The sequence below is a fragment of the Oryctolagus cuniculus genome, chromosome 7 (assembly GCF_051225735.1).
Source record: "Oryctolagus cuniculus isolate XC-2025 breed Fujian yellow rabbit chromosome 7, ASM5122573v1, whole genome shotgun sequence".
NCBI lineage: Eukaryota > Metazoa > Chordata > Mammalia > Lagomorpha > Leporidae > Oryctolagus > Oryctolagus cuniculus.
Window position 1 is genome coordinate 102,370,784 of NC_142873.1, and position 72,089 is coordinate 102,442,872.

Consider the following 72,089-nt stretch of genomic DNA (forward strand, 5'->3'; position numbering starts at 1 on the left):
GCTCACTTTGTTAATCCTCTGCCTGCGGCGCCAGCATCCCATATGGGCGCCGGGTTCTAGACCTGGTTGCTCCCCTTCCAGGCCAGCTCTCTGCTGTGGCCCAGGAAGGCAGTGGAGGATGGCCCAAGTGCTTGGGCCCCTGCAACCGCATGGGAGACCAGGAAGAAGCGCCTGGCTCCTGGCTTCAGATCGGCACAGCGCCAGCCATAGCGGCCATTTTGGGGGTGAACCAATGGAAGGAAGACCTTTCTCTCTCTTTCTCTCTCTCACTGTCTATAACTCTACCTGTCAAATAAAAAAAATAAGAAAGAGAAAAATTTAGTTGTCTATATAAAATTGACTATATTTTTGTATCATTCTTGCTCCTGCATTTACTACACAAATTATCCTCTAAATATGTGAAAATTGGATTTAAACAAAGAAATGCATCCTAAGTTAATAAAGATTTAACACAACCTCCAGCATCTTCCTAATCCCTGGTCTCAATAAAGTCTTTTAAATGTATTTTAAAACAAATGTCATTACCCTTAATAAAAACACTTTAAATGATGTTTAATGAACTGATAAGTATGGATTGCCCAATAGCAAGTATCCCTCAGAGAAGTCAGTGTAGGACAGTACTGGAGGTCGGGGGGTGGCTGGGACTGATAGGCTTGAACAGGAATATCTTGTTAAACATCAATTACCATTTAAAACTGTTTATCTATGGCACATAAATACCTACTTGCTGGTTTATCATATTTTACCTTTGTGACTGTATTAGATTCCCAGCACAATTCAAAAGGAAATAGACAATGAATTAGCCAGCTTTGCATTTCTACAAAAAAATACCTGGCAAAGGCTACTTGTAAAGAAAAAGAGATTTGTTTCGTTAATAGTTTTGAAGGCTCAAAGACATGGAAGCTGCACCAGTTCCAGTCTGATGGGAATGCCACAGGGAAAGGGAGCTGGTAGATTGCAGTGGTGCGTGTCAGATCAAGTGATCACATCTCCAGCCAGGAGCAGATAGGCAGGGGTCAGGTTTTCCCTTTCAGAACAGTCCTATCATGTGAGCACTCCCAAGGCATCACAGAACCACCTCACCCTCTCAGTGACCTAAAGATCTCTTACCATATCCCATTTCCTCAAGGTTCCAAAGCACTTCCAAACTTTAGATCACAGGAACCTACTGGTAGTCACAATTAAATGATATCCCAACCATAACAAACAACTAATAGACTTCCAGTTCTTGCTCAGTAACTGAAGAGTCTTCATTATCAAAAACTCTTTGAGAACTAATGAGTTTTAGGAGACAATTATCCATCATTCTCTTGCATTTCTGTGTATCTTCTTAGAAAAAGCATTGTTACATACTGTCTTTTTAAAGATGTTTGAGTAGCAAACAGTTATACAGATAGTGTATAAAAAGGCAGATTTGTTTATAGCCTTGGGAGGTAAAGATAATGTCTCACTGACACAAAGGGCAAGTATGCTTACTGCCTATTATAAAAGATTCAGATTCCATAAACTGAGGGCTCCTCTCTTGTAATATAACCTATTGCATATGCAAGTGATAATTTTGGCACCATCATGCGGGAATTGGGACTCTGGGAACAAGCATAGAATTGTTGATTCATACTACAGCTACTGCTATGCTGTGAGATGTACTTTTTCCTTTGTCTCTGTCCCAGAAGCTTTATATGTCTATAAATTTCATCTGTGAAGCTAATTTGTTAGTTGGAGGCAGGGTAAAAACTTGGACTCTACACAGTTCCAGGAAATGAGACAGTTAAGGATAAAAATGCTAAATATTCTTTGTATATTTCCATAAATTATTGCTAAGAACACCAGGGTGACGGGATATATTTTGATATATTAGCTGCTATCATGTGATTCTTCCTAAGGTAGCATGAATAAAATTATACATTGTCTCAGAGAGATCATAAACAAACAAACATGGCTTTAGAGCCTCAAAATTGAACACATTTAATTTTCAAGAGTTTGAGTGTCTAAAGTTCCAAATTTTAAACCTTTAAAAACAAAAATGTATTGTTTAAACAATAGATCAGAAAGAATAAAGGAAAATCCATATCACATCATCTTTGGACCAAAGGCATCTTTGGACTACAGCAAGCACTTGGAATGGGGGAGGAAGAAACAGTGAAAGCAAGAAGGCTCTTTGTTGGATGTATGTTGCGAAGAAAGAGTCCTGGGAGGCTAGGCACATAGGAACCTGGATAGGCGATCAGAATCTGAGTACACTTGTGTTCTCTGTTTTCCCATGAAATACAGAATTAGACAGCTATGTCCTCCTTCCATAACATGGTAGAGGAAGAGTGGATAGAACAATTGTGGAGCTTGCATAGGTGGAGACATCCCCTCTTTACCATTGGGTACAAGAGAAGAGCCACAAATCTGTTCATACCAAGTAGAGTTAGTGTGTGGCTGAAGTGGAATACAATAGTGACTCACACTGACCAATTACTGGAAGTACGGAAATAGTATGCATTTCAGTCTATACATAGTGGATAGGTGACAGTAACCAAGGATGCAAAGACATCCCCTTAGCACTTCCTAGACCTCCTGGAACTTAGATACAAATAGGAAAAATGTATAACAAGGCAGGTATCCTGAATTGACTAAGATTTAACCTTCACCAGCAAGTAGAATGAGTATTCAAAGTAAAAATTGTTATAAAAAACTGTTATTTTTGGTATATTTTCAGATCCTTCACTCATTTTAATGACAAAAATGGTCAAAATTTGATATTCTGCTTACATGAGGGTATTTCAAAATGTTCCTGGGAAATGTGTACCATGAAAAATAGAGATGTTTTAATTTCATTTTCCACTGACTCTTTGAGGACCCCCATATTGCATAAAAAGCAAACCAAACTGTGCAGAGAGGATTAAGAATAAAATAAATCTTTTTTATATAAAATGCCTATCTTATACAAGATATGAAACATTAGTTATCAGATTTGTGCATTATATTATTTTTTTGTATACGTATCAAATCATTTAATGTAGCTGACAAGTGTGGCAAGACACTCTGTTGACTGTAAGAACAAGAAAGTCTTCCCAATGTTTTTATGTGAAGCTAGTCTTCACTAACTTGTAATATGAACCTTTTTTAAAGCAAACAATTCAGTTCTATTTGACAGATTGAAAATCAAAGATGTGTAACATCTAATGTAAAATCAGTACTACGACTTGTTATATACTTAATAGCTTCAGTTTCTCAACAGAAACAGTTTTACAATTGTCACTCTTTACATACATAAATAGTTTATTAACTAAGAGTATGAGAATTTGGACACATCTGGAATGTTAATGAGAAAAAACATTTAAATCATTTGTACATCTGATATGTACACTAAGTTACTACTTCCTAGTTTAAGATAATAAAAAAATCACTTCTATTTTATGTACATTCAGATTTGCATTTAATGTCTATTTACATTCATTCGATCTGAAATCAAATACCTTAATACAGTAAACTAAATACAAGATGAAAAGCAAAAACAGTGTAACCTTCAAAGCACTCCTAACACGGCAACAGAGGAAATTTATTTACTCTGATAGATGCAAAGCCAACTTGCGAGGGGAGAAACCTAATAGTTCAAACAGCAAACACACACAGACGAACCCATCTTTCAGATGCTGCCAGTAGTTAATCCACTAAGATAATACTTGTGCTGTAGTGTTAAGAACCACACAAGGAAAGTACTGTATTAATCAGCAACAGACCACAGATCATGTGTGGCAATACTTTTATGATACTTTTGTCCAACTTGCTGGTATTTACTCCCATGAAAAAAAAAAAAACATAGAAGTTTGGACAGTGATATTATTGAGAAATTAACCATTCTCAAAACCTCAAAATCCATTCTTCATAAATTCAACATTTCTTATGTGAATAATGTTAGATCTAGCCCTTGTAAGCTAGGAACCATATGACCAGCAATATTCTAAAGGGTTTGGTTTCAAGTGTAAAATCCAAAGCTCACTACATTAATACTATCTAAGATGCATCTCATTTATAATCATTTACTATCTGAGGTAAAGAATGTTGAATTTATGGAGTAACATACATGCATCCTCCCCACCCTTGTCAAACTGTCTTCTGTCTCAAAGAATAGTATGTGAAAATCCTTCTGAAGCATTCAAATTACTTAAAATCATGAACAGGAAAAAGAAATAACAATTTTCCTAAAAATCTGGTTGAAGTTCAATAATTAATACTTTATATTGTTAACCACAGCTGGTTTTATAAATCCATTTGTAAATTTGATTTGTAAATTCTAAAGAAAATAAGTGATGAAAAGCTCTTTAATCTCTATTATATACTTAGCTGGTTTAATCATAAAGGACCTCTTAGAAACTCAAGACTAGCAATATTTTCATCATATATTTTAAAATATGGTTGGATTTTTTACAAATAAGCATAAGGTAAGCCATATTGCATAAGCGTGTGCTTTCTGTCTGTGACACTAACGTGACACCTGATATATTTTCACAGTCATAGTAGGGATATCCATTTATGAAACAATTTCTTAATAAACACACCCACAGCATAGCAAAGTAATTTGACTTAATAAATGTGAAGTTTGAAAAATATGTATTTGCGTGGATGGTGTGCAATGGTTTTTCTGCGGTGCTGGGGGCACTGGAGCTGACCAGTTGCCATGGCCTGAGTTGGTGACTGCCTTCTCAGAGCAGGAGCTAGCTGCCGCAGAGTGCCGGACAGGGCCCAATGGTTATGAATGTGCTTTTTCAGTTTCATAATGCCTCCTGCTATGGCAGACATCCTTGACATCTGGGCAGTGGATTCATGGATAGCATCTGATGGCTCCATACCTGTGGATTTCCTTTTGCCCACTGGTATTTATATCCAATTGGAAGTACTTAGGGAAGCCACCATTTCATGTATTAAGCAGTTTTATGGAAGCCAGTTCACACTTACCCAATGTTTAACCTCCTTATGGAAATTGACTCCTATATGTTTGCATGTGTGAACCAAGCTGTTGTATATGAAGAACTCGAAGATGAAACACAAAGACTTTGTGATGTTAGATCATTTCTTCCTGTTATCAAATTAGTGACAGGAAGTTGTATCCTAGTGGAAAAATTAGACTCAGATATTGGAGTCCTTATAGGAAAAGGTTTACATGAGTTTGATGCCTTGAAGAATCCTGAAGTCGATGAATTTCGAAGAAAAATGTACAAATTCAGTGAGAAAAAGATTCAGTCTCTTGTGGGATTGTCTGGGATAGACTAGCTAACGCAGACATACCCACCAGAGCATGACCCGTCCAGCCTTGAAAACTCAGAAGATAAAGTCTATGGAGGACAGCTCATTGTGGCTGTTCATTTTGAAAACTCTCAGGATGTATTTAGTTTCCAAGTGTTTCCTAATATGAATCCTATCAAAATAAATGAATTGACAATCCAAAAATGTTTGACTATTCATAAGAAGGAAGATGAGGCTAGCCTCTATGAATATGTGTTGCAAGTCAGCAGGGGAGTGGAGTATGTATTTGGTGATCACCCACTGATTCAGTTCCAGTATATCCAGAATTGTGTAATGAACAGAACTCTACCCCGTTTTATACTTGTGGAATGCTACAAGATCAAGAAAATGTATGAGCAGGAGATAATTGCCATACAAGCTGCCATAAATAGAAATTCATCTAACCCTCTTCTTCCTTTACCACCAAAGAAAACGTGCATTATTTCTCATGTCCGGGAGAATATTAATCCATTCTAAATTGCCTTGGTTAAAGGAAATAAGCTTAACACAGAAGAAACTATAAAAGTTGTGTCAGAACTGGTCTATTTCATGGTTTCCAGCTCCTATGTAAAACCATTGTAAGTTAGAGATATGAGGGGAAAAATGATCGTATATGGAATGAAGCATTGGAATTTGATATTAATACTTGTAACTTGCCAAGAATGGCTCAATTGTGTTTTGCTGTTCATGCAGTTTTAGATAAAGTGAAAACAAAGAAATCAACTAAAACCATTAATCCCTCTAAATATAAGATCATGAGAAAAGTTGGAAATGTGCATTATCCTGTAGCCTCGGTAAATATGAAGGTTTTTTACTTTAAAGGACAGTTGATATCTGGATACACAATATTGCACAACTGGCCTTCAATTCCTGATGAACTTGAAGAAATGTTGACTCCAATGGGAACCGTTCAGACAAATCCATATACTGAAAATGTGACAGCTTTGCATATTAAATTTCCAGAGAATAAGAAACAATCGTGTTACTACCCTCCCTTTGAAAAGATTACTGAAGGCCGGCGCCGCAGCTCACTAGGCTAATCCTCTGGCATGCAGTGCCGGCACACCGGGTTCTAGTCCCGGTCAGGGCCCCAGATTCTGTCCCCGGTTGCCCCTCTTCCAGGCCAGCTCTCTGCTGTGGCCAGGGAGTGCAGTGGAGGATGGCCCAAGTGCTTGGGCCCTGCACCCCATGGGAGACTAGGAGAAGCACCTGGCTCCTGCCATCGGATCAGCGCGGTGCGCCAGCTGCAACGCACGGGCCACGGAGGCCATTGGAGGGTGAACCAACAGCAAAGGAAGACCTTTCTCTCTGTCTCTCTCTCACTGTCCACTCTTGTGGGGAGCAACTGAGACTAGACTGTTACTGGAATTAAGACTTATTCTATGCATCTGCTCTCCCACAATATGGCGCTGGGAGAGGAGGAAACAGCTTCTACACAGCTGCCTCCAGTTCGACCAATAAACTGCAGGACCTGCTCCTGATTGGAGGAGAGCAGCGTACTCGGCGTGTGGGTAGCAGAGTTGGGATTGGAGGAAGAGGACTATAAAGGAGGAGAGAGACAACATGCACCAGGAACATCTAAGGGGAACATCTATCTGAAGGAACACCTGTGCAGCCCCCGAGAGAGCCGGCCGGCGGTGTGCCGCTCCCCCGCGGAAGTGGGGAAAGTGGCAGGGGGAACCGCCCTTCCACAGAGGTGGAAGGGTCGGTAGCCAACCCGGGAAGAACCAGCAGCAAACCTGGGAAGGGCCGAGCAGACGAAAGAACAACGCAGGGTCCTGTGTCGTTCCTCCACGAAGAGGGGGAGCGACATAATGGTGCCGTGACTCGGATATGAAGCCTAGGCAGGGTTTAGTATCGTTCCTCCATGAAGAGGGGGAGCGACACACTCTGCCTGTCAAAAAATAAAAAAAAAAAAAGATTACTGAAAAGGCAGCTGAGATTGAAAGCAACGACAGTGCTAATGTATCAAGTCGAGGTGTGAAAAAGTTTCTTGCAGTACTGAAAGAAATCTTGGACAGAGATCCGTTGTCCCGACTGTGTGAAATGAAATGGATTTTATTTGGACTTTGCGACAAGACCACAGAGAGAACTTCCCACAGTCACTGCCAAAATTACTCCTGTCATTCAAGTGGGATAAACTCAAGGATGTTGCTCCGCTTCAAGGGCTGCTTCAGATTTGGCCTAAGTTGCCCCCTCAGGAGGCTCTGCAGCTTCTAGATTTCAACTACCCAGACCAGTATGTGTGGGAATATGCTGTGGGCTGCCCTCAACAGTTGAGTGAGGAAGAATTCTCTCAGTATCTTTTACAACTGGGACAAGTTTTAAGATATGAGCCATTTATTGATTGTGCCCTGTCTAGATGCCTATTATAAAGAGCACCGGCTAATTGGTGGATAGGCAGTTTCTATTTTGGCATCTTATGTCAGAAGTGCACATTCCTGCTGTCTCTGTACAATTTGGCATCATCCTTGAAGCATACTGCAGGCACGTGTAGGGCACAGGAAAGTGCTTTCCAAACAGGTTGAAGTGCTCTATAAGTTAAAAAATTAAATAGTTTAATAAAACTGAATGCAGTGAAGCTAAACAGAGCCAAAGGGAAGGAAGCCATGCACACCTGTTTAAAACAGAATGCTTACCCAGAAACCTCTCTAACCTGCAGTCACCCCTGAACACATGTGTCATCTTCTCAAAACTCTAGGTTGAAAAGTACAAATATATGGATTCTAAAATGAAGCCCTTGTGGCTGGTATACAACAGCAAGGTATTTGGTGAGGATTCAGTTGGGCTGATTTTTAAAAATGGTTATGTTCTCAGGCATGGAAAGCCAAGACACCCTGGAAAAAAAAAGACCTAAATGAAAGATCTCTGAGTGAGATCCCAGCGGAAAGAATGGACCATCAAAAAAGGAGGTACCTTTCTCTGAAGGGAGGAGAAAACTTCCACTTTGACTGTGGCCTTGTCTAAATAAGATTGGCATTGGTGAACTCAAGAGGCTTCCATAGCCTTGGCAGCTCATGGCAAGAGCCTAGGGTGATTACTGATGCCATAAATAAGAGTGTCAATTGTTAAATCAACAACAGGTGTCACTGTGCACCTACTCCCCCTGTAGGATCTCTGTCCTTAATGTGTTGTACTATGCAAATTAACAGTAAAACTACTACTCAAACAGTACTCTATACTTTGTGTGTCTGTGTGGGTGCAATCTGTTGAAATCTTTATACTAAGTTGATCTTCTGTACATAAAGATAATTGAAAATGAATCTTGATGAGAATGGGATGGGAGAGGGAGTAGGAGATGGGATGGTTGCCGGTGGGAGGAAGGTTATGGGGGGAAAAGCCACTTTAATTCAAAAGTTGTACTTTTGAAATTTGTATTTATTAAATAAAAGTTAAAAATAAAAATGGTGGTGATTTATAATAAGTTGACACTTCAGATGCTGTGCTTGAGGGATTTACTCTGGAAAGAATCTGGTCTGGATCATCAGATGCTGCCTTATGGTTGTTTAGCAACAGGAGCTTACTCTGGCCTCCCTGAAGTTGTGAGCACCTCTGAAACTACAGCTGACATTCAGCTGAACAGTAGCAACGTGGCTGCTGCCTTCAACAAAGACGCCCTTCTGAACTAGCTTAAAGAGTACAATTCTGGGGATGACCTGGACCGAACCATTGAGGAGTTTATCCTGTCCTGTGCTGGCTACTGTGTAGCTTCTTATGTCCTCGGGATTGGTGACATAGTGACAGTGACAACATCATGGTCAAAAAAAACTGGTCAGCTCTTCTGCATTGACTTGGGACATATTCTTGGAAATTTCAAAACTAAATTTGGCATTAAAAGGAAGCCAATGCCTTTTATACTTATGATTTTATTCATGTTATTCAACAAGGAAAAACAGGAAACACAAAAAAGTTTGGCTGGACTCTCTTACCTTAAGAAAGAGTGAAGAAGAAGCACTCAAACAATTTAAGTAAAAATGTGATGAGGTGCTCATGGAAAGCTGAACTATTAGAGTGAACTGGGCAGCCCACACAGTTGGCAAAGACTACCAATAGTAACGATCAGCCTTTGGTTTTGTTTCGTTTTCATTTTGCCCTTACACTAAATTGAACATGACGCTGCCAAAGATGTTACAAAGGGAATGAAATCCTGAAACTGAATGAAAGTAATAACAAGACACTGTACAGAACCTAATCTGAACTATCCCTGATGACTGTCCTCTGCTTTTTGTTTCCAAGACTCATCATGAAAACTGTCAACATTATGGATAATTATTTCCTGCTGATTTTGCTTGCCAAGGAATACTACTAGGGAATGTCTTCTGGTCTTTTTTTTAAGTGCTTAGTACTTTCCCAGAAAGGTGTAAATACATCTTTTTTCAATGTTATGTTATCATTCAGCCAACACTTATCCACTCCGGGGGCTGGGAGCTATTATTTTCCAAATGAGGCTTAAGGATATCTTTTCTTCCCTTTTAAATGTGTAAACTACAAATTATACTACAATTTGAAATTATGATTATTTTTCAAGAGAAATCTTTTAAACCTGTGGAAACTCAGAAAAAAAGAAATTGAACCTCAGGTCCACCCCAATCCCTCGAAGGAGCCACAGCTGTGGTTAACATTGATTCATTTGCATTTTATTACTTCATCAAGAGAAGAAACAAAAACCGTCTGGCTTTCTTCACACTAACCAATAATTTCACTTTTTAAAGTTCGGGCTGTTTTCCATAATGAGCTGAATCAAAAATCTATTTGAAAAATATATATTTATGGCCGGCGCCACGGCTCACTAGGCTAATCCTCCACCTGCAGCACCGGCACACTGGGTACTAGTCCCAATCGGGGCACCAGATTCTGTCCTGGTTACCCCTCTTCCAGGCCAGCTCTCTGCTATGGCCCGGGAGTGCAGAGGAGGATGGCCCAAGTGCTTGGGCCCTGCACCCCATGTGAGACCAAGAGAAGCACCTGGCTCCTGGCTTCGGATCAGTGCAGTGTGCCGGCCGCAGTGCGCTGGAAGTGGCATCCATTGGAGGGTGAACCAACGGCAAAGGAAGGCCTTTCTCTCTGTCTCTTTCTCTCACTGTCCACTCTGCCTGTCAAAATATATATATATATATATATATAAAATCAGGTTCTTTGCACATAAAACATCAATTGATAAGTTTGTTTTGCCATTAATTCCATGCTGCTGGAAAAAGTTTGATCAGGCTTGCATGCCAATTTGTCTGTAGTTGCAAGTATTATAGGCACTAGTGCCTAATGAAAGTATAACCCTTCTTCAACACAATCAGAACTCAACAGTGATTCAGAAGCAACATCCTACCCTTAATACTGCCAGTTTCAAGCTGTCAACATGAAAATCTTTGATAAGGTTGAGAAGGTGTCGCTAGGAATCAATTAATTGATGTGCCTAAGAGTTCTGCAATACTATTTTTAATTTATTTTTTAAGGAATACAAATTTCATAAGTACAACTTTAAAAATATAGTTATTCTTCCCACCATACCCTCCTTCCCCCCCACTTCTTCTCCTCTTCCCAGTCCCATTCTCTTTTAAGATTCATTTTCAATTAACTTTGAAAGAAAATCAACTCTACACCAAGTGAAGATTTTGATGATTTGCACACACATGCCCACACAAGAAAAAATCTTTGAGAACTAGTTTTACAGCTAATTCCCTTAACACAACTCATTGAGTACAGATGTCCTGTATGGGGAGTTAGTGCACAGTGACTCCTGTTATTAATTTAACAGTTTATTATTAATTTAACAGTTAACAGTTAACACTCTTAAGTATCTCTTAAGTATGATGTCAGTGACCATGTGAGGCTCTTGAGATGAACTGCCTAGATTATGGAAGCCTTCTGAATCCACAGTATTTAGACAAGGCCATAAGCAAAGTGAAACTTCTCTCCTCCCTTTAGAGAAAAGTACGTCCTTCTTTGATGGCCACTTCTTATTGCTGGGGTCTCACTCACAGAGATCTACACAATTTTTTAATTTTTTTGACCATAAATTTTTGCCCCTACAATTTTTACAGCAACATAATTATCATCCACCATGTACCATATTTTGCAAGATTTCAAGTTTAATAGTCTAAACTGTTCATTCAAATTATGTCTAAATGAAACATCTTTGTGGAGTACAGCAAGTCTGCTACCATCTGAGGACAAACAGTTCCTCAGTCATCCAAATGAGATGGATCATTGTGAGCTGCTCCACCAGTTACATTAGTTCCACTAGTTACATTAGCTCCTCTTCTTTCATTCTCTTCCTATTCTTCCTCCTAGGGGAATTCTGTATCCTGTCCCTGGTTGACACAATCTCACCTGCCTGTTTGTGGTTTTTCTCCACATTCTACATGAACACCATGTATCATGACCCATGGCCAACACTGGCCACTCATATGAATAGGTTCTTACTCAACATACATTTGTAATTTTACCCTGTTTGTATTTTCTTCAAGTAAATAGTTTTCCACAAATATCATAGCTAAATTAGCTACCTCTTATAGGACAGAGCAAGTGCGTTTTTATTGTTCATCTGTATTTATCTACTTGAAAAATAAATGAAAGCGTCTTGACTTGTTCATCATTTGAGATTTACTATTTTTCTAAATTTCCTGTTTTGACCAAGAGTCTGGAAAATATACATACCTGAAAGTACCTGGTATCAAACCATACCAGGAGTCCCTTGAAGGGCCATGCATCAAACCATATTAGAAATTATGTGACATATCAGCTTCACCACCACCCTGGTCAGAGCAGGCTTCAGCCAACAAATAGCATTCATATTCCTATCACCACTCCATAGTGAGAGCAGAGCACCATCCAAATCTGATCCTTTTTTGACTCACAAAGTGTTATTTCCTTCTGGATAGGCATCAGCTAGGCTGCATCACCTATCCACCTTCGAAATTTGTTTTGTGAAGTGCTACGTTTTAAAGATAATGCTTTCTAATTTGACTTTTCTTCTTTGTTTTGCCAGTCTCTACTTCTTTTCAGCCAATTCAGTAGAACCATCCTGGACCCAATTACTATAATTCACTTGGTAGTTTTCTATTTGGCCCTCATCTACATTACAATCATCCTTTTCTTTTTTTTAATTTATTTGACAAGTAGAGTTATAGACAGTGAGAGAGAGACAGAGAGAAAGTCTTCCTTCCGTTGATTCACTCCCCAAATGGCCGCTACAGCCGGCGCTGCGCCGATCCGAAGCCAGGAGCCGGGTGTTTCCTCCTGGTCTCCCATGCAGATGCAGGCACCCAAGCACTTGGGCCATCCTCCACTGCACTCCTGGGCCACAGCAGAGAGCTGGCCTGGAAGAGGAGCAGCCGGGACTAGACCCCGGCGCCCATATGGGATGCCGGCGCCGCAGGCGGAAGATTAACCAAGTGAGAAATGACACCACCGGCCCCACAATCATCCTTTTCAATTTTTATGTTACTTTGGCAAATTAGTAAGATTCAATGTTGCCCAAAAGACTGGCAATTTTTGGATCCTGTGATGAAAACAGACCATGTTTAGTAACCAGTCTTCTACTGCAGACCACAACTAGAGACTCTGGAGCTTCTGCTTTAACGTTTCTATTTAAGGAATCTTTAACAAAGTTCCAATAAGTTGGAGCAACTTCACTCATTTGAAGATAGCTTCCCTCCGTGTGGAGAATAAAAGAAGGCCAAGGTGACTGAAAAGCCTTGAACTGCACTAATATCTAAATGGATAGCATTGTTTTGGCTGGGTTTTCTTTTTCCTGTTTCTTCCTTTCTTCTTTCTGTTTTTCTTTCTTTTAATATAAAAAGCAGAGGCAGCAATGAGGGAGAGACATCTTCCATCTGCTGGTTCACTGCCCAAATGCTGGTAACAGCCAGGACTAGGCCAGAGGAAACCAGGAGCCAGGAAACTCATTCAGGACCCAAGTACCTGGGTCATCATCTGCTGCCTTCCAGGAGCATTAGCAGGAAACTGGATGCAAAGCAGAGGTGGAAACTCAGTCCCAGGCACTTTTACACAGATGTGGGCATCCCAACCCTTGGCTTAACCCAGTATGCCACAAGGCCCATGGCTGGTTGATCTTTCTGTCTTTGAAATTCAATATAAAGTCATAAAGAAATGGCTGTCTCCAAATCAGGATGTTCATATGATCGTTAACAGATTTTTCCACTCACCACAACGCTGATATCTCAAAGACCTTTCTTTCTCTCTCTAGTCATCTAGGTATCAAAGTGGATAGCAATGAGTTCTTACTTGGCTTACTATTAAAGTCACAGTCCCCTTGCTGCGGTGGTGTTTCTGACTCACGGTATTGGTCTTGTGGAATTTGCCCTCAAAAGACATGGTGTTCATGAGAAGGGTTTTCTCAAAGTTGAAGCCCCCCGTGAAGCTGATGCTGTTCTACTTGGGGAAGGTCTGAGGTTCTCCATCTTCAAGGATATTTTCCCAGTATCTTCAGAACAGGGCAAAAGTCCTTGGGCGTAGAGTATGGAGGGGGCACTGCGGCTTCTAGCTTAATGACCTTGTCTGGACAGCAGGAAGCACTTTCCTTCGCCTGCTTCCACCCCCTTGCCCTCCACGTGGTCCCTGTCCAACAGTGCTGCCTAGGCCTTCTCCTCCTCCTCCCCCTGGACTCTGTGGCACAGGGACGCGCAGTCCTCCCGCGACTCCATCCTTGTGAGTGTCCTGCTCTAGGGCCCAGCCACAGGCCTTGCCAACTGAAACGTCCCAGGGCACCCCGAGTCACCGCCCGAGTCCAGGGGCTCAGAGCCTCCTTGCTTTCCTCCCTTGGCAGCCTCCCGAGCCGAGGCCTCCAGCCTTGGAGTCCCAGTCCTGCCAATTCCATTTTGTGGTTGGGCCGCTGGCAGCGGTGGCGACATCTGAGCGGGACCTGCTGAGACCCCTGCGCACTTCTCCCTTGTTTGGTTTGGATACTCTTGTGACCTTAAAGTATTGGCTATACCTACAGCCTTCCTAAATCGCACTTTAATAGCTGTGATTTGCCCGTTTTTAAAACGACAACGAATGGGTTTACAGTCTTGGCCTGAGTGTCCTTGATTGTCCGGCTCAGGTTAGATATGGACTGCCCGCGCTGCACAGATACAGAACCAAAACGCACCCTCCTGCCCACATTTGTACAAGGGATTGTTCTAAAACCACCTCTGGTTAAGTAAGTTTTTGCACTCCAGCCTATCTGCCTTTGACTAGTACTATTTTGCAAACACATAGAAATGGCCGCTTCAACTTCCTATCCATTTCCCCTTTAGACTCCTATGTGTATTTTTTAGGGTTTGGGGATCAAAATAAAATTTTCTTTTTATTCCACTTCCATGAACTTTCCCTAGTAAGTAAAAAAATAATAGAAATGTCACCTTTGAGAGTCTCAATTTCATGTATGGAATTATGACTCAGACCCTGGAAAACATTAAGATCATTTGTATTTTCTGAATCTCTCTGCATTTTTTCAAAATTGTATCTTAAGGGGTCAATTTTTAATCTCAATATATATTTTCAAAACTAGGATGTTAACTGAAATTAGAAACCTAGATAAGTTTGTTATCTTCTGTAAGGCTTTTTCCTCCCAGAAAAATTTATGTAGTTTCTGTATCAAGCAGCAATTCCAAAGTTAGATTTTTTTTAACTTTTATTTAATGAATATAAATTTCCAAAGCACGGCTTATGGATTACAATGGCTTCCCCCCCATAACGTCCCTCCAACCTGCAACCCTCCCCTTATCCACTCCCTCTCCCCTTCCATTCACATCAAGATTCATTTCCAATTCTCTTTATATACAGAAGATCAGTTTAGCATACATTAAGTAAAGATTTCAACAGTTTGCTCCCACACAGAAACATAAAGTGAAAAATACTGTTTGAGTACTAGTTATAGCATTAAATCTCAATGTACAGCACACTAAGGCCAAAGATCCTACATGAGGAGTAAGTGCACGGTGACTCCTGTTGTTGACTTAACAAATTCACACTCTTGTTTATGGCATCAGTAATCACCCTAGGCTCTTGTCATGAGTTGCCAAGGCTATGGAAGCCCCCTGAGTTCACTGACTCTGATCATATTTAGACGAGGCCATGGTCAAAGTGGAAGTTCTCTCCTCCCTTCAGAGAAAGGTACCTCCTTCTTTGATGACCCGTTCTTTCCACTGGGATCTCACTCGTGGAGATCTTTCATTTAGGTTTTTTTTTTCCCCAAGAGTGTCTTGGCTTTCCATGCCTGAAATACCCTCATGGGCTATTCAGCCGGATCCGCATGCCTTAAGGGCTGATTCTGAGGCCAGAGTGCTGTTTAGGACATCTGCCATTCTATGGCTCTGCTGTGTATCTCACTTCCCATGTTGGATCGTTCTCTCCCTTTTTGATTCTATCAGCTAGTATTTGCAGACACTAGTCTTGTTTCTGTGATCCCTTTGGCTCTTAGTCCTATCATTAGGATCAATTGTGAACAGAAATTGATCACTGGGGCTAGTGAGATGGCACTGGTACATGCCACCTTGATGGGATTGAATTGGAATCCCCTGGTATGTTTCTAACTCTACCGTTTGAGGTAAGTCAGCTTGAGCATGTCCCGAATTGCACATCTCTTCCCTCTCTTATTCCCACTCTTATATTTAACAGCGATCACTTTTCAGTTAAGTTTCAGCACTTAAGAAGAATTTTGTATTGATTACAGTATTCAGCCAAAAGTATTAAGTAGAACAAACAAAAAAAATACTAAGAGGGATAACAGATTAAGCTGCTCATCAACAGTCAGGGTGAGGGCTGATCAAGTCACCGTTTCTCATAGTGTTCATTTCACTTTAACAGGTTTCCTTTTTGGTGCTCAGTTAGTTGTCACCTATCAGGGAGAACAAGTGGTATTTGTCCCTTTGGGATTGGCTTATTTCACTCAACATAATGTTTTCCAAATTCCTAACAGGGATCACTTCTCAGTTAAAATTTAAACACCTAAGAATAATTGTATGTTAATTACAGAGTTCAACCAATGGTACTAAGCAAAAAAAATACTAAAATGGATAGAGTATTACATTGTACATCAACCGTCAGGACAAGAGCTGATCAAGTCACTGTTTTTCATAGTGTCCATTTCACTTCAACAAGTTTCCCCTTTGGTGCTCAGTTAGTTGTCACCAATCAGGGAGAACATATGATATTTGTCCCTTTGGGACTGGCTGAATTCACTCAGCATGATGTTTTCCAAATTCCTCCATCTTGTTGCAAATGACCAGGTTTCGTTGTTTTTGACTGCTGTATAGTATTCTATAGAGCACATGTCCCATAATTTCTTTATCCAGTCTACTGTTGATGGGCATTTGGGTTGGTTCCAGGTCTTAGCGATTGTGAATTGAGCTGCAATAAACATTAAGGTGCAGACAGCTTGTTTGTTTGCCAATTTCATTTCCTTTGGGTAAATTCCAAGTAGTGGGATGGCTGGATTGTATGGTAGGGTTTTATTCAGGTTTCTGAGGAATCTTCAGACTGACTTCCATAGTGGCTTAACCAGTTTGCATTCCCACCAAAAGTGGGTTAGTGTCCCTTTTTCCCCACATCCTCTCCAGCATCTATTGTTGGTAGATTTCTGAATGTGAGCCATTCTAACTGGGGTGAGGTGGAACCTCATTGTGGTTTGGATTTGCATTTCCCTGATTGCTAGTGATCTAGAACATTTTTTCATGTGTCTGTTGGCCATTTAGATTTACTCTTTTAAAAAATGTCTATTGAGCACTCTGGCCTCAGAATCAGCCCTAAAGCCATTCGGATCTGGCTGAAAAGCCCATGAGAGTATTTCAGGCATGGAAAGCCAAGACACTCTGGCAAAAAGATCTCAGTGAGTGAGATCCCAGTGGAAAGAACAGGTCTTCAAAGAAGGAGGTACCTTTCTCTGAAGGGAGGAGAGAACCTACACTTTGACTATAACCTTGTCTAAACAAGATAAGAGTCGGAGAACTCAAGGGGCTTCCATAGCCTTGGAAACTCATGACTGGTGCATAGGGAGATTACTGATGCCATAAACAAGAGTGTCAATTTGTTAAGTCAACAACAGGAGTCACTGTGCACTTACTCCTCATGTAGGATCTCTGTCCTTAATGTGCTGTACATTGAGGCTTAATGCTATAACGAGTACTCAAACAGTATATTTCACTCTGTGTTTCTATGGGGGTGCAAACTGTTGAAATCTTTACTTAATGTACACAAACTGATCTTCTGTAAAAAAAAATTATCAATTCCCAACTTGACTCTCACTGGGATTAAACATGACAATAGGTCTGATCTGATTTCATCATCATTTAAAAAAAATCATCTATTATTTTTCACTTTATGTTTCTGTGTGGGAGCAAACTGTTGAAATCTTTACTTAATGTATACTAAGCTGATCTTCTGCATATTAAGATAATCAAAAATGAATCTTGATGTGAATGGAAGGGGAGAGGGAGTGGGAAAGGGGAGGGTTGTGGGTGGGAGAGACGGTATGGGGGGAAGACATTGTAATCCATAAGTCATACTTTGGAAATTTATATTCATTAAATAAAAGTTAAAAAAGTCTATTGAGGTCCTTGGCCCATCTCTTAAGTGGGTTGTTGGTTTTGTTTTTGTGGAGTTTCTTGATCTCTTTGTAGATTCTGGTTATTAACCCTTTATCAGTTGCATAGTTTGCAAATATATTTTCCCATTCTGTCGGTTGTCTCTTCACTTTCCTGACTGTTTCTTTTGCAGTACAGAAACTTCTCAATTTGATGCAATCCCAAATGTTAATTTTGGCTTTGACTGCCTGTGCTTCTGGGGTGTTTTCCAAGAAGTCATTGCCGGTACCTATATCTTGCAGGGTTGTTCCAATGCTCTCTAATAACTTGATGGTGTCAGGTCGTAGATTTAGGTCTTTAATCCACGTTGAGTGGATTTTTGTGTAAGGTGTAAGGTAGGGGTCTTGCTTCATGATTCTGCATGTGGAAATCCAGTTTTCCCAGCACCATTTATTGAATAGACCGTCCTTACTCCAGGGATTGGTTTTGGACCCTTGATCAAATATAAGTTGGCTGTAGATGTTTGGGTTGATTTCTGGTGTTTCTATTCTGTTCCATTGGTCTATCCATCTGTTTCTGTACCAGTACCATGCTGTTTTGATTACAACTGCCCTAGAGTATGCCCTGAAATCTGGTATTGTGATGCCTCTGGCTTTGTTTTTGTTGTACAAGATTGCTTTAGCTATTCGAGGTCTCCTGTGTCTCCATATAAATTTCAGCATCATTTTTTCTAGATCTGCGAAGAATGTCTTTGGTATCTTGATTGGTATTGCATTGAATCTATAAATTGCTTTTGGGAGAATGGACATTTTGGAGAGAGGCAAGATGGCGGAATAGGAAGGGAGCACACTGATAGTCCGGGGAGAGACAGTTTAATAAAAGTGGAGATACTGCAGATTCAAGGAAGAGTAGGGGAGGAAACAGCAGAAGAAACTCTTCTGGAACGTGTGATTCACAGTGGACCTGCGTGGAGAGCGTGGGACCCCACAGTTCGGAACACCAGTGGCAGACTCAACACACCAACGCTGGAACGCAAGGTGAGCCGAACCTCAATAGCCCGAGACACCGGCAGGCAAGCGGAGAGAGGAGACTAGAGGGAACGACCCCCGGGGGGGAAAAGTTCACCAGGCTAACTAGAAGAGAGAGAGAGAGAGAATAAAAAAGGTGACCAGTACGGACACGGGTTTCTCTCTCTCCGCTCACCTCTCAAGGGCGAGCAAGACAAAGAGCAGGCGTCATCTTGGACATACGTCATAAGCAGAGCAACCTCAGGTCTGCACCGGCCCTGAGCCTAACAGAAAAACCTGACTCTGGGCGGGGCGAATTAACAGGAGATTAGGACCTAGTGAATTTGTGGTACTACTGCACTGAGACTGTGAAAAAAGAGATGGAATTCACGTGAGTACTCTCCAGAGACACTACAATTCCATAACTTTGGCAACCCAGTGGGAGACTGAAGGAGAATTTGAGCCCACTCTGAGGGCAGAACAGATTCCCTGTGGGATCCTTGGGAAAGAGCTTCCAATCTCTGGCTCCTGTGGGTATATCATTTGCCTGCTAACTACCTCCAACTTCGTTCAGCTGTGCGGAAATACTTCCCTTTTGAATCAAAAAAAAAGAAAGAGAGAGAGAGAGAGAGATCTACCACGCCTAACCTGGAAGTGTCACCTTTGGAACACCAAACAGAGCTCTCAGACCACACCCATCTCAAGCCTCTAAGGCTCCATCAAAAACAGACAGTCCACTTAATCTAGAGAAATAGTATAACAAGAAAAAGCACCACAGTGAAGAAACCAAATATCTCCAATATTCCAAATAACAAACGCAAAAACCGAGATAATAAAAACAAGGAAGTCACCATGACGCACCCAAATGAAAAAGACACCCAATTCAAGATTATGAAGATGATGAGTTAGAAGAAATGCAAGAAGCAGATCTCAAAAAATTGATAAGAACATTAAGAAGTTCTCAAAAACAAATTCTTGAACTACAGAAATCCTTAATGGACAAGATAGAAAATCTCTCTCATGAAAATGAAATATTAAGGAGGAATCAAAATGAAACGAAACAACTAGTACAACAGGAAACTGGGATAGTGACGAGATATCATAATGAAGTGAAGAAATCAATAGATCAAATGAAAAACACAATAGAGAGCCTTACAAACAGAATGGGTGAAGCAGAAGAGAGAATATCGGACTTAGAAGACAGAGAACAGGAAAGGATACAGTCAGACCAAAGAAAAGAAGAGGAAATTAGGAATCTAAAACATATTGTCGGGAATCTGCAGGATACTATTAAAAAAAACAATATTCGGGTTCTAGGAGTTCCTGAAGGCATGGAGAGGGAGAAAGGATTAGAAGGCCTTTTTAGTGAGATACTAGCAGAAAATTTCCCAGGTTTGGAGAAAGACAGAGAAATCCTAGTACAGGAAGCTCACAGAACCCCTAATAAACACGACCAAAAGAGATCCTCACCACGACACGTTGTAATTAAACTCTCCACAGTGAAACATAAAGAAAAGATCCTAAAATGTGCAAGAGAGAAACGTCAGATTACTCTCAGAGGATCTCCAATCAGACTCACAGCTGACTTCTCATCAGAAACTCTACAAGCTAGGAGGGAATGGCGAGATATAGCCCAGGTACTAAGAGAGAACAACTGTCAGCCCAGAATATTATATCCTGCAAAGCTATCATTTGTGAATGAAGGTGAAATAAAGACTTTTCATAACAAACAGAAATTGAAAGAATTTGTCGCCACTTGTCCAGCCCTGCAGAAAATGCTTAAAGATGCGTTACACACAGAAACACAGAAACACGGTCATCAATATGAAAGAAGGTAAAGGAAGGAAACCTCACAGCAAAAGATCACAGGGAATTCAAAGCATATATTAGAACTTATCTTTGGCAAATGACAGGGCAAAGTTACCACTTATCAATAGTCACATTGAACGTGAATGGCCTGAACTGTCCAGTTAAAAGACACCGATTGGCTGATTGGGTTAAGGAACAAAACCCATCTATTTGCTGCTTACAAGAAACACATCTTTCCAACAAAGATCCATACAGACTGAAAGTGAAAGGCTGGAAAAAGATATACCATGCCAACAGAAATGAAAAAAGAGTGGGCGTAGCCATCTTAATATCAGACAACTTAAACTTTACCACAAAAACTGTTCAGAGAGACAAAGAGGGACACTATATAATGATTAAGGGATCAATACAACAAGAAGATATAACAATTATCAATGTATATGCACCTAACTACAGGGCACCGGTTTATCTGAAAGATTTGTTAACGGACTTAAAGGGAAACTTAGACCCCAATACAATAGTACTGGGGGACTTCAATACTCCACTCTCAGAAATAGACAGATCAACAGGACAGATCAACAAGGATACAGTAGATTTAAATGACACTATAGCCCAAATAAATCTAACAGATATATACAGAACTTTGAATCCTACAGCTAAAGATTTTACATTCTTCTCAGCAGTACATGGAACCTTCTCTAGGATTGACCACCTACTAGGCCATAAAGCAAGTCTCAGCAAATTCAAAAGAATTAGAATCATACCATGCAGCTTCTCAGACCATAAAGGAATGAAGTTGGAAATTAGCAACTCAGGAATCCCTAGAGCATACGCAAACACATGGAGATTGAACAACATGCTCCTGAATGAACAATGGGTCATAGAAGAAATCAAAAGAGAAATCAAAAACTTTCTGAAAGTAAATGAGGATAACAGCACAACATACCAAAACTTATGGGACGCAGCAAAAGCAGTGTTAAGAGGAAAGTTTATATCAATAGGTGCCTACATCAAGAAATTGGAAAGGCACCAAATAGATGAGCTTTCTATTCACCTCAAGGATCTAGAAAACCTACAGCAAAGCAGACCCAAATCTAGTAGGAGAAGAGAAATAATTAAAATCAGAGAAGAAATCAACAGGATTGAATCCAAAAAAACATTACAAAAAATCAGCCAAACGAGGAGCTGGTTTTTTGAAAAAATAAACAAAATTGACACCCCATTGGCCCAACTAACTAAAAAAAGAGGAGAAAAGACCCAAATCAATAAAATCAGAGATGAAAAAGGAAATGTAACAACAGACACCACAGAAATAAAAAGATCCTCAGAAATTACTACAAGGACTTGTATGCCAGCAAACAGGGAAACCTATCAGAAATGGATAGATTCCTGGACACCTGCAACCTACCTAAATTGAACCAGGATGACATCAAAAACCTAAACAGACCCATAACTGAGACAGAAATTGAAACAGTAATTAAGGCCCTCCCAACAAAGAAAAGCCCAGGACCAGATGGATTCACTGCTGAATTCTACCAGACATTTAAAGAAGAACTAACTCCAATTCTTCTCAAACTATTCAGAACAATCGAAGAAGAGGGAATCCTCCCAAATTCTTTCTATGAAACCAGCATCATCTTAATTCCTAAGCCGGAAAAAGATGCAGCACTGAAAGAGAATTACAGACCAATATCCCTGATGAACATAGATGCAAAAATCCTCAATAAAATTCTGGCCAATAGAATGCAACAACACATCAGAAAGATCATCCACCCAGACCAAGTGGGATTTATCCCTGGTATGCAGGGATGGTTTAATGTGCGCAAGACAATCAATGTGATACACCACATTAACAGACTGCAGAAGAAAAACCATATGATTATCTCAATAGATGCCGAGAAAGCATTTGATAAAATTCGACACTTTTTCATGAAGAAAACTCTTAACAAATTGGGTATAGAAGGAACATTCCTCAATACAATCAAAGCAATCTATGAAAAACCCACGGCTGGGGGGCGGCAAACAAACAAGCGGTCTGCAGCCTAATGTTTATTGCAGCTCAATTCACAATAGCTAAGACCTGGAACCGACCTAAATGCCCATCAACGGTAGACTGGATAAAGAAATTATGGGATATGTACTCTTTAGAATACTATACCGCAGTAAGAAACAACGAAATCCAGTCATTTGCAACAAAATGGAGGAATCTGGAACACATCATGCTGAGTGAAATAAGCCAGTCCCAAAGGGACAAATACCATATGTTCTCCCTGATCGGTGACAACTGACTGAACACCAAAAAGGAAACCTCCTGAAGTGAAACGGACACTATGGGAAACGGTGACTTGATCAGCATAGCCCTGACTGTTAATGAACAACTTAATACATTATCCCTCTTAGTAGTTTTTTTGTCTGTTCTACTTAATATGACTGGTTTAATTCTGTAATTAATACACAGTTATTCTTAAGTGTTGAAATTTAACTGAAATGTGATCCCTGTTAAACATAAGAGTGGGAATAAGAGAGGGAAGAGATGTATAATTTGGGACATGCTCAAGCTGACTTGCCCCAAATGGTAGAGTTAGAAACATACCAGGGGATTCCAATTCAATCCCATCAAGGTGGCATGTACCAATGCCATCTCACTAGTCCAAGTGATCAATTTCAGTTCACAATTGATCATAATGAAAGGACTAAGAGTCAAAGGGAGCACATAAACAAGTCTAGTACCTGCTAACACTAACCGATGGAATAAATAAAGGGGAGAGTGATCCAACATGGGAAGTGAGATACTCAGCAGACTCATAGAATGGCAGATGTCCTAAATAGCACTCTGGCCTCAGAATCAGCCCTAAAGGCATTCGGATCTGGCTAAAAAGCCCATGAGAGTATTTCAGGCATGGAAAGCCAAGACACGCTGGCAAAAGATCTCTGCGAGTGAGATCCCAGTGGAAAGAACAGGTCTTCAAAGAAGGAGGTACCTTTCTCTGAAGGGAGGAGAGAACCTCCACTTTGACTATGACCTTGTCGAAACAAGATAAGAGTCGGAGAACTCAGAGGGCTTCCATAGCCTTGGAAACTCATGACTGGAGCATAGGGAGATTACTGATGCCATAGACAGGAGTGTCAATTGGTAAAGTCAACAACAGGAGTCACTGTGCACTTACTCCTCATGTAGGATCTCTGTCCTTAATGTGCTGTGCATTGAGATTTAATGCTATAACGAGTACTCAAACAATATATTTCACTTTGTGTTTCTATGGGGGTGCAAACTGTTGAAATCTTTACTTAATGCATACTAAACTGATCCTCTGTAAAAAAAAAAAAAAGAAAGAAAGAAAAAAAAAAGAAAAGAAACTATCAACTCCCAACTTGACTCTCACTGGGATTAAACATGACAATAGGTCTGATATGATTTCATCATCATTAAAAAAAAATCATCTATTATTTTTCACTTTATGTTTCTGTGTGGGAGCAAACTGTTGAAATCCTTACTTAATGTATACTAAGCTGATCTTCTGTATATTAAGATAATCGAAAATGAATCTTGATGTGAATGGAAGGGGAGAGGGAGTGGGAAAGGGGAGGGTTGTGGGTGGGAGGGACGGTATGGGGGGGAAGCCATAGTAATCCATTATTCGTACTTTGGAAATTTATATTCATTAAATAAAAGTTAAAAAAAAAAAAACCACGGCCAACATCCTATTGAATGGGGAAAAGTTGGAAGCATTTCCACTGAGATCTGGTACCAGACAGGGATGCCCACTCTCACCACTGCTATTCAATATAGTTCTGGAGGTTCTAGCCAGAGCTATTAGGCAAGAAAAAGAAATTAAAGGGATACAAATTGGGAAGGAAGAACTCAAACTATCCCTCTTTGCAGATGATATGATTCTTTATTTAGAGTACCCAAAGAACTCTACTAAGAGACTATTGGAACTCATAGAAGATTTTGGCAAAGTGGCAGGATATAAAATCAATGCACAAAAATCAACAGCCTTTGTATACACAGACAATGCCATGGCTGAGGAAGAACTTCTAAGATCAATCCCATTCACAATAGCTACAAAAACAATCAAAATACCTTGGAACAAACTTAACCAAGGACGTTAAAGATCTCTGCAATGAAAATTACAAAACCTTAAAGAAAGAAATAGAAGAGGATACCAAGAAATGGAAAAATCTTCCATGCTCATGGATTGGAAGAATCAATATCATCAAAGTTAGATTTTTTTTAAGATTCTACTAGACAAGCATGCTAAAGAGGTTGGATATTTTTTATTGGGTTTTGCCCACAAAAGTCCTCTGGTGGCTAGGGCAAAAGAGAGAAGTTACATGATTTAACAAGAGCACTTGATAATAACAGTTGGGAAACCCAAGTAAAGGATATGTTTGAGAGACAAAAAAAGAACATGGAATAAAATTATAATTCTCAAACACAGGTTTCACAAATCAACCTTGTAGAACAATCTCTTGCCTCAAGATCTATGCTATTCCTGCACCATACTGATGTAACCTCTGTGAACCCCCCCTCCCGCAATCCTTTTTCCCCCTCTGGAGATTTATTTATTTGAAAGAGCTACCCAGAGAGGGAGAAGGATGGAGAGATCTTCCATCTGCTGATTAACTCCCCAAATGGTCACAATAGCTAGGACTGGGCCAGGCAAAAACCAGGAGACAGGAACTTCATCCAGGTCTCCCACGTGGGTGCAGGGGCCCAAGCACTTGAGCCATCTTCTACTGCTTTTCCAAGCCATGGCAGAGAGCTGGATTGGAAGAGGGGTGGCTGGGACTAGAACCAGGGCCCATATGGGTTGCCAGTGCCATAGGCGGAGGATTAACCTACTGAACCAGGGTGCCGCATACCCCCCATTCTTATCTTTTTAAACATGCACAATCTTTGGGTTTTTTTGACAGGCAGAGTGGACAGTGAGAGAGAGAGACAGAGAGAAAGGTCTTCCTTTTGCTGTTAGTTCACCCTCCAATGGCCGCCACGGCCGGTGCACCGCGCTGATCCAAGCAGGAGCCAGGTGCTTCTCCTGGTCTCCCATGGGGTGCAGGGCCCAAGCACTTGGGCCATCCTCCACTGCACTCCATGGACACAGCACAAAGCTGGCCTGGAAGAGGGGCAACCGGGACAGAATCCGGTGCCCCGACCGGGACTAGAACCCGGTGTGCCGGCGCCGCTAGGCGGAGGATTAGCCTAGTGAGCCGCGGCGCCCGCCTACATGTACAATCTTAATAATTCCTTAAGGCCTAACCCAAATCACACAACACAAATACACACACATATACACACATATTTCACAGGGCTTTCAGCCCTCATCTCCTCTAATAATCCCAAAAGACCCCTATAGCTCTCACTGTCAGAATAATAATAACAACAACAACATTTCTCTTCTGATCTATCCAATGGACCCTGATGCTCTAATAAGCTTTTGTTATTCCCAAAAGGGGCTGTCCCCTTATTTGTACTCAACAAACCCCTTGTTGAATTGAAGCAGCTCTGACAGCTTCCAGAGTATAAAAACTAAATTCCTCAACTCTGCCAAGAAAGTCTCTTGCAGTCATCCATCAAGAAGAATTTACCAGAAGAATGAGCTCAGTTTAAGTTGTTGACTAAGAGTATCAGCTTTACATAGCAGTTTACTTTCAGCTGCCCCCGTAAAAACCAATTACAAGCTTTTGCTCAGGGCTTTTGGACTCTGGTTTCCAGTGTTTTCCGTTATGAAAGGTAAAGGAAAACAGAGTTAACTGTGACTGAACCCCTCTATTTCAGAGACTGTTGCAAATAGAATAGTAGGTGGGAGAGTAAAGCAGAAATGAACCAGAAAGACATGGATAATATTTCTCTCAAATCAGATGTGAGTTTTAAAGTTTAAGACTAGTGGTTGGCAACAAGCATGATTCTGAGAGTAATACTTCCCAGAAACTTTGCAAGTTATCTTCGTAGTACAAAATCATTTAGATTCATCCACCCCTGACAGAGTACATAAATGTAGCTTTTAATATCGCTCTTCTTTATTAGCCTTCAAGATATGTCTCTCCATGAGTAAATGCACATACCTCCCTTCCCATATAATCTTCCAAATTCTTTCCAAATTGTACATTTCTTATGCTTAGCCTCCTGCCATCTTGTTAGTTTTACAGAGAACAGAAAAGTTGTTTTAAAGCCAGAAGTCTATTTCCCTTGCTTTCTAATTGGATTTCAACTGGCGCTCTGCACAGACAACTATGCATGTCAAGTCAATACACCCCAGACTTATTCTTTAAAAAAAAGATTTTACTTATTTATTTGAGAAGCTGAGTTACAGAGAGAGAGAGGAAGAGACAGAGAGAAAGTTCTTCTGTCCCCACAGCCAGAGCTAGGCCAATCCAAAGCCAGGAGCCAGGAGCTTCTTCTGGGTCTCCCACAAGGCTGCACGGGCACAAGCACTGGAGCCATCTTCTACTGCTTTCCCAGGCCATAGCAGAGAGCTGGATCAGAAGAGGAGCAGCCAAGACGTGAACTTTCACCCATATGGGATGCCAGCACCTCAGGCAGAGGCTTAGCCCACTACACCACAGCATTTGCCCCAATCCCATCTTTATTCTGACTCCTGCCTTCAGATATACAAAAGGAAATTATGTTCTCTCACATTTAAAAAATGTCAATAACAAGTAAAAACAAGTATTCCTGGTCAATTTAAGTTGTGGCATGAATTCTCAATGTATTTTTCCATCAGAGCTCTAGGGTGACCAAGTGCATTGTCAATAAGCAGTAATATTTTGAAAGGAATCTTTTTTATCTTTGCATTAATTCTCAATGATGGAGCTAAAATATTCAAAAATGGGCCGGCACTGTGGTGTAGCGGGTAAAGCCACCACCTGCAGTGCCAGCATCCCATATGAGCGCCAGTTCAAGTCCCGACTGCTCCATTTCCAATCCAGCTATCTGCTATGGCTTGGGAAATCAGTAGAAGATGGCGCAAGTCCTTGGGCCCCTACACCCTCATAGGAGACCCAGAAGAAGTTCCTGGCTTCTGGCTTCAGATTTGCACAGTTCCAGCCATTGCAGCATTTGGGGAGTGAATTAGTGGATGGAAGACCTTTCTCTGCCTCTCCTTCTCTCTCTGTGTAACTTATGTTCAAGTAAATAAATAAAGCTTTTAAAATAAATTAATTAAAATATTCAATCATGTTATAAATGGATGTATGGGGGCTGGCACTGTGGCATAGCGGGTTAGGCCACCACCTGCAGTGCCGGCATCCCATATGGATGCTGGTTCAAGTCCCACTAATCCACTTCCGATCCAGCTCTTTGCTATGGTCTGGGAAAGCAGTACAAGATAGTCAGAGTCCTTGGGCCCCTGCACCCACATGGAAGACCTGGAGGAAGCTCCTGGCTCCTGGCTTTGGATCAGTGCAGCTGCAGCCATGGCAGCCAATTGGGGAGTGAACCAATGGATGGAAGACCTCTCTCTCTCTCTCTCTCTCTCTCTCTCTGCCTCTCCTTTTCTCTCTGTGTAACTCTGACTTTCAAATAAATCTTTAAAATAAATGAATGAATAAGTAAATAAATAGATGTGTGGTGATCCAGACTTTGTTTTTCCACTTACATACACAAAAAGAATTACACTTAATCTTGGCCAACGCTGCGGCTCTCTGAGCTAATCCTCTGCCTTGCGGTGCCGGCACACTGGGTTCTAGTCCCGGTCGGGGCGCCGGATTCTGTCCCGGTTGCCCCTCTTCCAGGCCAGCTCTCTGCTGTGGCCAGGGAGTGCAGTGGAGGATGGCCCAAGTGCTTGTGCCCTGCACCCCATGGGAGACCAGGATAAGTTCGGATCAGCGTGGTGCGCTGGCTGCAGCGTGCCAGCCGCGGCGGCCATTGGAGGGTGAACTAACGGCAAAAGGAAGACCTTCCTCTCTGTCTCTCTCTCTCACTGTCCACTCTGCCTGTCAAAAATACATTTAATCTATTAGTATTTTGGAATTGTCAAGTTATCAGTGGATTGAACTTGAAAATCACTGTCTACATTAACCCCTAACAAGAGAATCCTTCTGCTTTTTAAAGCCTTGAATTCAAGCATTGATTTATATTTAACTATGAAATTCCTTGTTGGTATCTTTTTCTAATTTATGGCACTTCAACCTACATTGAAAGTCTGTGTTTGGGGGCTGGCGCTATAGCATAGCTGGTAAAGGTGCTGCCTGCAGTGCTGGGATCCGTTATGGGCACTGGTTTGAGTCCTGGCTGCTCTACTTCCTTTTATTTATTTTAAGATTTATTTATTTGGGCTGGCACTGCGGCTCAATAGGCTAATCCTCCACCTGCGGCGCCGGCACACCAGGTTCTAGTCCTGATCTGGGCATGAGATTCTGTCCCGGTCACCCCTCTTCTAGTCCAGCTCTCTGCTGTGGCCTGGAAGTGCAGTGGAAGATGGCCCAAGTGCTTGGGCCCTGCACCTACATGTGAGACCAGGAGAATAACCTGGCTCCTGGCTTCGGTTCAGTGCAGTGCGCCATCCACAGCGTGCCAGCCGCAGCGGCCATTGAAGGGTGAACCAACGGAAAAGGAAGACCTGTCTCTCTCTCTCTCTCACTGTACACTCTGCCTTTAAAAAAAAATATATTTATTTGAAAGTCAAGTTACACAGAGAGAGAAAGAGAGGCAGAGAGAGGGGGGTAGGGATCTTCCATCTGCTGGTTCACTCCCCAGTTGTCGGCAACGGCCAGAGCTGTGTCTATCCAAAGCCAGGAGCCAGGAGCTTCTTCCAGGTCTCCTACATGTGTGCAGGGGCCCAAGGACTTGGGCCATCTTCTACTGCTTTCCAAGGCCATAGCAGAGAGCTGGATCAGAAGTGGAGCAACCGGGACTCGAACTGGTGCCCATATGGGATGCTGGCACTGCGGGCAGTGGCTTTATCTGCTACAGCACAGCACCAGCCCCAACCAGCTGCTCTACTTCCAATCCAGCTCTCTGCTGTGGCCTGGGAAAACAATAGTAGATGGTACAAGTCCTTGGGCCCCTGCACCCATGTGGGAGACCCAGAAGAAGGTCATGGCTCCAGATCGGCATAGCTCCAGCCGTTACAACCACCTGGGGGAGTGAACCAGTGGATGGAATATATATCTCTCTCCCCCTGCCTCTGCCTCTGCCTCTGTAACTCTGCCTTTCAAATAAATACATAAATCTTTAAAAAAAAAAAAAAAAAAGAAAGAAAGAAAAGAAAAGAAAGTCTATGTTTAGCATAGCCACTTCCATCAATAATAGCTAGATCTTCTGGATACAATACATTGTTCTGTAACTCATGAATCAAAGTCATGCTATTTAAGGATATAAATATAATAACTGCCATGAGTAATAATTCCTCTGATGGATCAGGGAAAAATAAATTACAAACTTTCTGGAAGAGATTGAGCAATCTAGATGTCTCTAAAAACATTCATTATTCATAGGAGAAAGTCAAAATGTCAACCTCAACAGGAGCTCAGGAGTTGGATCCAGCTCTTATAAATGACTTTGATGTGTTCAAGGCTTCAGTGGATGAAGCAGCTGTGGATGTGGCAGAAATAACAAGAGAGCCAGAATTAGAAGTGGACCTGAAGATGTAGATGAATCTCAAGATAGAACCACTGTGGATGAGGAGTTGCTTTTATGGGTAAAGAAAATTATTCCTTGAGATAGAAAATATTCCTGTTGAAGATGCTATGAACATTATTGAAATAGTAGCAAAATTTTAGAATATTACATAAACTTAATAAAGAGGAAATAGAGTTTGCTTTATTGCAGGGATCTGGAATGAAACCCTGAAAAACCCTAAGATATGCCTGTATGCCCATTATGCATATTTTACACAGTCTGCTATTGTCCCATTCTCTGAAATGTTTCTTTCATTATTTTTTTCTATTTGCATTGCAGTTTTAGAGATTGCTATTAGTATTCCTTCAAACTCAGTGATTCTTTTTTTAGCCATATCTAATCTGTTGATGATCACCAGATGTATTCTTCATTTTTATTGCAATATTTTTAATGTCTAGAATGCCTTTTGATTCTTAGAGTTTTCATCTCTGCTCATACTACTTATCTGTTCTTGCACATTGTTCACGTTTTCCATTAGAGCTTTTAGCATATTAGAGAAAGTTGCTTTAAATTCCAATTTCTGGGAGCCCAAATAGTGGAATAGTGAGGGCATGCACTGATAGTCCAGGAAAAGATAGTTTAATAAAAGTGGAGTTACTGTAGTCTCAGGGAAAGGCTCGGGAAAAAAAATTGCAGAGGAAACTCTTCTGGATCTAGTGGATGTGACACGGAGGACCTATGGGGAGAGCAAGGAAGCCCACGTCTTCGAAACCCAGCCGCGGAGTCTGCGCATCAGCACTGGAAGAGGAGGTGAGACAAAAACCTCGGTAGCCTGAGACATTGGTGGGGAAAGGCAGAAAGAGCCTATAGGGAATGAGGCTTGAAGCCCCGCTGAGGAAAGTTCACCAGGCTGACTGGAGGAGAGAATAAAATGAATAAATACGGGGAACTGGCATGGACACGAGCCTCTCTCTCCACTCACCTTACAAAGCCGAGCAAGACAAAAAGCAGGCGCCATTTTGAACATACATAAAGCAATGCCTGCCATCAGCCAAGCAGAACAACCTGACTCTGGTGGGGAGAAATAACAGGAGGTTAAGACCTGGTGAAGGTGTGGAGCTAATGAACTGAGACTGAAAATCTGAGGATGTGGGAGAGAACTCACAGAGTACACAAACTCGGTAACCTTGGCAACCTGGTGGGAGACTGCAGAGAAATTTGAGACCACACTGAGGGCTGCATACCTTTTGTGTGGTCCTTGGGCTAGAGCAGATGAATACCCACAGGGGCCAGATTTCATATATCCACTACCCTCAATTCCGATAAGCCGTGCAGAATTACGTCCCTTCTGAGTCAAAAAGAGAGAGAGAGAGAGAGAGCAAGCAAGAGAGAGAGAGAGAGAACAACCTGGGGGAGTCACCTTTGGCACACCCTTAACCCTGAAGAACCAAACAGAACTCTGGCCACACCCATCTCAAGCCTCTAAGAATCCATGAAAAGCAGACACTCCACTTAATCTAGAGTCATAGTATAACGACAAAAACCACTACAGCAAAGAAACCAAAGAATATCTCCAATATGTCAAACAACAAATGCAGAAACTGAGAAAACAAGAACAAGAAAGACAATATGATGCCCCCAAATGAACAAGACACCCCAATTCAAGATTATGAAGATGATGAGATAGAAGAAATGCAAGAAACAGATCTCAAAAAATTGATAAGAACATTGAGAAGCTCTCAAAAACAAATTCTTAAACTACAGTAATCCTTACTGGACAGGATAGAAAATCTCTCTCATGAAAATGAAACATTAAGGAGCAATCAAAATGAAATGAAACAACCAGTAGAACATGAAACTGTGATAGTGAAGAGAAATCATAATGAAATGAAGAATTCAATAGATCAAATGACAAACACATTAGAGAGCCTTAAAAACAGAATGAGTGAAGCAGAAGAGAGAATATCAGACTTAGAAGGCACAGCACAGGAAAGTATATTAGAAATTAGAAATCTAGAAAATATTGTTGGGAATCTACAGGATACTATTAAAAAACCCAACATTCAGGTTCTAGGAGTTCCTGAAGGCATGGAGAGGGAGAAAGGATTAGAAGTCCTTTTTAGTGAGATACTAGCAGAAAATTTACCTGGTTTGGAGAAGGACAGAGACATCCTAGTACAGGAAGCTCATAGAACCCCTAATAAACGTGACCAAAAGAGATCCTCACCACGTCACGCTGTAATTAAACTCTCCACAGTGAAACATAAAGAAAAGATCCTAAAATGTGCAAGAGAGAAACGTCAGATTACTCTCAGAGGATCTCCAATCAGACTCACAGCTGACTTCTCACCAGAAACCCTACAAGCTAGGAGGGAATGGCAAGATATAGCCCAGGCACTAAGAGAGAAAAACTGCCAGCCCAGAATATTATACCCTGCAAAGCTCTCATTTGTGAATGAAGGTGAAATAAAGACCTTTCAAAGTAAACAGAAATTGAAAGAATTTGTCGCCACTTGTCCAGCCCTGCAGAAAATGCTTAAAGATGTGCTACACACAGAAACACAGAAACATGTGTTCAGGGGCCCAAGGATGTGGGCCATTTTCTACTGCTTTCTCAGGCCATAGCAGAGAGCTGGATTGGAAGTGGAGCAGCCAGGATTCGAACTGCAACCCACGTGGGAGACCCGGAAGAAGCTCCTGACTCCTAGCTTTGGATCAGCACAGGTCTAGCCATTGTATCCAATTAGGGAGTGAACCAGCAGATGGAAGACCTCACTCTCTGCCTCTCTTTCTCTCTCTTTGTAACTCTGACTTTCAAATCAATAAATAATTAAATCTTTAAAAAAGAAAGAATTTTCAATATTTACTGGAATAGTCCCCAAGCAAACAGTGATAAGTTTGCCAATCCAACCTGCAGAGCAACAAAATGTACTACTTGGTCTCAGAATTTTGCTTTCCAAATTTCCACCCACTCCACATCTTAGGACCTGTTTTTTATAGCAAATCACTTCCAGATTTCAGATTTCTTACTAATTATGAAGTGCATGTGGCTATATCCATAAAAAATCTATGTAAGCTTACCTGCATACAGTCATATACTGTTTAATGAAAGGGCTACACCATGAAATGTGGCATTAGGTGATGTCATCATTTTACAAACATCATAGATTTTACCTACACAAACCTAGATGTCATAGCCTGTGATGTACCTCACTATACAGTGTAGCCTACTTCTCCAGGCTACAAATTATACAGCAGCCTATTGTTCTGAATATTAAAGGCAATCATAGCGCAATAGTAATCACACAAATAGTATTTAAACACAGAGAAGTACAGTAAAACTAAAGTATAAAAGATATTTAAAGGTCCAGCACTCTACCACAGTATGTTAAGCCTCCGCCTGTGGAACAGTTCAAGTGCTGGCTGCTTCACTTCTGATCCAGCTCCCTACTAATTTCTTGGGAAAGCAATGTGAGATGACCCAAGTGATTGGGTCCCTATACCCACATGGGCAATCTAGAAGAGGCTCCTAGCTCTGTTGGATCTATTTGGGAACCAGCATATGGAGGACCTCTCTGTCTCTCCCTCTGTCTGTAACTCTGCCTTTCAAATAAATAAATGAACCTTAAAAATGATATTTAAGTCGAGTCACAGTGATGAGGCCACCATCCTTCTGTGGTGAGCTGGAGGATTCTCTGCTGGTCTCACAGAGCCCCTCCTGCCTTCTGCAGACTCAGGGGCTGGCAGCAGGCACTGGGGAAGCATAACCACTAGAACTCATGGGGGACCCACTTTGGGGGAGAGGAGCTCTTCAGTGTTCAGCAGTGACTGCAGGTGCAGCAACTACAACTGCAATGATGACCATAAGGATGGAGGACATCCCCTTGAATTTATATGGAATCAACCTCATTTTCACAGATGAGACAAATTATACCACAGAATCCTTCCCTGCTTCCAGCATTGCTACAACCAAGCAGTTGAGAGAATTCTCAATGACTACAGCAAATTAGCCAACACCAGGAGCATTTTACTGAGATGTTAAGCAAACCAGTTCCAGAAGTGGCAGTCAAGGAGGCAGAGGTGGAAGTGGCAGTGCAGGAACTGAAGAAGCTGGAAGTGGTCATAGGAACTACTTGCAAGTAAGACCTCGGGAAAAAGAAGCTATAGAAAGGATAAAAGCATATTTCACTCGTGAGAAGAATGAGAATTTGGCTGCCAATTTTATTCTACAGCAGAACATTAATGAAGATTGAAAGGGACTCTTGTACCTCACTCTTCACACTACTGCATTACACTAAGTGTTCACTGGCTTGCTGGATTGGGCTCATACCCACAATACTTGGTATATGGTAGTAGATGGTTGGGGGTGGGGAAGAAGGGATCTAGGATATAGGGCAGGGATAAATACAGTGCATGTCTGCTTCAAATAGCAGATACTGGAAATCCACACAGTGTGTAAAATATGATACAACCAAAAATCAGCTTTTCAGGATCTTTATTTCTTAAATAAAATAGTAGGTAACTTTCCCTAGGTTTCACTCTTTAGTGTACTAGATCCAGAAGTTTAGTGTAATGCCCTGCTTTATATTTCTTTGACTTAACATTGTTTTCAGAAAGAGTCTTCACTATCTAGAATCTCAGTCTCTGTTTCACGGCAACACTGGATTAATGCCTTTGTAAAATTGAAAACATTTTGGTGCAACTACAGACTGAAGTGCTAAGTGTTGTTGCTTTAATATATAAGTAAACCCATACTTTCATCTTAAAAACTTGGGGTGGGGAAGGGCAGAAAAGGAACCTTTTCTTAAAAATGAAAATAATTATTGTTATTTTAAAACTTGCTGATAACTGAATTGAATATGAGACCTTTTAAGATGATTTGGAATTGCTGCACAAATATAGGCAGTTATTTTCCTATTTACATTTCTTTTGTTTGGGGGAAAAATTGGTAGGTATCTAATTACTATTTACTTTATTGTTATATTGCAGTAAAATTTTAAAACAACAATTGCATATTTGCTTTGATGCATCCCTTTGTGAAACTAATGTTTTGGAGGCCAATGGAGAAGTGCAGCATTCAGTCTTCCGCTCTCTTCCACTTTCTTCAGCAGAAATGTGTTTAGGAGCAAGTGGTAAGCCAAACCACTGCCTGTTTAAAAAAAAAACCCAGAATGCTGATCCAGTTCAGAAGTAACGCAGATGTTTCAAAACTGTGTTTCCAATATTTGTAAATGCTGTGCTTTATTAGATAAGAATGTATTATCATTAAAGTCATTAGTATTATATTGCTTTCGAAAAGAGAAGGTTGGCCGGTGCCACGGCTCACTAGGCTAATCCTCCGCCTGCTGTGCCGGAACCCCGGGTTCTAATCCCGGTCGGGGCGCCGGATTCTGTCCCAGTTGCCCCTCTTCCAGGCCAGCTCTCTGCTGTGGCCCAGGAGTGCAGTGGAGGATGGCCCAAGTGCTTGGGTGCCTGCATCTGCATGGGAGACCAGGAGGAAGTGCCTGGTTCCTGGCTTCGAATCGGTGCAGCGCCGGCGGCAGCCATTTGGGGAGTGAACCAACAGAAAAGGAAGACCTTTCTCTCTGTCTCTCTCCCTCTAACTCTGCCTGTCAAAAAAAAAAAAAAAAAGAGAGAAGGTAGACAAAAACGTAAGCTAGCACTCTAACTGCATTGAAATAGGTGCGATCTTTTGGAAAGGTTGGGAGATATGGCTGGAGAGTACTTGGAAAACACAATCAAGGTATCTCATGGCATATTAAAAGAAAAATATAAATAGCAGCGTTGGTTTTCATTTGAGTGTTTTCTCCAATTACGTTTTTTCTTTGGAACCTCCATTGGCACTGTTATTTCACCATAAACAGGGGTCAATACCTACTTGTTCAGTTCATCAAATCTGTTTCCTGAGTATAAACAAGATTATTTAAAGAAATATTTTGATACCATCTGGAATTAAGATGAATTTGCACAGATTTCTCCCTGTATATATCCTCTTGAAGTGACCTTAACACAGTTTGGTGATGGCTTTTAAGCTCTTACATCATGAATTAGTAACCCATCTCTTTGAAAATAAACAAAACCCTGGGGCCGGCACCCTGGCTCACTTGGTTAATCCTCCGCCTGTGGCGCCAGCATCCCATATGGGCACCAGGTCCTAGTCCCGGTTGCTCCTCTTCCAGTCCAGCTCTCTGCTGTAGCCCGTGAGGGCAGTGGGGGATGGCCCAAGTGCTTGGACCCCTGCACCCACATGGGAGACCAGGAGGAATCACCTGGCTCCTGGCCTCAGATCAGCGTAGCTCCAGCCGTGGCGGCCATTTTGGGGGTGAACCAATGGAAGGAAGACCTTTCTCTCTGTCTCTCTCTCTCTCTTTCACTGTCTAACTCTGCCTGTCAAATTTTAAAAAAAGATAAACATATCCTGATTTTCCTTTACAATATATCATGCTTAATTTTCATGTGTTTATTTCATAATCATAACAGGCTTTTGGACTTTATGTTACCTGTATGTTTTATAATGAATAGTGTCTCAGGAGAATAAAATGAGGATTAATTTTTCAAATCAATGAGTTGGGAAGTAGGGTGACATTCTGGTCAGATAATGGAATACACTCAACTGTTTCATGACATTCTATGTGCTACTCTATTACTCAGTGTATAGTGAAAACTGGAAACAAATGGCAGCCACCACTTCTTTGGAAAGTCACAGCAGAAGTTGGAGGCATGGAGAATTTGTTCTTGGACAATGGAACTACAGATAAAATTGATAATTACCAGAAACCGCTCAGGCCAAGTGTTGATTATTCGTGGCAATACCTTCTTTATCTACTTAAAGAATCAGCTGAGACACCATCCAAGAAATGAGCTTTTGGTGCCTTTGGCTGTTATTGTTTAATTTAAAAAAATAGTTTTTGGTAAATAACATAATTGGCTATTTGATTTTAGAATTTTGCATTTAAGGTATACTGTCACCTATTTCTTGAAAGTTTTTATTGTTCAGTTGCTCTTTGGACAATGTGGGGAAGCTCAAGTTTATATTTGTGAAATTCTATGCCATTCTCTAGTCATGTATTTCTTTTCTTTGTTTAAAAATACTGAAGTGTTCCACCACATAAATTTTTCCTACACTAGATGGCCAAGATTCTAGAGATTTGATTATAAAGTACTTTCAATACATCTTAAAAGACATTTAAAAGGCACCCATCTTTAAAAAGTAATGAGCGGGCTGGTGCTATAGCATGGCAGGTATGCTACATCCCATATGGGCATCAGTTCAAGTCCTGGCTGCTCCACTTCTGATCTAGCTCTCTGCTATGACCTGGGAAAGCAGAGGAAGATGGCCCAAGTCCTTGAGCCCCTGCACCCACGTGGGAGACCAGGAAGAAGCTCCTGGATCCCAGCTTCAGAATGGCCTGGGTCTGGCCATTGCTGCCACTTGGGGAATCAACCAGCAGATCGAAGACTGCTTTCTTTCTCTCTCTCTCTCTCTTTCTCTCTCTCTCTCTCCTATCTCTCCTATCTCTATCTCTCTCTCTGCCTCTGCCTGTCTGTAACTCTGCCTTTCAAATAAATACATAAATCATTTTAAAAAAGAAAAAAGATGATGAAGAAGAAGAGCTCATTAATGATAGATACCATTTAAAAAAAATAAGCAGATGGAAGATCTCTCTCACTGTCTCTTTCTCTTTCTGTGCTTACCATAAACGGAGTTTGCAGGGCTAGAAGTTGCTCTGAGTGAGTCAATAAGTGTGTGCTGATTGACTGTGAAGGTGAAGGACATCTCTGCATACTACTATAGACTTGATAAGTACTCTACACTTCATTATACTAAATTTACAACTATACATTTTATTTCTTCAATAATAAATCAATCTGCTTACTGAAATTTCTTTATGCACTTTTTAATTTAATTTTTTGATTCTTTGGAATGAACATTTATCTTAAAACATATGAATCTTTATATTTTATTCTTCTATATGCTTCATATATTAGCATTTTTAAACTTAGAAAATTTTTTTACTTTTGGTTAAAAAATAAGACACAGGAGCAAGCATTGTGGTGCAGCAGGTTGAACCACCACCTAAGACACTAGCATCACATAGAAGCACTGTTTCCAGTCCCAGCTGCCCCACTTCTCTTTGTTCTGGGTGTTTTTTTTTTTTTCATTTTATTTAAGTTATACAAGTTTCATGTATTTCATATATACAGATGTAGGAACGTAGTGACACTTCCTTCCCTACCGTCCCTTCTGCCAACACTCCAACCCTTCCTCCTCCTCCCTCTCACATTCCCATTGTTAATTTTTACAAAGATCTATTTTCAGTTTACTTAATGATCATATAGTTAACCTGTTACTAAGTAAAAGATTTCAACAAACAGTATGAAGAAAAAGAAAAAGAACACTATTCCTCAACAGAACAGACAAGGGCTGTAAACAATCATCAAATTTCAACCTGTCCATTTCTTTTTTTTTTTATTTATTTATTTAATGAATATAAGTTTCCAAAGTACGAATAATGGATTACAATGGCTTCCCCCCCATACCGTCCCTCCCACCCACAGCCCTCCCCTTTCCCACTCCCTCTCCCCTTCCATTCACATCAAGATTCATTTTAGATTATCCTAATATACAGAAAATCAGCTTAGTATACATTAAGTAAGGATTTCAACAGTTTGCTCCCACACAGAAACATAAAGTGAAAAATAATAGATGATTTTTTTTTAATGATGATGAAATCAGATCAGACCTATTGTCATGTTTAATCCCAGTGAGAGTCAAGTTGGGAGTTGATAGTTTCTTTTCTTTTTTCTTTTTTTTTTTTTTTTTTTTTTTTACAGAGGATCAGTTTAGTATGCATTAAGTAAAGATTTCAACAGTTTGCACCCCCATAGAAACACAAAGTGAAATATACTGTTTGAGTACTCGTTATAGCATTAAATTTCAATGCACAGCACATTAAGGACACAGATCCTACATGAGGAGTAAGTGCACAGTGACTCCTGTTGTTGACTTTACCAATTGACACTCCTGTCTATGGCATCAGTAATCTCCCTATGCTCCAGTCATGAGTTTCCAAGGCTATGGAAGCCCTCTGAGTTCTCCGACTCTTATCTTGTTTCGACAAGGTCATAGTCAAAGTGGAGGTTCTCTCCTCCCTTCAGAGAAAGGTACCTCCTTCTTTGAAGACCTGTTCTTTCCACTGGGATCTCACTCGCAGAGATCTTTTGCCAGCGTGTCTTGGCTTTCCATGCCTGAAATACTCTCATGGGCTTTTCAGCCAGATCCGAATGCCTTTAGGGCTGATTCTGAGGCCAGAGTGCTATTTAGGACATCTGCCATTCTATGAGTCTGCTGAGTATCTCACTTCCCATATTGGATCACTCTCCCCTTTATTTATTCTATCGGTTAGTGTTAGCAGGTACTAGACTTGCTTATGTGCTCCCTTTGACTCTTAGTCCTTTCATTATGATCAATTGTGAACAGAAATTGATCACTGGGACTAGTGAGATGGCATTGGTACATGCCACCTTGATGGGATTAAATTGGAGTACCCTGGTATGTTTCTAACTCTACCATTTGGGGCAAGTCAGCTTGAGCATGTCCCAAATTATACATCTCTTCCCTCTCTTATTCCTACTCTTGTGTTTAACAGGGATCACATTTCAGTTAAATTTCAACACTTAAGAATGACTGTGTATTAATTACAGAATTAAACCAGTCATATTAAGTAGAACAGACAAAAAAACTACTAAGAGGGATAATGTATTAAGTTGTTCATTAACAGTCAGGGCTATGCTGATCAAGTCACCGTTTCCCATAGTGTCCATTTCACTTCAACAGGTTTCCTTTTTGGTGTTCAGTCAGTTGTCACCAATCAGGGAGAACATATGGTATTTGTCCCTTTGGGACTGGCTTATTTCACTCAGCATGATGTGTTCCAGATTCCTCCATTTTGTTGCAAATGACTGGATTTCGTTGTTTCTTACTGCGGTATAGTATTCTAAAGAGTACATATCCCATAATTTCTTTATCCAGTCTACCGTTGATGGGCATTTAGGTCGGTTCCAGGTCTTAGCTATTGTGAATTGAGCTGCAATAAACATTAGGTTGCAGACCGCTTTTTTGTTTGCCAATTTAAATTCCTTTGGGTAAATTCCAAGGAGTGGGATGGCTGGGTCGAACGGTAGGGTTATCTTCAGGTTTCTGAGGGATCTCCAGACTGACTTCCATAGTGGCTTGACCAGCTTGCATTCCCACCAACAGTGGGTTAGTGTCCCTTTTTCCCCACATCCTCGCCAGCATCTGTTGTTGGTGGATTTCTGAATGTGAGCCATTCTAACCGGGGTGAGGTGGAACCTCAATGTGGTTTTGATTTGCATTTCCCTGATTGCTAATGACCTTGAACATTTTTTCATGTGCCTGTTGGCCATTTGGATTTCCTCTTTTGAAAAATGTCTATTGAGGTCCTTGGCCCATCTCCTAATTGGGTTGTTGGTTTTGTTTTTGTGGAGTTTCTTGATCTCTTTGTAGATTCTGGTTATTAACCCTTTGTCTGTTGCATAGTTTGCAAATATTTTTTCCCATTCTGTCGGTTGTCTCTTCACTCTCCTGAATGTTTCTTTTGCAGTACAGAAACTTCTCAATTTGATGCAATCCCAATAGTTGATTTTGGCTTTGACTGCCTGTGCCTCCCGGGTCTTTTCCAGAAATTCTTTGCCTGTGCCAATATCTTGAAGGGTTTCTCCAATGTTCTCTAGTAACTTGATGGTGTCAGGTCGTAGATTTAGGTCTTTAATCCACGTTGAGTGGATTTTTGTGTAAGGTGTAAGGTAGGGGTCTTGCTTCATGATTCTGCATGTGGAAATCCAGTTTTCCCAGCACCATTTATTGAATAGACTGTCCTTGCTCCAGGAATTAGTTTTAGATCCTTGATCAAATATAAGTTGGCTGTAGATGTTTGGGTTGATTTCTGGTATTTCAATTCTGTTCCATTGGTCTATCCATCTGTTTCTGTACCAGCACCATGCTGTTTTGATAACAACTGCCCTGTAGTATGTCCTGAAATCTGGTATTGTGATGCCTCCGGCTTTGTTTTTGTTGTACAAGATTGCTTTAGCTATTCGAGGTCTCCTGTGTCTCCATATAAATTTCAGCACCAATTTTTCCAGATCTGAGAAGAATGTCTTTGGTATCTTGATTGGTATTGCATTGAATTTATAAATTACTTTTGGGAGAATGGACATTTTGATGATATTGATTCTTCCAATCCATGAGCATGGAAGATTTTTCCATTTCTTGGTATCCTCTTCTATTTCTTTTTTTAAGGTTTTGTAATTTTCATCGTAGAGATCTTGAACGTCCTTGTTTAAGTTTATTCCAAGGTATTTGATTGTTTTTGTAGCTATTGTGAATGGGATTGATCTTAGAAGTTCTTCCTCAGCCATGGCATTGTCTGTGTATACAAAGGCTGTTGATTTTTGTGCATTGATTTTATACCCTGCTACTTTGCCAAACTCTTCTATGAGTTCCAATAGTCTCTTAGTAGAGTTCTTTGGGTCCCCTAAATAAAGAATCATGTCATCTGCAGAGAGGGATAGTTTGAGTTCTTCCTTCCCAATTTGTATCCCTTTAATTTCTTTTTCTTGCCTAATAGCTCTGGCTAGAACCTCCAGAACTATATTGAATAGCAGTGGTGAGAGTGGACATCCCTGTCTGGTACCAGATCTCAGTGGAAATGCTTCCAACTTTTCCCCATTCAATAGGATGTTGGCTGTGGGTTTTTCATAGATTGCTTTGATTGTATTGAGGAATGTTCCTTCTATACCCAATTTGTTAAGAGTTTTCTTCATGAAAAAGTGTCGAATTTTATCAAATGCTTTCTCGGCATCTATTGAGATAATCATATGGTTTTTCTTCTGCAGTCTGTTAATGTGGTGTATCACATTGATTGTCTTGCGCACATTAAACCATCCCTGCATACCAGGGATAAATCCCACTTGGTCTGGGTGGATGATCTTTCTGATGTGTTGTTGCATTCTATTGGCGAGAATTTTATTGAGGATTTTTGCATCTATGTTCATCAGGGATATTGGTCTGTAATTCTCTTTCAGTGCTGCATCTTTTTCTGGCTTAGGAATTAAGGTGATGCTGGCTTCATAGAAAGAATTTGGGAGGATTCCCTCTTCTTCGATTGTTCTGAATAGTTTGAGAAGAATTGGAGTTAGTTCTTCTTTAAATGTCTGGTAGAATTCAGCAGTGAATCCATCTGGTCCTGGGCTTTTCTTTGTTGGGAGGGCCTTAATTACTGTTTCAATTTCTGTCTCAGTTATGGGTCTGTTTAGGTTTTCGATGTCATCCTGGTTCAATTTAGGTAGGTTGCAGGTGTCCAGGAATCTATCCATTTCTGATAGGTTTCCCTGTTTGCTGGCATACAAGTCCTTGTAGTAATTTCTGATGATTCTTTTTATTTCTGTGGTGTCTGTTGTTACATTTCCCTTTTCATCTCTGATTTTATTGATTTGGGTCTTTTCTCTTCTTTTTTTAGTTAGTTGGGCCAATGGGGTGTCAATTTTGTTTATTTTTTCAAAAAACCAGCTCCTCGTTTGGCTGATGTTTTGGAATGTTTTTCTTGATTCAATCCTGTTGATTTCTTCTCTGATTTTAATTATTTCTCTTCTCCTACTAGATTTGGGTCTGCTTTGCTGTAGGTTTTCTAGATCCTTGAGGTGAATAGAAAGCTCATCTATTTGGTGCCTTTCCAATTTCTTGATGTAGGCACCTATTGATATAAACTTTCCTCTTAACACTGCTTTTGCTGCGTCCCATAAGTTTTGGTATGTTGTGCTGTTATCCTCATTTACTTTCAGAAAGTTTTTGATTTCTCTTTTGATTTCTTCTATGACCCATTGTTCATTCAGGAGCATGTTGTTCAATCTCCATGTGTTTGCGTATGCTCTAGGGATTCCTGAGTTGCTAATTTCCAACTTCATTCCTTTATGGTCTGAGAAGCTGCATGGTATGATTCTAATTCTTTTGAATTTGCTGAGACTTGCTTTATGGCCTAGTAGGTGGTCAATCCTAGAGAAGGTTCCATGCTGAGAATAACGTAAATGCTTTCTGTGTAGGATGAAATGTTCTGTACATATCGTTAGATCCATTTGGGCTATAGTGTCGTTAAATCTACTGTATCCTTGTTGATCTTCTGTCCGGTTGATCTGTCTATTTCTGAGAGTGGAGTATTGAAGTCCCCCAGTACTATTGTATTGGGGTCTAAGTCTCCCTTTAAGTCCGTTAACAAATCTTTTAGATAAACCGGTGCCCTGTAGTTAGGTGCATATACATTGATAATTGTTATATCTTCCTGTTGAATTGATCCCTTAATCATTATGTAGTGTCCCTCTTTGTCTCTCTTAACGGTTTTTGTAGTAAAGTTTATGTTGTCTGATATTAAGATGGCTACGCCTGCTCTTTTTTCATTTCTGTTGGCATGGTATATCTTTTTCCAGCCTTTCACTTTCAGTCTGTATGGATCTTTGTTGGAAAGATGTGTTTCTTGTAAGCAGCAAATAGATGGGTTTTGTTCCTTAACCCAATCAGCCAAACGGTGTCTTTTAACTGGACAGTTCAGGCCATTCACGTTCAATGTGACTAATGATAAGTGGTAACTTTGCCCTGCCATTTGCCAAAGATAAGTTCTAATATATGCTTTGAATTCCCTGTGATCTTTTGCTGTGAGGTTTCCTTCCTTTACCTTCTTTCATATTGATGACCGTGTTTCTTTGTTTCTGTGTGTAACACATCTTTAAGCATCTTTTGCAGGGCTGGACGAGTGGCAACAAATTCTTTCAATTTCTGTTTGTTATGAAAAGTCTTTATTTCACCTTCATTCACAAATGATAGCTTTGCAGGATATAATATTCTGGGCTGACAGTTGTTCTCTCTTAGTACCTGGGCTATATCTCGCCATTCCCTCCTAGCTTGTAGAGTTTCTGATGAGAAGTCAGCTGTGAGTCTGATTGGAGATCCTCTGAGAGTAATCTGACGTTTCTCTCTTGCACATTTTAGGATCTTTTCTTTATGTTTCACTGTGGAGAGTTTAATTACAACGTGTCGTGGTGAGGATCTCTTTTGGTCGTGTTTATTAGGGGTTCTGTGAGCTTCCTGTACTAGGATTTCTCTGTCCTTCTCCAAACCTGGGAAATTTTCTGCTAATATCTCACTAAAAAGACCTTCTAATCCTTTCTCCCTCTCCATGCCTTCAGGAACTCCTAGAACCCGAATATTGTTTTTTTTAATAGTATCCTGCAGATTCCCGACAATATGTTTTAGATTCCTAATTTCCTTGTCTTTTCTTTGGTCTGACTGTATCCTTTCCTGTTCTCTGTCTTCTAAGTCTGATATTCTCTCTTCTGCTTCTCCCATTCTGTTTGTAAGGCTCTCTATTGTGTTTTTCATTTGATCTATTGAATTCTTCACTTCAGTCACTATCCCAGTTTCCTGTTGTACTAGTTGTTTCGTTTCATTTTGATTCCTCCTTAATATTTCATTTTCACGAGAGAGATTTTCTATCTTGTCCATTAAGGATTTCTGTAGTTCAAGAATTTGTTTTTGAGAACTTCTTAATGTTCTTATCAATTTTTTGAGATCTCTTCTTGCATTTCTTCTATCTCATCATCCTCATAATCTTGAATTGGGGTGTCTTTTTCATTTGAGGGCTTCATAGTGACTTCCTTGTTTTTATTACCTTGGTTTTTGCGTTTGTTATTTGTCATATTGGAGATATTTGGTTTCTTCACTGTGGTGCTTTTTCTTGTTATACTATGACTCTAGATTAAGTGGACTATCTGTTTTTGATGGAGCCTTAGGGCTTGAGATGGGTGTGGCCTGAGAGCTCTGTTTGGTGTTCCAAAGGTGACACTCCCAGGTTGGGCGTGGTAAACCTCTCTCTCTCTCTCTCTTTTTTTTTTTGATTCAAAAGAGAAGTTATTCTGCACAGCTGAATGAAGTTGGAGGTAGTTAGCAGGCAAATGATATACCCACAGGAGCCAGAGATCGGAAGCTCTTTCCCAAGGATCCCACAGGGAATCTGTTCTGCCCTCAGAGTGGGCTCAAATTCTCCTTCAGTCTCCCACTGGGTTGCCAAAGTTCCAGAATTGTAGCGTCTCTGGAGAGTGCTCACGTGAATTCCGTGAGTTCTCTCCCCCACCGTCTCTTTTTTCACAGTCTCAGTTCAGTAGCACCACAAATTTACTAGGTCCTAATCTCCTGTTAATTCGCCCCGCCCAGAGTCAGGTTTTTCTGCTAGGCTCAGGGCCGGTGCAGACCTGAGGTTGCTCTGCTTATGACGTATGTCCAAGATGGCGCCTGCTCTTTCTCTTGCTTGCCCTTGAGAGGTGAGCGGAGAGAGAGAAACCCGTGTCCATACCAGTCACCTTTTTTTTTTCCCCCTCTCTCTCTCTTCCAGTTATCTTGGTGAAGTCCCCCCACCAAGGGTCGTTCCCTCTAGTCTCCTCTCTCCGCTTGCCTGCCGGTGTCTCGGGTTATTGAGGTTCGGCTCACCTTGCGTTCCAGCGCTGGTGTGTTGAGTCTGCCGCTGGTGTCCCGAACTGTGGGCTCCCATGCTCTCCACGCAGGTCTGCTCCCCTTCCAGCGCCGATGTGTGGACTCGGAGCCCTGGACGTCCCAAGTCTCCCCGCTGTTGCACTCCCCTTTGAGCACTTGCGCGCAGACCCTGCAGCTTGCGCAGCTCAGTCCCGCGGCTCGGCTTCCGTGGCTCGGCTTCCGTGGCTCAGTCCCACGGCTCAGTCCTGCGGCTAGGCTTTCGCGCGCGGTGGGCGACCTTGTTCTCCCAGTAGGTCCTCCGATTTACGCCCACTGGATCCAGAAGAGTTTCGTCTGCAATATTTTCCTGGTTCTTTTTTCTGAGGCTACTGTAACTCCCCTTTTATTAAACTAAATTTTCCCAGACTATCGGTGCGCGCCCTCACTATTCCGCCATCTTGGCTCCGCCTCTTTTTTTTTTAACTTTTATTTAATGAATACAACTTTCCAAAGTACAGCTTATGGATTACAATGGCTTCCCCCCATAACGTCCCTCCAACCCACAACCCTCCCCTTATCCACTCCCTCTCCCCTTCCATTCACATCAAGATTCATTTCCAATTCTCTTTATATACAGAAGATAAGTTTAGCATACATTAAGTAAAGATTTCAACAGTTTGCACCCACACAGAAACATAAAGTGAAAAATACTGTTTGAGTACTAGTTATAGCATTAAATCTCAATGTACAGCACACTAAGGACAAAGATCCTACATGAGGAGTAAGTGCACAGTGACTCCTGTTGTTGACTTACAAATTGACACTCTTGTTTATGGCATCAGTAATCACCCTAGGCTCTTGTCATGACTGCCAAGGCCATGGAAGCCCCCTGAGTTCACTAACTCTGATAATTTTTAGACAAGGCCATGGTCAAAGTGGAAGTTCTCTCCTCCCTTCAGAGAAAGGTACCTCCTTCTTTGATGACCCATTCTTTCCACTGGGATCTCACTCACGGAGATCTTTCATTTAGGTTTTTTTTTTCCCAGAGTGTCTTGGCTTTCCATGCCTGAAATACTCTCATGGGCTTTTCAGCCAGATCCTCGTGCCTTAAGGGCTGATTCTGAGGCCAGAGTGCTGTTTAGGACATCTGCCATTCTATGGCTCTGCTGTGTATCTCACTTCCCGTGTTGGATTGTTCTCTCCCTTTTTTATTCTATCAGCTAGTATTTGCAGACACTAGTCTTGTTTATGTGATCCCTTTGGTTCTTAGTCCTATCATTATGATCAATTGTGAACAGAAATTGATCACTGGGACTAGTGAGATGGCATTGGTACATGCCACCTCGATGGGATTGAATTGGAATCCCCTGGTATGTTTCTAACTCTACCGTTTGAGGTAAGTCAGCTTGAGCATGTCCCGAATTGCACATCTCTTCCCTCTCTTATTCCCACTCATGTTTAACAGCAAACACTTTTCAGTTAAGTTTCAGCACTTAAGAAGAATTGTGTATTGATTACAGTATCCAACCAAAAGTATTAAGTAGAACAAACAAAAAAAAAATACTAAGAGGGATAACATACTGTCCATTTCACTCCAGTAGATTACATTTCAGATACTCTATTGGTTACTTTGGATCAGGGAAAACATATGAGATCTGTCTTTTGGGAACTGGCTTATTTCACTAAGTATAGTGATCTCCAGTTGTGTTCATCATATTGCAAAAGACAGGATTTCATTTTTTTTACAGCTGAGTGGTACTCCATAGTGTACATATACCATAATTTCTTTATCAAGTCTTCAGTTGATGCACATCTGTATTGATGCTGTATCTTAGCTACTGTGAATTGAGCTGCAGATAATTCTTTCATATACTGATTTTTCTTGGTTTGGGTAAGTTCCCAAGAGTGGTTGGCTGGATCATATAGTAAATATATTCAGATTTCTGAGATGTCTCCATAGTGTCTTCCACAGTGGCTGTAACAGTTTACATTCCCACCAAAAATGGACCAGGGTACCTTTTTCCCCACATCCTTGCCATCATTTGTCATTTGTTGATTTCTGTATAAGAGCCATTCTAACTAGAGTGAGGTGATTTACATTCCCTTAATCACTAGTGATCCTGAATATTTTCTCAAGTGCCTGTTAGCCATTTGAATTTCCTCTCTTGAAAAGTGCCTGCCTGAGGCCGGTGCTGTGGCACAGCGGGTTAAAGCCCTATCCAAAGCACCGGCATCCCATATGGGTGCCGGTTCTAATCCCAACTGCTCCATTTCTGATCCAGCTCTCTGCTATGGTCTAGGATAGCAGTAGAAAATGGCCCAAGTCTTTGGGCCTCTGCACCCACGTGGGAGATCCAGAAGAAGCTCCTGGCTCCTGGCTTCGGATTGGCACAGCTCTGGCCATTGTGGCCAATTGGGGAGTGACCCATCAGATAGAAGACCTCTCTCTCTGTCTCTACCTCTCTCTGTAACTCTGTCTTTCAAATAAATAAAATAAAATAAATCATAAAAAAAGGAAAGTGCCTGCCAAGTCCTTTGCCCATTTCTTAACTGTATTGTTTCCTTTACTGTTGTTGATTATAACTGTTGATTATAACTGTTGATTATAAGCTGTTTTGATTATAACTGTCACGTAGTGTGTCTTGAAATCAGGTATTATGATGTCTCAGGCTTTGTTTTTATTGTATAAGATTGCTTTGGCTCCATGAGAGTTTCTCAGGCATGGAAAGCCAAGACTATGGCAAAAAAATGACCTAAATGAAAGATCTCTGTGAGTGAGATCACAGCAGAAAGAATGGGCTATCGAAGGAGGTACCTTTCTCTGAAGGGAGGAGAGAAATTGTACTTTGCTTATGGCCTTGTCTAAATACTGACAGAGTTCATGGTCACAAAAGGCTTCCATAGCCTTGGCAGTTCATGACAAGAGCCTCAAGTGATTAATGACATCATAAATAAGACTGTCAATTGTTAAATCAACAACGAGAGTCACTGTGCATTTACTCCCCATGTAGGACCTCTGTCCTTAATGTGTTGTACTATGCTAATTAACAGTAAAACTAGTATTCAAACAGTACTTTATACTTTGTGTATTTGTGTGGGTGCAAACTGTTGAAATCTTTACTTAGTATATACTAGGTTGATCTTCTGTATATAAAGATCATTTAAAATGAATCTTTATGAAGAATGGGATGGAGAGGGAGTAGAAGATGGGATGGTTTGCCAGTGGAAGAGTGGTTATAGGGGGAAGGACCACTATAATCCAATAGTTGTACTTTTGAAATTTATATTTATTGAACCTTGCACCGCGGCTCACTAGGCTAATCCTCCGCCTTGCGGCGCCAGCACACCAGGTTCTAATCCCTGTTGGGGCGCCGGATTCTGTCCCGGTTGCCCCTCTTCCAGGCCAGCTCTCTGCTGTGGCCAGGGAGTGCAGTGGAGGATGGCCCAAGTCCTTGGGCCCTACACACCATGGGAGACCAAGATAAGTACCTGCCTCCTGCCATCGGCAGCGCGGTGCGCCGGCCACAGCACGCCGGCCGCGGTGGCCATTGGAGGGTGAACCAACGGCAAAGGAAGACCATTCTCTCTGTCTCTCTCTCTCTCACTGTCCACTCTGCCTATCAAAAATTAAAAATAAAAAAATTTAAAAAAGAAATTTATATTTATTAAATAAAATTTTTCTGTTAAAAAAAGATTATAGGCCACCAGTTGCATATTTTTGCTTTAGATAAACTCCTATTAAGCTTCTAAAATACCAAATCTTTTTTTTAATTTTATTTAATGAATATAAATTTCCAAAGTACAGCTTATGGATTACAATGGCTTCCCCCCCATAACTTCCCTCTCACCCACAACCCTCCCCTTTTCCTCTCCCTCCCCACTTCCATTCACATCAAGATTCATTTCCAATTCTCTTTATATATAGAAGATCAGTTTAGCATATATTAAGTAAAGATTTCAACAGTTTGCACCCACACAGAAACACAAAGTGAAAAATACTGTTTGAGTACTAGTTATAGCATTAAATCTCAATGTACAGCACACTAAGGACAAAGATCCTACATGAGGAGTAAGTGCACAGTGACTCCTGTTGTTGACTTAACAAATTCACACTCTTGTTTATGGCATCAGTAATCACCCTAGGCTCTTGTCATGAGCTACCAAGGCTATAGAAGCCTTTTGAGTTCACCGGCTCCGATCATATTTAGACAAGGTCGTAATCAAAGTGGAAGTTCTCTCCTCCCTTCAGAGAAAGGTACCTCCTTCTTTGATGACCTGTTCTTTCCACTGGGATCTCACTCTTGGAGATCTTTCATTTAGGTTTTGTTTGTTTGTTTGTTTGTTTTTTGCCAGAGTGTTTTGGCTTTCCATGCCTGTAATACTCCCATGGGCTTTTCAGCCAGATCCTCGTGCCTTAAGGGCTGATTATGAGGCCAGAGTGCTGTTTAGGACATCTGCCATTCTATGGGTCTGCTGTGTATCTCGCTTCCCATGTTGGATTGTTCTCTCCCTTTTTTATTCTATCAGCTAGTATTTGCAGACACTAGTCTTGTTTATGTGATCCCTTTGGTTCTTAGTCCTATCATTATGATCAATTGTGAACAGAAATTGATCACTGGGACTAGTGAGATGGCATTGGTACATGCCACCTCGATGGGATTGAATTGGAATCCCCTGGTATGTTTCTAACTCTACCGTTTGAGGTAAGTCAGCTTGAGCATGTCCCGAATTGCACATCTCTTCCCTCTCTTATTCCCACTCTTATATTTATAATAGGGATCACTTTTCAGTTAAGTTTCAACACTTAAGAATAACTGTGTATTGATTACAGTATTCAACCAAAAGTATTAAGTAGAACAAAGAAACAAAAAATACTAAGAGGGTTAATGTATTAAGTTGTTCATCAACAGTCAGGGCAAGGGCTGATCAAGTTACTGTTTCTCCTAGTGTTCATTTCACTTTAACAGGTTTCCTTTTTGGTGCTCAGTTAGTTGTCACCGATCAGGGAGAACATATGATCCCAATCATTTTTAAGTAATTAAAGATGTTTAGACAAAGAACAAAAAAAATAAAAGTGGTAGACCAGACTTAGGAGAGAAGAAAAATCAAGATCACATATGCCTTGATGTAGTAAGAGTATAACAGGTTATTTTATTGCACTGTGCAAGGACTCTTTACATAGACTTAACATTCATTTTAAATACTTTTTCAACTAATAATATCAATAATAGGGCCAGATAGAGCAACTGGCACCAATAAATCTGAATGAGGGATAATAAATGTTATAAAAATTAAAGTACTAGATCTTACTGTAAAATCAGCAAAAATTTGCAAGGCAATATGTCAAGTAGGAACAAAAACATTTGGCAGAGGGAAAGAGAGAACTACTAGTTGGACAAATAAAATATTAAACTTCAAAGCAGGATGGCTAAGAAAATGGGCTTCAAAATTAGGCAGATCTAGGTAAATTCCAAGATGGCAGAATAGGGAAGGATCATACTGCTCTAGGCTAGGGGTAAACAATAAAAAAAAAGAATTCAAATAAGTGCATTCTTAGGGGAGAGCTAGAGAGAAAACTGCAATGGAAATTCTATAGATGGAAGATAAATGCACTGGATCACTGTGGAATGTGTGGACATGCAGAACAAGCACAGAGAAAACCTATGACCCCAGAAGCTAAAAGCCAGAGAAAATATCAGCTTTGGAGAGTGAGGTGATATCAGACTGCAGCAGCCTCTGCCTGGAGGGAGAGCTTGATGTGGGTCCAGCCTAGATCCCTAAGTGGGAAAGGGTACCCATTGACCCAGTGAAGAAAAAGGGGCACATTCTTCGCTCCTCATTCCCCCACAATAGCACTAAGCCACTGGCTGAGTAAGGGCAGGTGCCATTTTGGACATAAGGAGCATTTGCAGAAGTTCTTGGGTACATGTCCAACAACTGGCCAGGATAAGACTCCATCTTGTCAGCAGTAGCAGTGACAGCAGCTCATCTACACACACTGAGCAACTGGTGGAGAGAAGGCAACACTGAAATGAGTGGGGGCTGAGGTTATAGGCTCTTGACCATGTGTGTGATGCAGAGATCCTAGCAAAGGGAGAATCCACATTCCCAATGACTTTAAGTCTGGCTGACAGGATTGATAGGGGCTAGGCACCCATGTAAGACTATGGAGTGCTTCCTGCCTCTCAACATACGACAGGCTCTGGAGCTCAAACTGCCTAAGCAGAGCACCCACAAGCAGCTGGCTCTGGGAATGCCTCTGCCTCTCTGTGGATGGGGTGGTTAGCAGGGCAGAGAAGATCCTCTGCACACTGTGACCATGGGGGTCTTGTGTGCTGAGACTGTGGGATCTCTAAATGCACAAGATGGGGCAGAGTATAGTTCAGTCTCTGGATAATGAATGTGAGTGGCTCTATGTGCTCAGAGCTCCCTTTTTTCCTGAGATGGGTCATTATAATAGAATCCATGCTCACACTAAGGACCACACAGATCCTTTGTGTGGTTCTTATAGCAACACAGATGAGTATTGCACCTACTATGGACTAACACCCAGGCATTGATCATCTTGGAAGAGAGGCGGTGAAGGTGTGACTATGCCAACAGAGGTGATCAACCCCTCCTTTCTGATAAAAATAATGGGATATGTAACATGACTATCTTGGATATCACCCTGGATACTCAACCCACCCTGGAGCACTGACCAGAGATCTGGTCACACCCAGCATACACCTCTAGGTATTCAGTGAAAGAGCAGACACTCAACTAAGCCTAAGAGGCACCATTCAAGCCATCAGAGGAAAAAAATAAACAAGTATTTTCACAAATATCTAAAAATAAATGCGCAGAAACTCAAGAAACTAGAATAAAAAAGACAATATAACCTCCCCAAAGGAACACAGCAACACTGCAATATTAGAATGTGAAGATGTAGAGATTGATGAAATGTCTAAAATGGAATTCAAAAGATTAATCATAGGATTACTTAGAAGCAATGAGAAGCTAATTCAAATTTTAAAAATCCATACATGACATTAATGAAAATTTTTCCTATGAAACTGAAATTTTGAAGAGAAATCAAAATGAAATGTTATAAATGAAAAATTTAGTATGTAAAACAAAGAATACAGTGGAAAGCTGTAACAACAGATGTGGTGATGGCAAAAGAAAACTATTCGAACTTGAAGACAACGCTTTGGATATTTTTCAGTCAAACCAAAAGAAGAACAAGAAGAAATTAGAAAAGTTAAAAACAGTATTAGAGATTTATGGATACTATCAAATGATAGTATAAGGTTTGTAGGAGTACCTGAAGGTATGGAAAAAGAGAATGAGTTGCAAGGCCAATTTAGTAAAACAATTATGGAAAACATCACCAATTTAGAGAAAAAACAGTACGTCCAATACAGTAAGCACAGAGAACTACTAAGAGACATGACCAGAGAAATCTTCACCATGACACATTGCAAACATTCCACAGTAAAACATAAAGATTCTAAAATGTACATAAGAGAAAAGGTGAGATTGCTTTCAGAGGATATCCCATGAGACTCAAGTTGACTTCATATCAGAAACCCTACAGGCCAGGAGATAATGAGGCATAGTCCAAGTCTAAGAGAAAAAAAACTTTCAACCCAGAATACTGTACCTTACAAAGCTCTCATTTATGAAATAAAGTGAAATATAGACCTTCCATAAAAAATAGAAATAGAATCGGTACCACTTGACAAGCATTACAAAAGATGTTTAAAGATATGCTTCACATAGAAACATAGTCATCATTACGAAAGAATGTGAAGGCAGAAAATCTCCCAATGAAAGTACAAAGAAATCCAAAGTAAAAAATAGGAATATTTATGGAAAAATGGCAGAGCCAAGTCATTACTTATCAATAATAATTTTGAATAAAAATGGCTTCAACTCTCCGATAATTGCCAGAATAGATTAAAATGCAAGACCCATCTATGTTCTGCCTACAAAAAATACATCTCACCAAAAAAATACACACAGACTAAAAGTGAATGGATGGAAATAGAATAGAAATAGATGCTAGTAGAAACCAAAAAAACCTGGTGTAGCTATCGAAATATCAGATAAAACAGATTTAACACAAAAACTGTTAAAAGAGTTTAAAAAATGGCACTATGCAATAAGTAACAGATCAATTCAACAGGAAGATGTGACTATAATAAATGTATATGAACCAATGCCAAGGCACCTGGGTGTTTAAAACAAATGTTCATAGATCTAAAGGAAGACATACACTCCAATACCATAGTAATGAGGGACTTCAACACCCCAGTTTCTTCAATGGACAAATCAGTCAGACAGAAAATCAACAGGGGCTGGCACTGTGGCGTAGCAGGTAAAACTGCCACCTGCAGTGCTGGCATCCCATGTGGGCACTGGTTTGAGTCCTGGCTGCTCCACTTCTGATCCAGCTCTCTGCTATGGCCTGGGAAAGCAGTAGAAGATTGCACCCATGTGGGGGACCCAAAAGAAGCTCCTTGCTCCTGGATTCCAGTTGGCCCAGCTCTAGCCCAGCTCCAGCCATTGCAGCCAATTGGGGAGTGAACCAGTGGATGGGAGACCTCTCTCTCTCTCTCTCTCTCTCTCACTCACTCTCTCTCTCTTTGCCTCTCCTTCTCTCTGTGTGTAACTCTTGACTTTCAAATAAATAAATAAATATTTAAAAAAAGAAAATCAATTAAAAAAAAACAATAAACCTCATCAACACTATGAACCAAATAGACCTAACTGAGATTTACAGAACTTTTCATCGCACAGTTGCAGAATACACATTCTTCTTATCAGTGCATGGAACTTTCTCTAGGATAGACCATATACTAGGCCATAAATCAAGTCTCAGCAAATTCAAAAAAAAATTGAAATCATACCACACAGCTTTTCTGACCACAATGCAATGAAGCTGAAAATCAACAACTCAGGAATCTCTAGAACATATGGAAACACATGGAGACTGAACAACATTCTCCTGAATGAACAGTTTTTCATTCAAAAATCAAAATAGAAATCAAGAAATTTCTAGAAATAAATGAAGATGAAACTACATCATATCAAAACTTAAGTGATACAGCAAAAGCAATGTTAAAGAGGATGGTTTATAACAATCGGGGAATATGTGAAGAAGTTGGAAAGATACCATATAAATGAACTATCAATGCATCTCAAGGACCAAGGAAAACAACAACAAATGAAAGCCAAAATTAGTAAGAAGAAAGAAATAATCAAAATTAGAGAAGACAAAACAAAATTGAAACAAAAAAAAAATACGGATCAGTGAAATTAAGAGCTGCTTTTTCCAAAAAATAAACAAAATTGATACACTATGGGCTCAACTAACCAATAAAAAGAGGAGGAAGACATAAATTAATAAAATCAGTTGAAAAATAAAATGTAACCACAGATGTAACACTGAAATAAAAAGAATCATTAAGAATACTACAAAGGGCCGGCGCCGCGGCTCACTAGGCTAATCCTCCGCCTTGCGGCGCCAGCACAACAGGTTCTAGTCCCGGTCAGGGCGCCAGATTCCAGGCCAGCTCTCTACTGTGGCCAGGGAGTGCAGAGGAGGATGGCCCAAGTACTTGGGCCCTGCACCCCATGGGAGATCAGGATAAGCACCTGGCTCCCGGCTTCGGATCAGTGCAGTGCGCGGGCTGCAGCGGGCCAGCCGCAGCAGCCATTGGAGGGTGAACCAACGGCAAAGGGAGACCTTTCTCTCTGTCTCTCTCTCTCACTGTCCACTCTGCCTGTCAAAAAAAAAAAAAAGAAAAAAAAGAAAAAAGAATACTACAAAGAGCTGTATGTCAAAAAATTGGGAAACCTTGAAGAAATGGATAGATTCCTGGACACATACACTCTACTAAAATAGAGTCATGGAGACATAGAACACCTAAACAGACAAATAATCAAAATGGAAATTGAAGCAATAAAGATTCTTCAAACAAATAAAAGCCCAGGTCCCAATAGCTTCACTGCTGAATTGTACCAGACATTTAAAGAACAACTAATTTCAATACTTCTCAAGCTATTCAAAACAATTGAAAAGGAGGAAATCCTCTCAAACTCCTTCTATGTAGCCAGCATCACCTTAATTCCTAAGCCAGAAAAAGATACGACAGAGAAAGTGAACTATAGACCAATAACTCTGATGAACATAGATGCAAAAATTCTCAACAAAATACTAGCAAATCGAATGCAACAACATATCAGAAAGATCATTCACCCAGACCAAGAGGGATTGATCCGTGGTATGCAGGGACAGTTCAACATTTGCAAATCAATAAATGTGCTGCCTTATATTAACAAACTAAAGAATAAAAACCATATGATTATTTCAACAGATGTAGGAAGACATTTGATAAAATACAGCATTCTTTCATAATGAAAACCTTAAGCAAATTGGGTATAGAAAGAATATTCCTCAAAAAAATCAAGTCACAAAGGCATCCTATTGAATGGGGAAAAGTTGGGATCATTCCCACTAAGATTTGGAATCACAAAAGAATGTGCACTTTCACCACTGCTATTCAATATAGTCCTGAAAGTTTTAGCCAGAGCCATTAGACAAGAAAAATAAATCAAAGGGCTACAAATTGGAAAGGAGCAAATAAAACTATCCATATTTGCAGACGACATGATTATATATATATATATATATATATGAAGCAAAAGCCTCCACTAAGAGACTATTGGAACACATAAAGACTTTGGTAAAATGGCAGGATATAAAATTAACACACACAAAATCCATAGTCTTTATATACAGAGACAATGCTGTGATTGAGAAAGATCTTCTAAGATCGATCTCATTCCTAATAGCTACAAAAATAATTTAATAATTTGGGATAAAATTAATCAAAGATGTCAAAGATCTCTATTGTAAGAATTGCAAAATATTAAAGAAAGAAATAAAACAAGACACAAAAAATAGAAAAATCTTCCATGTTCATGGGCTATAAGAATTAGTATCATCAAAATGTCCACACTACCAAAAGCAATTTACAAATTCTATGTGATCCCAATCAAAATTATAAGAAAATTTTTCTCAGACCTAGAAAAAGGAATGCTAAAATTCATATGGAAAGGGCGGCACCGCGGCTCACTAGGCTAATCCTCCGCCTTGCGGCGCCGGCACACCAGGTTCTAGTCCCGGTCAGGGCGCCGGATTCTGTCCCGGTTGCCCTTCTTCCAGGCCAGCTCTCTGCTGTGGCCCGGGAGTGCAGTGGAGGATGGCCCAAGCGCTTGGGCCTTGCACCCCATGGGAGACCAGGATAAGTACCTGGCTCCTGCCATCGGATCAGCGCGGTGCGCCAGCCGCAGCACACCGGCCGTGGCGGCCATTGGAGGGTGAACCAACAGAAAAGGAAGACCTTTCTCTCTGTCTCTCTCACTGTCCACTCTGCCTGTCAAAAATAAATAAATAAATAAATTTTAAAAAAAATTCATATGGAAACATAAGAGATCCCAAATAGCTAAAGCATCTTAAAGCCAGAGGCATGACAATACCAGATTTCAAGACATACTATAGGGCATTTATAATCAATACATCTTGCTACCGGCAAAAAAAAACTGACATGTAGACCAATAGAACAGGATAGAATCTCCAGAAATCAATCCATGCACCTACAATCAACTTATTTTTGACAAAAGAGCTAACATCAATCCCTGGAACAAGAATAGTCTCTTATATAAGTGGTGCTGGGAACACTGGATCTTCATGGTCAGACATACCTTATACTACACAAATATTTATTTAAAATGATCAAGGACCTAACACTACAAACTGATGCAATCAAATTACTATGGAACATTAGGAAAACTCTGTAAGACAATTGGCATAGGCAAAGACTTCTTGGAAAAGACCCAGAAACACAGGCAATCAAGCTATTATTGACAATGCGATTACATCAAGCTGAGTCACTTCTGCACTGCAAAAGAAACACTCAGCAAAGTGAAGAGGCAATCAACAGACTGAGAGAAAATACTTGCAAACTATGCAACTGATAAAGGATTGAAATCCAGAACCTAGAAAGAGCTCAAGAAACTTAAAAACAAAACAGACAATACAGTTAAGAAATGGGCGAAGGATTTTAACAAGCACTTTTTATGAGAGGAAATTCAAATGGCCAGCAGACACATGAAAAAATGCTCAGAATCATTAGTCATCAGGGAAATGCAAATCAAAGCCACAATGAGGTTTCACATCACCCCACTTAGAATGACTCTCATACAGAAATCAACAAACAGCAAATGCTGCCAAGGATGTGTGGAAAAAGGTACCTTAATCCACTGTTTTTTGGAATTTAAACTGGTCCTGCCACTATGGAAGACACTACGAGGGGCCAGAGCTGTGGCATAGCCAGCTTCTTGTATGGGCACTGGTTCAAGTACCAGCTGCCCTACTTCTGATCCAGCTCTCTGCTATGGCCTGGGAAAGCAGTGGAAGATGGCCCTGCACCCATGTGGGAGACCCAGAAGAAGCTCCTGGATCCTGGATTCAGATCTGTGTAGCTTCAGCTGTTGCAACCATCTGAGGAGTGAACCAGCAGATGGAATATCCCTCTCTTTCTTTCGCTCTCTCTCAATCTCTCTCTCTCTCTCTCTCTCTCTGCCTCTGCCTCTCTGTAACTCTGCCATTCAAATAAATAAATAAATCTTATTAAAAAATGAGACAGAACATGGACATCTTCATCTGAAGACTACTCTGAGTGCCCTGCCCAATAGCTCTCAGCCAGCAGGGTTTGTTCTAATATAAATTGATTTATTTTTAAAAAATTTATTTATCTATTTGAATAGAAGAGTTACAGACAGGCAGAGAGAGAGAGAGAGAGAGAGAGAGAAGTCTTTCATCAGCTGGTTCATTTCCCAGATGGCCACAATGACTGCAGCTGTACCAATCTGAAGCCAGAATCCAGGAGCTTTATCCAGCTCTCCCACGAATGTGCAGGGCCCCCAAGCACTTGGGCCACCTTCTACTGCTTTCCCAGGCCACAGCAGAGAGTTAGATCAGAAGAGGAGCCACCAGCTCTTGAACCAGCACTCATATGGGATGCTGGCACTGCAGGCTGCGGCTTTACCCACTGTGCCACAGTGCCGGCCCCTCAGCCAGCAGGTTTTATTAGAAGGTACCAGCAAGTCTACAAGCCAGTGAAAACATAGGCACAGTTAAATTACAACTTCACAGTGGGAAAGGAATCCGATCTGGTAATCATGGAAGACAGAGCCATTCAAATGTTATCGCAAGTTCACTAGTTCCCAAAAACACCAGGAACCAATTAAAGTCTATAGCCCCTGCTGCACCTGCTGCCAGATTCCTCTGGGGGTGGGTATGCCCATCCCCCTGTCTGTTTTTATGAACAGCAGAAAGTGTGGCCATGCCTCTAATCCTAGAGGAGTTTGCTTCTCTTGGAGACACTTGGGCAGCATCCTATACATCCTTTAACTACAATCCCATTTTTGCATGGATTTGACAGTCTCGTGTGTTGGGCTTTCCAGTGCAGGATGAGAATCTGAATGATGGTATTTAACAAATGGAGTCAAATTGCCCATTTATGTCTCTTGTTTCTCTCACTGGGCAATGCAGACAGGCAGAACATGCCTGTTGTCCCAGTATTCCTTTGGGGTTATTTTGGATCTGGAAGTGAAAAATATCATAATTAGATATCCCTCTTTGAAATCCCAGAAACTGCTTTCAGTAAACAACTCTGTTCCCTATAAAATCCTTTTCTGTTTTTCCCTACAGAACCTCCCCCTTGTTGTTCACAAATGAATCCCATCATATATTGCAGATGCTTTCCAAGCACTTGTTGTGTAAATAAACCCGTCTGTCCTTCCATGTTGAGAGCTCCCCTGCTAGACAGAAAAAGGTGAGTGCCCACAATAATGCTTAGAGTTCACACCATCGATTTGACCAGTTAAGTACTAATAAGTTTTTTTTAAAGATTTATCTATTAATTCATTTGAAAGGCAAAGTGACAGAGACAGAGGGAGAGATGAGAGAGAGAGAGAGAGAGAGAGAGAGAGAGAGAGAGAGAGAGAGATCATCCATCTAGTGGTTCACTCCCCAAATTGCTACAACAACCAAGGCTGGGCCAACAAAAGCCAGGAGCCTGGAACTCCATCTGAGCCTCCCACATGGTTGGCAGGGGCCCAAGCATTGGGCCATCTTCCACTGCCTTACCAGGTACACTAGCAGGAAGCTGAATTGCAAGCAGAGCAGCCAGCACACAAACCAGCCCTCCAATATGGGATGTCAGTGTCAAAAGCCACAGCTTAACCCATCACACCACAACACCAGTCCTCTCATGTCAGTTTTGAGCAAAATAAGCAAAGTCATTTCTTATGGTTCTTCCCTCACAATTATGAGTATATACTGGATGTTCAGTAAAGAACTTCTATTTTTTAAGATCTATTTCTTTATTTGAAAGTCATAATTACACAGAGAAGAGAGGCAGAGAGAAAGGGAGAGGTCTTCTATCCGATGGTTCACTCCCCAACTGGCCGCAACGGCTGGAGTTGTGCCGATCCGAAGCCAGCAGTCAGGAGCTTCTTCCGGGTCTCCCACATGGGTGCTGGGGCCCAAGGACTTGGGCCGTCTTCCGCCGCTTTCCCAGGCCACAGCAGAGAGCTGGATGGGAAGTGGAGCAGCTGGGTTTCAAACCAGTGCTGGCGCTTTGGGCCAGGGCGTTAACTCATTGTGCCACAGCGCTGGCCCCAAGACCTGACATTTTAAGCTTAATTTCTATTCTTTGCAATTTCCTTCTAGAAGTGACTAGTGAAACAATTTTATCCTAATATAATCTAAAGGATGTAAAGCTTGTTCTTTAAAATAAAGTGACAGTGTAATGAATTTATGAGACTGAAAAATCTACAGACCATGAGAGCAGAGTTAATTATAATAAAAAGAAGTGGAGTACAAGTATTGAGTTGAGAAAGAATAAAACATTCTTATTCTAGATTAGTACCATTTTTCCTTAATTATGAGGTGTGTTGAAGAGAGAAGATAATGAGTCCATCTAATTTAATGCCCAAAGTAATTGTGTTAAATAAGACCAGCAGTATATTCCATAATTGTAATACTCATTTTGTTACCTGTTTTATAGAACCCAACAGCAACTTATTTTGAACAATTTGAATAAATGAATGAAGGTTTTTATAGAGAACAAAATGATAGCAACTTCAGTTACATAAATGCAGTTAACTCTATAAAATATAATCTTTCCAGGGGCTGGCGCTATGGTACAGCAGGTTACAGCCCTGGCCTGAAGCGTCGGCATCCCATGTGGGCGCCAGTTCTAGTCCTGGCTGCTCCACTTCTCATCCAGCTCTCTGCTGTGGCCTGGGAAAGCAATAGAAGATGCTCCAAGTCCTTGGGCCCCTGCACCCAACATGGGAGACCCAGAAGAAGCTCCTGGATCCTGGCTTCGGATCGACACAGCTCCGACCATGGCGGCCATCTGGGGAGTGAACCAGCAGATGGAAGACCTCTCTCTGTCTCCACCTCTCTCTGTAACTTGTAATTCTCTCTCAAATAAATAAAATAAATCTTTAAAAAAATACAACCTTTCCCATGGAATTCATCAGTACATCAACTATATGAAATAAGTCTGAACAAAGATAATTCCCATTAGTAACCTTCCTAATGATAAACAGATGGCATCATTCTGGATAATGTCAGAGGACTGATTCTTTTAAAAAAGAAAAAAAAAGCATGAGTGCAGGACACTGTGGCACAGTGTGTTAAGCTGCCATTTGGAATACTTGCATCCCATACCACAGTGCCAGTGGGATTCCCAGCCACTCCCCTTTCCATCTAGTTTTCTGCTAATGTGCCTGGGAGGCAACAGATAATGGCTTAAGTGCTTGAGCCCCTGGCACCCATGTGAGAGACCCAGATGGAACACTTTGCTTAGCCTGGCCCAACACTGGTGTTGCAGGCATTAGAGGAATGACCCATCAGATGCACAACAGCCAGAGCTGCACTGGTCTGAGGCCAGTATCCAGGAGCCAGGAGCTTCTTCCAGGTCTCCCACTCAGGTCAGGGGCCTACTAAGGACTTCAGACATCAACTCCTGCATTCCCAAGCCATAACAGAGAGCTGAATCAGAAGTGGAGCAACCAGGACTCTAACTGGCAACCATATTAAATGCCGGCCCTGGAGGTGACAGCTTTACCCGTATATCACAGCACCAGTCCCCAGGACAATATTTTCTTATTTCTCAGAATGCATTCTTAAAGTAAAAAGTAAAGAAAGAAGACATTTTTGTTAATAGATAATATGACAATGGAGATGAAACATTTGTGAAAAATTTTAAAATCTTTCTCTTTGAATGACATCTCTGCCTTCCTTGCCTGTATTACAGAGCATACTTGAGATAATATTCCAAGGATATCAAATTTTATAAATACTGAACAAATATTAAAGAAACAATTTTTGCTTTTGCTGATCCTTTCTGCTTCTTGGTTCATTAATTTCTCATCTCTTTTTTTTTTTTTTTGCTTCATAAATTTTCTTTCCCTTTTGGATCGATACATACTCCAATCTTTCTCAAACTGAGCAGTAAATTAACCTGTACGTATTTTTCTAGGCAGCTTTGGTGAATAGAACATCCATTGTTGCTTAGTTCTAAATAGCTTATTTCCTCTGCAATTTTCTCTTTAACTATTATGTAAGACTTAGTTTATAAATCCGTGGAGATTTTTAAATTACTGTCTATTTTTGCTGTCCAATTTAATGTACCATGTGCAAAGGACATGTTCTGACCTTCATCACACTTTCTTTTGAGAGCTAACACATGCCCAGTATTTATAATTATTGCATGTATACTTTAGAAAAGAATACAGGAGATTGGATTAAGATGGTGTAATAGGGAGGGAGCTTGCTGCTCTAGTCTAAGACAAGATAGGTTTTTTTTAAAAAAAGTGGAAAGAGTGCAGTTTCAAAGAAGAGTTAGGGAGAAAACAGCAGAGGAAACTCTATACAAATTGGAGGGACACAATGGACCTACATGGAAGGCGTGGACGTGCACAACTCAGGATCCCAGCCGCCAAGAGCCTATGCACCAGCATTAGAGAGTGAAGTGAGACTACACTGCAGCAGCCCAAGCCACTAGTGAAAAAGCTGCAGAAAGAGCCTAGAAGGAATCTGGCTTGGAGCTCTGTGGGGGACAGTGTACCTGTCAAATTAGAAGAGAAAAAACAAAGAAGCGGCATGTTTCTCTCTTCCAAATTGCCCTGCAACAGCATCCTGTAACAAGCTGATAGAGAGCAGGTGCCATTTTGGACATACCCAACAGTTGCACCAGCCTGTGTTCAAACCCAGGAACCAGCTAAGCAGAGAGTCCTGGAAAATACTTGTTCAAGTCTTTTGTCAGCTTCTTAACTGAATTGTCACTTTATTGTTGTTGAGTTTCTTCAGCTCTTCATAGATTCTAGTTATTGATGCTGTATCAGTTGCATAGTATAAAAATAATTTCTCCCATTCTGTCAGTTACTTCTTTACTTTCCTGAATGTTTCTTTTGCAGTGCAGAAGCTTCTCAGCTTGATGTAATCCCATTTGTCAATTTTGGCTTTGATTGCCAATGCTTCTGGAGTCTTTTCCAAAAAACCTTTGCCTATGCCAATGCCTTGCAGAGTTTCCTCAATGTTGTCTAATAAATTGATGGTATAGGGTCATAGATTTAGGTCCTTGATCCATTTTGAGTACATTTTTGTGTAAGGTGTATGGTAGGGATCTTGTTTCATACTTGTGCACCTGGAGATCCAGTGTTCCTAGCAACATTTGTTTAAGAGACCATCATTGCTCAAGGGATTGATTTTAGCTCCGTTTTTCAATGATAAGAAAGTTGTAGATGCATGAATTAATTTCTGGAGTTTCTATTCTGTTCTGTTGGTCTATATCTCTTTTTTTCTGAGTTTCAAGCTATTTTGATTATAACTGCACTGTAGTATTCCTGAAATTTGGTATTGTGATGACTCTGGCTTTGTTTATCTTGTATAATATTGCTTTAGCTATTCTGGGTCTCTTGTATTTCCATATAAATTTCAATTTTTTCTAGATCTGAGAGGAATGTCCTTGGAATTTTGATTGGGATCACATTGAATCTATAAATTGCTTTTGATAGTGTGGACACTTTGATAATATTAATTCTCCAGTCAATGAACATGGAAGAGTTTTCCATTTTTTATGTCTTCTTATCTTTCTTTCTTTAATGCTTTATAATTTTCACCATATAGATCTTTGACTTCCTTGGTTAAATTTATTTCAATGTATTTCATTATTTTAGCTGTTGTGAATGGGATTAGAAGTTCATTATCAGTCATGGCATTGTCTGTGTATACAAAGGCTATTTTTGTTTGTTAATTTTATATCCTGCCACTTTACGAAACCATTTTAAGAGTTACAAAGGTCTCTTATTAGTGTCTTTCAGATTCCTTACACACATAGAATCATTTCATTGGCAAATAGGGATAGTTTGACTTCCTCCTCCAATTTGTATTCCTTTGATTTTGTTTTCTTGCCTAATGGCTTTGGCTAAAACTTCCAGGACAATATTGAAAAACAATAGTGAGAGTGAGAATCCTTGTCTGGTTCCATTCATTAGGGGGAATGCTTCCAACTTTTCCCCATTCAGTAAGATGCCTACTGTGAGTTTGTCATACATTGTCTTGAATGTGTTGAGAGATGTTTCTTCTACACCCAATTTGCTTAAGGTTTTCATCATGAAATGATGCTATATTTTAGCTAATGTTATGTATCACATTTATTGACTGGCTACTGTTAAACCATCCCTGCATATGAGGGATAAATTACACTTGGTTTGAATGAATGATCTTTCTGATGTGTTGTCAGATTCTATTAGTTAGTATTTAATTTTTTTTGACAGGCAGAGTTAGACAGTGAGAGAGAGAGAGGGACAGAGAGAAAGGTCTTCCTTTTCCGTTGGTTCACCTCCAAGTGGTCGCTATGGCGGGCACTTGCGGCTGGCACACTGCGCCGATCCGAAGCCAGGAGCCAGGTGCTTCCTCCTGGTCTCCCATGTGGGTGCAGGGGCCAAGGACCTGGGCCATCCTCCACTGCCTTCCCGGGCCACAGCAGAGAGTTGGACTGGAAGAGGAACAACTAGGACAGAATCCAGTACCCTGACCGGGACTAGAACTTGGGGTGCCGGTGCCACAGGAGGAGGATTAGCCTAGTGAGCCGTGGTGCTGGCCCTAGCTAGTATTTTATTGAGGATTTGTGTCTATAGTCATCAGGAATATTGGTCTATAGTTCTCTTTCTCTGTTGTATCTTTTTCTGGTTTATGTATTAAAGTGATACAGGCTTCATAGAAGGAGTTTGGGAGGATTCCATCCTTTCTGTTCTTTTGAATAGTTTGAGAATGATTGATATTAGTTCTTCCTTAAACGTCTGGTAGAATTCAACAGTGAAAACTTCCAGTCTTGGGTTTCGTGTTGGTGGCAGGCTCTTCATTACTGATATAGTCTCTGTCTTGGTTGTTAGTTCATTTAGATCTTCTGTGTCTTCGAGACTCAATTTTGGTAGAAAGCATGAGTCCAAGAATCTATCCATTTCTTTTGATTTCCCAATTTGTTTTCATACAGCTCTTTGCAGTAATATCTGATGATTTTTTTTTCTGTGATATCTGTTGTTAGATTTTTTTTTTCATCTCTGATTTTATTGATTTGGGTCTTCTATCTCTTATTTTGGTTGGTTGGGCCAATGGTGTGTCAATTTTGTTTACTTTTTCAAAAAAAAAACAGCTCTTCATTTCACTGATCTTTTGTATTGTTTTTTGGTTTCAATTCTATTTATTTCTTCTCTTATATTAGCTATTTCTTTCCTTCTGCCAATTTAGATTTGTTTGTTGCTGTTTTCCTAGGTCCTTGAGATGCACTGATTGCTCATTTACTTGGTGCCTTTCCAATTCTTGATATAGGCATAAATTGATATAAACGTCCCTTTTACCACTGCTTTTGTTGTATCCCAAGTGTTTTGATATGAAGTATTGCCATCTTTATTCATTTCCAGAAATTTTTTGATTTCTCTTTTGACTTCTGTAACTTTCTTTTTTTCTTTTTTTGGACAGGCAGAGGGGACAGTGAGAGAGAGAGAGACAGAGAGAAAGGTCTTCCTTTGCCGTTGGTTCACCCTCCAATGGCCGCCACGGCCAGCACACCATGCTGATCCGAAGGCAGGAGCCAGGTGCTTATCCTGGTCTCCCATGGGGTGCAAGGCCCAAGCGCTTGGGCCATCCTCCACTGCACTCCTGGGCCACAGCAGAAAGCTGGCCTCGAAGAGGGGCAACCGAGACAGAATCCCAGCGCCCCGACTGGGACTAGAACCTGGTGTGCCAGCACCACAAGGTGGAGGATTAGCCTATTGAGCTGCAGCGCCGGCTTGACTTCTGTAACTTTCTGTTCATTCAGGAGCATGTTGGTCAGACTGTGTGTGCTTGCATATTATCTAGATTCTTGAGTTGTTAATTTCCATCTTCATTCCATTGTGGTCAGAGAAGACACATGGCATGATTTTGAATTTTTTTAATTTGCTAAGGCTTGCTTTATGGCCTAGCATATGGTGTATCCTAGAAAAAGTTAGAAGAGCTGATGAGAAGAATGTGGGATGAAAAGTTCTGTAGATACCAGTTAGGTCCATCTGACCCTTCTGTTTCTTTGTTTTCTGTCTGGTTGATCTGTCCATTGAAGAAAGTAGAGTGTTGAAGCCCCCCATTACTGTTGTATTGGAGTCCATGACTCCCTTTATATCCATTAACATTTCTTTTAAATAGCCAGCTGCCCTCTAATTGGGTGCATATATATTTATGACAGTCACATCTTCCTATTGAATTGATCCCTTAATGATTACATTGTGCCCTTCTCTATTTAACAGTTTTTATGTTAAAGCCTATTTTTTATATTAGCATGACTACACAGCTTGTTTCTGCTTTCCATTAGCATGGAATATCTTTTTTTCATCCTTTCACTTTCAGTCTATGTGTATCTTTGTTGTTGAGATGTGTTTCTTGTAGGGCACAAATAGATTGGTCCTGTTTTTTAATCCATTCAGCCAGTCTATCTTTTAACTGGAGAGCTGAGGCCATTTACTTTCTACATGACTATTGATAAGTAACAACTTGGCCCTACCATTTTTCCATAAATATTCCTGTTGTTTGCATTGTATTTCTTTTATACTTTTACTGGGAGATTTTTTGCCTTCACCTTCTTTAATAATAATGACTATGTTTTTGTGTGTAGCACATCTTTAAGGATCTTTTATAAGCCTACACAAGTGGTGACAAGTTTTTTCAATTTCTATTTGTTATGGAAAGTCTTTATTTCATCTTCATTCATAAATGAAAGTTTTGCAGGGTAATATTCTGGGTTGACGACAGCTTTTTTTTCTTAAGACTCATACTTTGTCTCTCCATTCTCTCCTAGCCTGTAGGGTTTCTGATGTAATCAGCTGTAAGTCTAATTGGAGATGCCCTGAATGTAATCTGCATTTCCTTCATGAAGAATTCTCTGTGAAGTCCTCAGTGTGAGCATGGATCCCATTGTAATGATCCTCCCCAGGTAATCAGGAACTCCTAAGACATGTAAAAAGAGATGAAAAGGTGACACAATCACACTGCACCTTATATTAGGCAAGTTAGAGATTTTTGTCTTCATTCTAAGAAAAGGGAGTTTTTAGAGCTGGAGAGTAGTGACAGGTATTTAGCCCATCAGTTAACATATCAGTAAAGGGGCTGGGACTACTACGTAGTGGGTAAAGCCAACACCTGAGACACTGCCATCAGTCCCAGCTGCTCCACTTCTAATCCAGTTCTCTGCTGATATGTCTGAGAAAGCAGTGCAAGATAGCCCAAGTGCTTGGGCCCCAGCACCCACATGGTAAACCTGGAAGACCTTGGCTTCTGGCTTTGGATCAGCCCAGCTCCAGCCATTGAGGCCATTTGGGGGGTAAACCAATGGATTGAGGACCACCTTTCTCTCTGTTTCTGTGTGTGTGTGTGTGTGTGTCTATAACTCTACCTCTTAAATAAATAAATAAAATATTTTTTAAAAAATGAAGCCAGTGTTCTGATGCAGTGGATTAAGCCACTTCTTGTGATTCCAGGATCCCGTATTGTAGTGCCTGGCTTGAGCCCTGGCTGCTCCATTTCATATCCAGCTTTCTGCTAATGAAACTGGGAGGACAGCAGATGATGTTCCAAGTACTTGGGCCCCCATCACCTATGTGGGAGACTGGGATGGAATTCCTGGTCCTTGACCTCACCCTGACCTATCTCTGGTCATTTAAGCCATTTAATGAGTGAAACAAATGATGGAAGATACACTTCTATCTCTATTTTTCCCCTCCCCTACCCCCATGTGTGTGTGTGTTCTCCCTTTCTCTCTCTGTCTCTTTGAAATAAATAAATAAGTATTTTTAAACAATTACATTGGGGGCCAGGACTATAGCATAGTGGGTTAAACTGCCACCTCTAAGCCTGCACCACTTTTGAGCACTGGTTCAAGTCACAACTACCAAACACTGAAAGGACTTTTTCAAAAACATAATCTTCCTCCAGAACAGGATTTTCCTATGGAACAGAAGTGGTATGCTGGTGTGCAAGGCAACAGAGCAGAGGCTTCTCGAAGCACAGGTAGCCAGGAAAATTTACTGTGACAGATATGTCTTGGAACTCACATGAGAGGAGTGGGTGGTGATTTGGTCAACATGAATGCATGCTTTGACTATGTAAAGTTGTGGTAGACACTTGTGTTTTACCAGTGTCTGAAGCTTGGGGATTCTGATCCTGTCCTCATACAAGTTGCTCAAATATTACAACTAAATTGTCCATTCTCGGTATTGAAATCATTATCTACAGTTGACACCACAAAGGGCATCTGCTTCTTTTGACATTTTAGCTGACCTTTCCATGACTATTTTTTTACCTAGAAAGCATTGATTTAAATTATACAAACTTCATGCATTTCATATATACAAATATAGGAACATAGTGATTCCTCCCACCCTACCCTCCCTCCCACCCACAATCCCGCCTTTTTTGCTCCTCACTTTCCTATTCCCATTCTTATTTTTTACTAAGATCTATTTTCAACTAACTTTATACATATAAGATTAATCTTATACTAAGTAAAGAGTTCAACAATAGTATGAAAAAAACTGTTTCTCAACAATTAAGGGCTATTCAAAGTCATCATATCTCAAATTGTCAATTTTACTTCTATAGATTACCTTATAGGTATGCTATTAGTTACCACAGATCAGGGAGAACATATGGTATTTGTCTTTTTGAGAATAGCTTATTTCACTAACTATAATGTTCTCCAGTGGCATCCAATTTTTTGTAAATTATAGGATTTCATTTTTTTAATCACTGTGTAGTATTCCATGGTGTACATATCCCATAATTTCTTTATACAAATTTCAGTTGACAAACATCTGGGTTGATTCCATATCTTGGCCATTGAAAATTGAACGGCAATGAAAATAAGGGTACAGATAATTCTTTCATATGCTGATTTCATTTTTTTAGGTAAATTCCCAGGAGTGGGATATCTGGGTCATATGGTAGGTATATATTCAGACTTCTGAGGCATCTCCATACTGTCTTCCACAGAGGCTATACCAGTTTACATTCCCAACAATAGTGGATTAGGTTATTTTTCCCCACATCCTCATCAGCATTTGCTACTTGTTGATTTCTGTGTGAAACTCTTTCTAACTGGAGTGAAGTGAAACCTCATTGTGGTTTTGATTTGCATATCCCTGATGGCTAGTTATCCTGAACATTTTTTTCATGTGTCTGTTGGCCATCTGGATTTCCTCTCTCGAAAAATGTCAGTTCAAGTCTTTTGCCCATTCCTTAACTGGATTATTTGTTTTATTGTTGTTGAGTTTTGAGCTTTTTATAGATTCTGGATATTAATCCTTTATCAGTTGCATAGTATGCAAATAATTTCTCCCATTCTGTTGGTTGCCTCTTCACTTTGCTGAGTGTTTTCTTTGCACTTCAGAAGCTTCTCAGCTTGAGGTAATCCCATTTGTCAATATTTGCTTTGATTGCCAGTGCTTCCGGGGTCTTTCCCAAGAAGTCTTTTCCTGGGTCAATGTCTTTCAGGGTTTCCCCAATGTTCTCTAGTAATTTGATGGTGTCAGGTGGAAAATTTGAGTCTTTGATCCATTTTGAGTAGATTTTTTTAACTTTTATTTAATAAATATGAATTTCCAAAGTACAACTTTTGAAGTATAGCAGCTTTTCCCCCATAACCTCCCACCCACCCGTAACCATCATCTCCCAATCCCATCCCATTCTTCATCAAGATTAATTTTCAGTTATCTTCATATACAGAAGATCAACTTAGTATATACTAAGTAAAGATTTCAACAAGCTGCACCCACACAGATACACAAAGTATAGAGTAATATTTGAGTAGTAGTTTTACCATTAATTTACATAGTACAACACATTAAGGACAGAGACCCTACATGGAGAGTAGGTACACAGTGACACCTGTTTTTGATTTAATAATTGGCACTCTTATTTATGACGTCAGCAATCACCTGATGCTCTTGTTATGAGCTGCCAAGGCTATGGAAGCCTCTTGATTCACCAACTCTTACCTTATTTAGACAAGGCCATAGTCAAAGTGGAAGTTCTCTCCTCCCTTCAGAGAAAGGTACCTCCTTTGATGGCCTTTCTTTCTGCTGGGATCTCACTCACAGAGATCTTTTATTTAGATCTTTTTTTTTTTTTTTTTTTTGCCACATTGTCTTGGCTTTCAATGTCTGCGAAACTCTCATGGCTTTTTAGCCAGATCCAAATGCCTTAAGAGCTGATTCTGAGGCCAGAGTGCTGTTTAGGGCATTTGCCATTCTATGAGTCTGCTGAGTATCCTGCTTCTCATGTTGGATCGTTCTCTCCTTCTTAATTCTATCAATTATTATTTGCAGACACTGGTCTTATTTATGTAATCCCTTTGACACTTAATCCTATCTTTTTGATCAATTATGAATTTAAATTGTTCACTTTAACTATAATAATTTGATGTTGTTAGGTCATAGATTTAGATCTTTAATCCATGTTGAGTGGATTTTTGTGTAAGGTGAAAGTGAGGGGTCTTGCTTCATGCTTCTGCACATGGAAATCCAGTTTTCCCAGCACCATTTGTTGAATAGATGTCCTTACTCCAAGGATTGGTTTTAGATCCTTGATCAAATATAAGTTGGATGTAGATGTTTGGGTTGATTTCTGGTGTTTCTATTCTATTCCATTGGTCTATCCATCTGTTTCTGTACCAGTATCATGCTGTTTTGATTAAAACTGCCCTGTAGTATGTCCTGAAATCTGGTATTGTGATGCCTCCGACTTTGTTTTTGTTGTTCAAGATTCTTTAGCTTTTCGAGGTCTCTTGTGCCTCCATATGAATTTCACCATCATATTTTCCAGATCTGAGAAGAAGGTCTTCAGCATTTTGATTGGTATTGCATTGAATCTGTAAATTGCTTTTGGGAGAATGGACATTTTGATGATATTGATCCTTCCAATCCATGAGCATGGAAGATTTTTCCATTTTTTGGTATCTTCTTCTATTTCTTTCTTTAAGATTTTGTAATTCTAATCATAGAGATCTTTGACATCCTTGGTCAAGTTTATTCCAAGGTATTTGATTGTTGTTATAGCTATTGTGAATGGGATTCATCTTAGAAGTTCTTTCTCAGCTTTGGCATTGCCTGTGTATACAAAGGCTGTTGATTTTTGTGCATTGATTTTATATCCTGCTACTTTGCCAAACCCTTCTATGAGTTCCAATAGTTTGAATGTATTTTTGTGTAAAGTGTAAGGTAGTGGTCAAATTTCATACTTCTACAAACTAGGATCCAATTTTCCCGGTACCATTTGTTAAAGAGACTTTCCTTGCTCCGAGGATTGATTTTAGTTCCCTTTGTCAAAGATAAGTTAGATATAGATGCATGAATTATTTTCTTGAGTTTTGTTCTGTTCCATTGGTCCAAAAGTCTGAGCAACATGCTTCTGAATGAAGTAGGTCATAGAAAAATCAAAAGAAAAATCAAAAGTTCTTGGAAATTAATGAAGATGGCAATACAAAACATCAAAACTTATGCTTTACATAAAAATAAAATGGAGCTGGTGCTGTGGCATAGCAGGTAAAGCCACCACCTGAAGTGTCAGCATCCCATATGGCTGCTGGTTCAAGTCCCGGCTGCTCCACTTCTAACCTAGCTCTCTGCTATAGCCTGGGAAAGCAATGGAAGGTGGCCCAAGTCCTTGGGCTCCTACACTCATGTGGAAAGATCCAGAGGAAGCTCCTGGCTCCTGTTTT

The 72,089-nt window shown here is 40.5% G+C and overlaps 2 pseudogenes; one reads left to right on the plus strand and one right to left on the minus strand.

The window, feature by feature from the left end:
• The first annotated feature begins 4,759 nt into the window (after nt 1-4,759).
• Nucleotides 4,760-9,324, plus strand: LOC100348156 (phosphatidylinositol 4,5-bisphosphate 3-kinase catalytic subunit beta isoform-like; annotated as a pseudogene).
• Nucleotides 9,325-11,450: 2,126 nt separating this feature from the next.
• On the minus strand, nt 11,451-14,141 carry LOC127493672 (zinc finger and BTB domain-containing protein 10 pseudogene; annotated as a pseudogene).
• Between the last annotated feature and the right edge of the window lie 57,948 nt (nt 14,142-72,089).